The 57,188-nt window shown below is 40.0% G+C and overlaps 1 protein-coding gene across 1 annotated transcript; it reads left to right on the top strand.

Moving 5' to 3' along the window:
* The first annotated feature begins 5,213 nt into the window (after positions 1–5,213).
* Positions 5,214–48,428, top strand: LOC141651384 (uncharacterized). The gene is made up of 2 exons (XM_074459099.1): positions 5,214–6,825; positions 47,407–48,428. Exons 1-2 carry the CDS (start codon positions 5,214–5,216, stop codon positions 48,426–48,428), a joined length of 2,634 nt encoding a protein of 877 aa, XP_074315200.1.
* The last annotated feature ends 8,760 nt before the right edge of the window (positions 48,429–57,188 follow it).

Here is a 57,188-nt window from a genome sequence, read left to right as displayed (position 1 = left end):
ATAATTATTGTATTTCTTTTATTGTTTGTATGTTCTCACATGTAAATGAATATTAAATCCTATTTCGACCCAATTGTATGCTAATTTATTGTTCACCGACTTAGTTAAATTTTCACATGCTAGGATTAATCTAATGGATGTTGCATTGCATGCATATAGCCGACGATATATCGAGTACGAATAACTTCCCTAATCATTAGCTTATCGGGATGGAAACGATCCGAGACGGTGGATCAAGGAATTTGCTTCCCGAAGACGCAAAATTTTTCTAACATGCAAAACTACATGCCATGATGCAATAGAGGCCGCTATCGAGGCGGGCGGGATTAGGTGTTCGATCAAAAGAGCTTCCTAATACGTACCCTCACCCCTTACTCCAGATCTCTGTGAACACCCGTGTTCATTGGCATCCACGAGAGTCATTCTAGACATAGAATGCTAAGGGTAACGATTGCTTAGTGTTCATGTCACTACTTTGTGTCTTGACATGACACGAGGTATTCGAACGGTTCCAATTTCCCATAAAAATTGGTGGCGACTCCATACAAAATGCAAACGCTTGTTTTCGCTTCTCACCAAGCGCCCCGTGGCGGCCCACTACCATCCCACAGTCAGATGGACAGGGAGTCCTTGCCTAGCTAGATGTTTGACACTTCATTTGAGAACACTTTGCCATCGACACAAATCTTTCCCAGGGGTTTGACACCGTGGACGGTACAATAGTAGTAATAATGATGCGATGGATGAGAGCGAAAGAATCGTAACAATGACAATGGGGTAGTGACGGTGGTGGTAGTAGGGACCACCGTCTCAGAGGTAGATGGGGCAGTAGTAGAGCTATGAGAAGGCATAAAAATACTATCCATCCTAATAATCAAAATAAGTTCTATAATCAGAAAACAATCCAGCAACAAGACGATTTTCCCCCAAATTTCGAAAATTTCGAAACCCTAATTGCAAAATTAAAGCCTAAAAATGCAATTAAACGATAAAGAATAGGGAAGAGGACTTACTTGACGGATTACCCAAGAAGAAATGGCAATTAAAATCAACAAATTAAGCACAAACAATCAAAAATTATCCGATTTTTCGAACCCTAAAACCCTCAGAAAACCGCAATTAACACGAAATTTCAAGGGGGAAACAAGGGGCTATGGTCGAAATTATTGCAAGGAACAATTCATGGGTAATTAATTTGGTAAAATGGGAAGAAAAATGGAGATTTGGGGTGATTAGGGTTATCGCAAAACAAAGGGAGAAGAAAAAGAAGTTGAATAATGAAAATAGAAGAGGGAAAAGAATACTCCCTTGCGTGTTATCAGCAATAATCACTCGATCGAGTGACTTGCAACCACTCGATTGAGACCTTTCTTCAAAATTCTGATCGATCGAAGGCCTTAGCGTTGTTCGATCGAAAGCTTCCTCCTTCTCTTTGGATTTTACTCGATCGAATACAGTAGAGTTTTCGATCGAGGACTTTTGCTCCTCATTTCTTCTCGATCGAGTACAGGACAACTCGATCGAGTAAAAACTCAAAAATGACATTTCGATCGAGTACTCTTGTGATATATGATTTATTTGCACCAAATTTCCCTTCTTCTTTCATGTATTCCGACTCCTTTCGAGTCGGTTTTGTGCGCCTTACCTTGCATTTTGTGCCTGATACCCGCGTCCATGATTTTGTGCCCCTCTTACAGGACTTGAGGCGGTTATAGAGAAATCGAGGCAAGTGAGGCAGTTCGATGATTAAGCATGAGGAAAAGAAGGCTGAGATGTTGAAGCAGTGTTCTCTGCAAAGTCCACCGGGATGAAAAACTTCCCAGAATGCAGGGACATCTGGCAGGCCAAGAGAGCTTGGCCAGTTCACCGGCGAAACACGACCTGTGAGGAATTAAGGAGAAATGTCTTTGAAGAAGAGTTCCTGCATCAAATTTAGGCTTGGTTGACACAATGCCCACCGGCAGAAAACCCCGTCCCATGCCTTAGACAAATTAAGGAGATATTTGAAGAAAAAAAGGAACAAGTTCTCGCTGTTGATGCTAGTCGGTTGGCACACCCGTGGTGTCTTTTGCTGGCTATCTTTTTGTCCGCCGATTCTTTTGCATTTGAAGGAATGACGCTTTTTGGACACACACGCATCATCAAGGTGAAGAATTGAAGTTGAAACTCGAAGAGGTGTTCTCTGCCGCAGCCGGGCCGGTCATGCCACCTTAGGGTCCACAGGCAGGGAACACACCCAAGCCAATTCCAACACATTTTGAAGAAGATCTCGCTGCCGGCAGCCGGTTGACCGGCACAGAGACCAAAACCCGCGAGATGGGCTTTATTTCCTCCTTATGTTTAATCCAATAGGATAGTATAAATACCCCTTCTCTAATCAATTGTAAACACATACCCTAGATCTGAAATTATTTCCTTAACCTTATGCAAACCCTTAATCAAAACTTTAATCTTCCTTAATCAATCATTAATCACTTCTTATATTAGCTTAGAATTAGTATTGTTCAATAGTTTACATTTAGTATTGGGTTGTTAATTGGATATTGTTGAAGATTATTCTTCTATTTAATCAAAGGTTGCAACTTTGTCTTCATTATTGGTATAATCTCTTCTCTATTGTTGCTCATCTTTCATTTGTTTACATATTGAATTGTTTAGTTAATAGAATTTGCAAACATGTTTCCCTTTGCTTGTTTCATGCTAAATTCTTCACCTTTTGTTTATGTCATCATGAGCATGTGTGAGTAGTGCCTTACTAGGATGTAGGGGAATCCCTTGTAGTATTAAGGATAGACTTTTGGCATGGATTAATGGTAATTCTTGGGTTGTTTACATTTACTACTTGTTATGCACACAAGGTGTTTGTAGAATTGCCCAAATGAGTAAGTTGAGTAATTCTTCTAACAATCTATCCACTATTTAAGTGAGTAACTTGAGTAGTAATTAGGATTTGATAACAAGTTTTGAGTTAGATTAATTGAATGAATAAGTTGGCTAATCTTGGCTCAAGTGTGGGATTTACATCGAGAGATTAGAATCTACATGTTGTAACAACCTAGATAACTATTAGTCCATGCCTATTTCCCTTCTCCATGCTACTTGGGTGAACCCGACCATCCTAGTCTTTCCTATCATCGTTTTAGATCATCTTAGTCATTGCTCCATTCCTACTTGCTTTAGTTTATGCTTTAATCATTAGTTTAGAACTTAAACCACCTCCCTTTTAGACCGAACTAAACTAGCTTCTAAACAAGTAATCCTAGTGCCACAATTTCCGTCCTTTGGGTTCGACCCTTTTGCATATTACAACGAGAAATCATTAACTTGCGAGAGGATTATAAGTAAAACTCGTATCAAGTTTTTGGCGCCGTTGCCGGGGACGACAATATTGGATAGGATTAGTTGTTTTCATCTAGGCTTAGTTCTTTTGTTTGTTGCTTGCTTGTTCGTTTCCTCCCTTTGTCCTAGTGCAACTCTTGCATTAGGACTATTTGATCTTTTGTTAAGTACATGAATAGATGCTATATCGGACCTCTTCTCCCACTTGATCACGAGATCGAGAGGACACTCCGGGCAAGAAGAAGATTAGCTCTTTCGGCATTTCGAGGATCTCCACCAACTCTTAACCTGCCAATTCCCCGAAATTCCACAATTGATAACTTAGACCAACCACCCTCTTCCTCCACTCTTTCACTACTTCACATTCCACATAACTCTCCACCTCAAAACTCTCCCGTTGATTCACCACAAAATTAACCAACCCATTCACAACATTCTAACCATACAAACGAAACCGAATCTCCACGAAACAACCTCATAAACGAAGACATAGCGGACCAACCAATGGGCTATTACAATAGACCGGACCCCAATCGTGCATGTTCGGCTATCAACTATGGAGCTCTTACTCCCAATACATTTGAACTCCGGCATCATGTAATCAACTACATGCAACAAGACACTTTCCATGGGATGAAGAATGAAGATGTGCACCAACGTCTTACATCTTTCAAGGAGAAAGCGGGTTCCATTAAGCATAACGGTGTGATGGAGGAGCAAATTCTCTTGATGCTCTTCCCCATCACTTTAAAGGATAACGCTAAGAAATGGTTGAATTCCCATGAACCGGGCACGTTCACTACATGGGAAGCTCTATCCAAGGCCTTCATCAATAAGTTCTACCCACCTTCTAAAACCGCAAGAATTCGCCATGAGATTCAAACATTTAAACAAAGACCAATGGAGACTCTAAGTGAAGCTTGGGAACGTTTTAGAGACCTCCTAGCATCTTGCCCACACCATGGTATCCCGAAATGGATGACCACCAAAACCTTTTTCCAAACTCTTGAGCAAAAGTTCCGGGACATGATCGTGGCGGCATCGGGTGAAAATTTTGATGGAATGAATAACGCTCAAATCACGAAAATGATTCAAAACATTTCCAAGATGGATAGTAGTTATGCTAGAGATGTGGACTACAAGAGTGATGGACCTTCCAAGATAGAGATGGAGTATAAGGCGAAATTGGATGCTTCGACAAAGGAATTTGAAGAGTTCAAATTGGCAAAGAAGCATGGAGACTCGAAACATGTCAATGCAGGTGGACCTAGCCATTCCAAGGTTTATTACGTCCAAGAACATAGGTCTCCACCTATGCACTATCCTCCTCAAATGTTTTGCGATTATTGTGGCGGTGTGGGGCACACCATTGAGTATTGTTCATCTATTCCTCAAGAGGATCAACAAGAGTGCTTTTCTCTTCAAGGGCAAGGTGCACCAAGGGTCTCCTACCAACGTCATGAGTCCTTCTACCGCGCCTTCCCTAATCAAGACCCCAAACTTTCATATACGGGGCAACCATTGGACCCCAAATATCAACAACCTCAATACATGCCCCCACCAAAGCCCGACAATTCTAGGCAATACAATCAAAACCAAGACCAAGGCTCCAACTACCGAGGCCAAAGACAACATGATAATCCCAACTATGTCCCACCTCATCAAAGAGATAACTACCGCACCCAAAACCAAAACCCTCCATACCAACAAGGCTACCAATCAAACCAACAACATCAACAACCATCAACCAACAACAAGGATACCAACAACAAGGGTATCAACGACAACAAAATTTTAACCAACCTTCACAAAATCAACAACAATACATAGAACCATCCAACCCCACCTCTTCTCTTGAGAAATTGTTGAGGGACATGGATGCCAAGGTTGACAATCAATTCAAATCTTTGAAGACCGAACTTTCAAATGTCCAAGCACATCAAAGGACATTTGACTCATATATGGCCAACCAAAACCCTTCTTCTTCACAAAGGGCTCCTCACTCATTGCCCCCTCAAGGCTCTCATCCTAGGGATGGACCACCACCACACCAAAAAGCTCATGTGGTAACCTTGAGGAGTGGGAAAGACTTGGAGGACCCTTACAAGGACTATGAATCAAAGAGAAAGAGAGATGCCATGAGAGATGGGGAGGAGAGTCCACCTCCCTCACCATCAAGTAGAGTGGACAACACTAAGAAGGGGAAGGTGAGTAACTATGTTGAGGATGATGATCACTTTGTTTTGGAGGAGATAGTGGTTGAAAGAGACCAAGAAAGAGTGGTCGAAAGAGACCAAGGAAAAGGAAAAGAAGCAAATGAAGTAGCTAACACCAAGCAAGCCTCAACTCCCGAAAAGACCATTAACCCTCCAATATCATTTCCTAATAGAAGTAGAGCCATGAATGAGGAGAGGAAATTCTCCAAATTCTTGGATATGTTGAAGAAGCTTGAAGTTTCATTACCTTTTACCGAGATAGTGACACAAATGCCGCTCTACAAAAAATTCTTGAAGGATGTGTTGGCCAAGAAGAGAAGTATTGGCGGAGATGGTCTAGTCTCTCTTAGAGGAGAATGTAGTGCAATCTTACTCAACCCCATGCCGGAGAAATTACAAGATCCAGGTAGTTTTTCCATCTCGTGCACGGTGGGTAATGTGAGCATTAAAAGGGCACTTTGTGATCTTGATGCTAGTGTTAGCATTTTACCTCTACCCATTGCAAGGAAAGTTGAGTTACATGATATGATTCCCACTTCCATGACATTGCAACTTGCCGATAGATCGGTACAAAGACCGATGGGTATGATTGAGGATGTGCCGGTTAAGGTTGGCAAATTCTACATCCCGGCGGATTTCGTGGTACTTGACATCCCAGAGGATCAACAAACACCAATCATACTAGGAAGACCTTTCCTAGCAACCGAAGATGTTAATATTAGTGTTAAGGAGGGGAAACTCACCTTCAAGGTGGGAGGGAATGTTGTTGAATTCTCTTTGACCGGAGCCATGTCACAACCTATGTTTGAAAGTGTTTACTCCATAGACATGTTGGAAGAAGTTATTGAAGAAGCTAAAGACAAGTGCTCGGGGGAGCATTTGGAGGAAGATTATGAAGTTCTACCACCTATCTTGGATGAAGTTGAGGGTCCGAACCCTCCTAAGGTAGATCTCAAACCTTTGCCCCCTTCCCTTGAGTATGCCTATCTCGATGAGGCACACTCCTTCCCCGTGATTATCAATGCGGACCTATTGGCTTCACAAAAAGAAAAACTCTTGAAAGTTCTTAAGGAAAACAAGAAAGCCATTGGGTATAGCCTTGATGACCTCACGGGAATCGATCCCCGAGTGTGCATGCACCGCATTACACTTGAGGATGGATTTACTCCTTCCGCCCAACCTATGAGAAGGTTAAATGAGAAATTGAAGGAGGTGGTAAGGAAGGAAGTTGATAAGTTGCTTGAGTCCGGAATTATCTACTCTGATGCGTGTCTAATATATGATGTTTTGCACCTCATTTCACACGCATTTCAGAGCTCAATTGAGTAGTTTATGCTACTATCTCCCTTGTTTCGTGTATTTCTTCCTTTTCTTGTGATTTTGTAGGAATATTAAGATTTCAGTGGAAAATAAGCCGAATCCGTCCCTAAGTACTTAGCATTGCATTTGACATGGAGTATTGACTCGAGGAATGAGCTTGGTGCGCGTTTCAAAGCCTAAAGATAGCAAAAGCAAGGGTGCGTACGAGTTTAACAAGCATTAAAGAAGCATTTCATGATATTGCAGCCTCGTTCAGATGGCTATATCTCGAGTTCTAGAGCAGATAATCAAGTGATTCCAATTGGAGGTGAAAGCTTATCCTCTTAACTTTCCAACGCCGCGTAGAACGCCTGATTTGACCAAGTAACGAAGAAATGGCAGCTGTTTTAAGATCGGTGCGTCTGCAGAATCGTCGAAATGCAATTGCTTCAAAGACCTTTGGTCGATCGATCGGCCATAGTGGTCGATCGACCACTCCACGGGTCTGACGCAAAATAAAAGATCGAGAATTCCAAAGCCCATTGTGATTAGGTTTAGGAATAAAGGTTACGCAGGATTATTTCTATATAATGTATCCTTAGTTTTCAGAATAGGCATTCAGTTTTTGATCATCAAGTTCTACAGATACATTAGTCTAGATTATTTCCGTTAATAAAATCCCTAGTTTTTCATTCGGTTTTTGATCTTCTCCTTTCAATTCCTTTACACAGTATTCTCTATTCCTTTATCCAGTTTACTGCTTTCCTTCGTAGTATAAGAATTGCTAGGCTAGATCTCCCGAAGCCGATTATCGTTTTATGCCAATTGTTCATTTTATTAATTCAAGTATGAATTCGTTAGCTTTAATTGTTGATTTTGTTGCTTTCATTATTTCTAGTATGAGTAGCTAAGTACCCTTTGCTAAGATGTAGGGGATCTATGGCGTAGATGGCATTAGAATAGGTGACCTCGCATTAGGGCTTGGTCGATCGACTGGCTTATCTAGTCGGTCGACTGAGCCGGTTGGTCGATCGACTGGGATAGCTGGTCGATCGACTGACTTCGCGTCTGGTTTTGCTTTGTTTGTTTCGTTAAGTGCTTTATCTTTCAATGAGACCGAGAGGAGACTTGATAGATGCTTAAACTTGACCATCCCGTAGATCGAGAGATAGGAATAGGCAATAATTAACGAATTAAAACGACTAAGTTGCTAAGATCGAGAGATAACGTGATTTAGTTTGCATTAGGAATCATTAATCAAGAACGAGAGTTAGTATTAACGAGACTTGGGGATTAGTAGCATAGGCCGAGAGGTAGTTACTATTTGACATGGACCGAGAGGACTTGTTTTCCCCATCCTTCGCGACCGTATTTCGAAGTTACCTAGGATTATGTGCCATCGCAGCTATAGTGAACCGACCGTCTTAGCATTTATTTTATCATTGTTTACCGTCCTTTGCAACTTTTATTTGTTTATTTAATTTATGTCATTAGATTTAGATTCAATTCTTATCAAAACCCCCACAATTGTTACCGTTAGACTAAAATTAGAAACAACTATTATCTCCATACCTCCCTGCGGATCGACCCTTACTACCGCTTGCTAGTAGTAGTTTGGAATTTATAAATATTATTTTTGGTACTCACTTCGATAGGTATCAAATTTTGGCGCCGTTGCCGGGGAGGCAGCGCTAGTTTTAGTTGTTTTTCATTTTAGTCTGTTTTTCGCCTCAAGGGAAGACTCGAGTACCTTGAGGCAGTTCTTATCTTCTTCTTTAGTGTTGTTCATTTGCAGTACTTCAGGAAAGCCCACTCATGTTCCATTCTCAGGAGCAGCAGGTGCTGTTTTGTGGGAGATGCGGTGGAGTGGGACACACATCTGTGGCATGCGGGCACCCTAAGGAGAAGATGTTTGCTTTTCATCAACTTCAGCTCGACAATTCGTATAATTACGCTCCTGCTTCACCGCATCAACCATATGTGCCTCCTTATGAAGCCCCACCACCATCCACTCCGTCACAAAGAAGAGTTGAAAAACGAAGTTGCGAGTTGACGAGTCTAGTGCGCTTTCTTATGGTGGAGGTACGAAAAAGCAATGCGGCGAATCGGGCCTTAATCGCAAAGTGATATCTCAAATTGCTACATTAGACAAGAATGCAGCTGAGATACCGAGTCAATTTCACTCTCTGAATCAGCGTATTGAGACCGTACATGCAATGACGCTGAGGAGCGGGTCCTCTCGATGGTCCCGAGAAAGTTCTTTGAAAAGGGGAAGAAGAAAAAGGGGGAGAAAAAGACGATCAGCAGTAATCACAGTCGATCGACTGACATACCCAGTCGATCGACCAGTCCGCGCAAAGACACAGCTTCTGTTCCTGTAGAGGTCAGTCGATCGACTGACATTCATGGTCGATCGACTGACATCGTTGCTGAAAGTGATCCAATTCGTCCTCCAATGCCAGATAACTTGAGGGATTTCTTGTTTCGGGATGAGACGACTCCGAAATTATTGAGGCAAGACCCGAGTGCTGATAGGTCAGTCCCGGTTCCGAAGTATGACCCGATGTCGATTAATGGTTCATATCTGAGACGGTCTGAAGAAGGGTCAAGTCACAACAACGACAAAGTAGTGGATCTTCAGCCTAAGTCCACTGATGCCGGTATGAGAGACCTAGAGGAGAGGGTAAAGCTACTTCTGACAGCCCCTTATCCAGAAAGACTAGTGCCGACCAAAGATGAGGTAACATTCGATAAATTTAAAGATGTCGTGTGTAGTCTTAACGTGCAAATTCCTTTCTTAGAGCTAGTTAATCAAATACCTGCATATACGAAGTTCATGAAACAGTTGCTAGCTAAGAAGAGGTCTTTGAATGTTGTGGAGTCGGTGCATTTAATCAAGAGTCTAGTTCGTACTTAACTCACACTGCTACTCATAAACCGACCCGGGTAGTTTTTCTCCCCCATGTAGCATTGGTACCTTCTCAATTGAGAAGGCATTATATGATTTAGGGGCTAGTGTCGGTGTTATGCCTTTGAGTCCGGCTAAGAAGTTGGGATTGACTTAGATTTGCCATTACGACATGATCGTGCAAATGGTCGACCGTTCTAGCATTTCGGCCAAAGGGGTCTTAGAGAATGTGCCTGTTCAAATTGAAAAGTTCTTTTTCCTGTTGACTTTGTTGTTTTGGATATTCCTGAAGATGTCAACACCCCAATTATTTTGGGAAGACCGTTTTTGCACACTGCTGGTGCAATAATTGATGTAGGGGAAAGAACTTTGAGATTTAAGGTAGGGAAGCACTCTATTATGTTTGCCCAGTCCCCTAGAAAGAAAGACCCCATGTGGCCCATGACCTATAATATGATTTCTGAAAAGAAATATTATTTTGTGCTTTCTGACATTCCCACTTCCTTACCTGTACCTATTCCTGTCATGGCACCTCCGCCCCAGATTGGGAGCAAATTGGAGGAAGATTCTTCTTTTGAATATTGCGGGAACTGGTTTGGGGAAGGAGAAGCCGCTCATTGCTCCATCTGTGAAGGAGCCAATTGTTCAGAGAGGCGGTCTAGGATGTCTTAGCTATGGCCCTGACGAGGAGCCAGATGAGGAACCCAAGAAGAAGGAGCCAGTCAAAATTTCGGAGTCGGATCTTGAATGTGAGGAGCTAGAAGATGATGGCCATGCTTGGGAAGATGCTAGAGATGACCCATTTAGTATTCCAGTCGGAGTAGAGTGGAGTCCAGCTTCTGAGATGAGCACTGCGGAAGCTACTTCATGTAGGCAGAAGCCTTGGTCGGAGATTTTCCGCAGTTTCCGTTGATCTATTTTATTGCTTTTAGACTATTTATCGTTTTTCGTGTGCGCGAGACTTCGCTTTTATTTATGTTTGCTTAGGATTTAAGACCGTTAGACTGTTACTTTGGGTTTTGCGCAATTTTTGGGCGCGTTATTATGTGCTTTTGCAGGTTTATAGACCATATTAGCTCAATTTATTGAGCTAATTCGAAGAAATCAGAACTTACAAAGAAGGATTTTCGATCGATCGACCGCCTACTTGGTCGATCGATCGTCGCTGCTACTCTACGATTCTGAGAGCTTCGTTCGTCAGTCAACTTGGTCGATCGATTTTCTGCTATGGTCGATCGACCGCCTTTACGCCTTTGACTGTTATCGATCATTCCCCTGCTGTGTTTGATCGATTTGCGGAGTTAAGGGAGTATTCCCTTCACTTTATTCTCCGCTTAATTTCTGATTTCTTCTGTTTTTCTTATTCTTGCACATAATTTTGCGCTTCAACATTGTTTTCTCGAAATTACGCGCGGTACTTGTTTGTCTTTTCAGGTACTTTTTGGTAGCATGCTGCTCATTTGAAACCTCCTAGCTCACGCTGGTTTGGGAGGTTTCCTTTGCGCTTAAAGTCTTGTGAGTTTCCGAGTTAAATTTCATGTCTTTTATTTATTTTACCGCAAAATCCCATTTCCTTTGCTATTTTCATTACATGATTTTGCACAATGGGGACATTGTGCGATTTGGTTTGGGGAAGGGTTTTGCGTCGCATTTCATTTGCTTGCATTCACGTTTACATTTTGTCTTGCATTGTTGTTCATTTCACATTTATACATACAAAATCAAAATCAAAAAATTCAAAAATTTCAAAAATTTCAAAAATTTGCACGTTTATTTTAGCATGTAGGTTGAGTCGGAAAGGTAGTATTTCTATGATGACATTGCATTTTCATCTGTTTACGCCTAAGCCTTTCTAATTGACATGTTATTAGTAGAATCATATATGCATAGTCTACGAGTTTTCGTTAATTTCTTGCTGAACTTGAGACTTGACTTAGAATTTTGGCAAGCTACATCATTTTCTAAGGTTTAGAGCTTATAACTGGTGACATTCATGACCAGTTTATCTAGGATTGTGAGTAGTTACTCCTTATGAGACATGTTACATTAATATGCATAAATATGAACTTAATCTGCTTAATACCTGTATGCATTCGGTTTGTGGTTTGTTGACACATGTGGTAGAGGTTTCCCTTTATTCATTTTACCCATGAGCCTCTCATAGCCAAATTTAGCCTTTTGTCCCTTAACTACATCCTATATTTAGCCTGCCTTTGTCAAGCTAGTAGTCATAGTTTTTGGGAATTTGTTTATTGCGGTTTGGTTATATGCTCTCCTTGAGATGATGTTGGAAAACGAATGAAGGAGGAAAAAGAATTGAAAAATGAAAGAAAGAAAAAAGAAAAGAAAAAAAAAGAAGAAGAAAATGATTCGAAAAAGAAAAAAAAAAGTGTGTTGTACTGAAGAGGGTGGTCGATCGACTGCTTCCTTTGGTCGATCGACTGCAGCCCGAGAAAAAGAAAGAAAAAATCACATGTTTCAATTATTATAATTTGGTGATTTTCACTCCCATGTTATCATCTATATTCTTTGGGGAGTTGACTTTTACGGAGATTGTGAGATTTGTGCTTGATAATTAGCACCGGATTTTATTGTTGATTTTGAGCAAGAAGTTGGATGTTGTTATATGGTATTGTTTAGGTACTAGCTTGATCACCTATACCTCCACATTCCCATAAATGTTTTGCCTCTTCTTACCCATTACCTCACATATCCATATCTACCTCGGCATGTGTCATGGTCTTTTGTTTGTTTGGAATGCGTATGTACGGTTGTAGAGATTACTTTCATATTAGATTGCAGGCATGTTTTCATAGGTCGTAGTTAGGTGAGAGTCTTCACAAAATTACTTCTTTCTATCTTTACATATATTCACCTGTGCTTATTTGAGTGATTTGAGCGACCCGTGAGAGTCCAATTTGATAAGTCTCTACAGTTGATGGTTCAGCGAATTTTTAACGACTTCATAACTCGTTTGCATGATTCATATGCTACTTGATTGTTAGTTGTGCATTAAATTGGCTTAGGCTTGACAGTTTGCATTTCGCTCTAAGATTGAACTCGTTCCATTAGGTTTTAGGATCGAGTCTAGTTCTTGCTTGGGGACAAGCAAGGGTTTGGTTTGGGGAAGTTTGATGCGTGTCTAATATATGATGTTTTGCACCTCATTTCACACGCATTTCAGAGCTCAATTGAGTAGTTTATGCTACTATCTCCCTTGTTTCGTGTATTTCTTCCTTTTCTTGTGATTTTGTAGGAATATGAAGATTTCAGTGGAAAATAAGCCGAATCCGTCCCTAAGTAATTAGCATTGCATTTGACATGGAGTATTGACTCGAAAAATGAGCTTGGTGCGCGTTTCAAAGCCTAAAGATAGCAAAAGCAAGGGTGCGTACGAGTTTAACAAGCAAAGAAGCATTTCACGATATTGCAGCCTCGTTCAGATGGCTATATCTCGAGTTCTAGAGCAGATAATCAAGTGATTCCAAGTGGAGGTGAAAGCTTATTCTCTTATCTTTCCAACGCCGCGTAGAACGCCTGATTTTACCAAGTAACGAAGAAATGGCAGCTGTTTTAAGATCGGTGCGCGCTGCAGGAATCGTCAGAATGCAATTCTGTTCAGCACCTTTGGTCGATCGACTGGCCATAGTGGTCGATCGACCACTCCACGGGTCTGACGCAAAATAAAAGATCAAGAATTCCAAAGCCCATTGTGATTAGGTTTAGGAATAAAGGTTACGCGGGATTATTTCTATATAATGTATCCTTAGTTTTCAGAATAGGCATTCAGTTTTTGATCATCAAGTTCTACAGATACATTAGTCTAGATTATTTCCGTTAATAAAATCCCTAGTTTCGCATTCGGTTTTTGATCTTCTCCTTTCAATTCTTTTACACGGTATTCTTTATTCCTTTATTCAGTTTACTGCTTTCCTTCGTAGTATAAGAATTGCTAGGCTAGATCTCCCGAAGCCGATTATCGTTTTATGCCAATTGTTCATTTTATTAATTCAAGTATGAATTCGTTAGCTTTAATTGTTGATTTTGTTGCTTTCATTATTTCTAGTATGAGTAGCTAAGTATCCTTTGCTAAGATGTAGGGGATCTATGGCGTAGATGGCATTAGAATAGGTGACCTCGCATTAGGACTTGGTCGATCGACTGGCTTATCTAGTCGGTCGACTGAGCCGGTTGGTCGATCGACTGGGATAGCTGGTCGATCGACTGACTTCGCGTCTGGTTTTGCTTTGTTTGTTTCGTTAAGTGCTTTATCTTTCAATGAGACCGAGAGGAGACTTGATAGATGCTTAAACTTGACCATCCCGTAGATCGAGAGATAGGAATGGGCAATAATTAACGAATTAAAACGACTAAGTTGCTAAGATCGAGAGATAACGTGATTTAGTTTGCATTAGGAATCATTAATCAAGAACGAGAGTTAGTATTAACGAGACTTGGGGATTAGTAGCATAGGCCGAGAGGTAGTTACTATTTGACATGGACCGAGAGGACTTGTTTTCCCCATCCTTCGCGACCGTATTTCGAAGTTACCTAGGATTATGTGCCATCGCAGCTATAGTGAACCGACCGTCTTAGCATTTCTTTTATCATTGTTTACCGTCCTTTGCAACTTTTATTTGTTTATTTAATTTATGTCATTAGATTTAGATTCAATTCTTATCAAAACCCCCACAATTGTTACCGTTAGACTAAAATTAGAAACAACTATTATCTCCATACCTCCCTGCGGATCGACCCTTACTACCGCTTGCTAGTAGTAGTTTGGAATTTATAAATATTATTTTTGGTACTCACTTCGACAGGTATCATACTCCATCTCCGGGAGCGATTGGGTTAGCCCGGTTTAAATCGTCCCCAATGATCGTGGTTGAGAATCAGGATGGTGAACTCATCTCCACCCGACCGGTCACGGGATGGAGAATGTGTATTGATTATTGGAAGCTTAATTCCGCCTCAATCAAAGATCATTTCCCCTTACCATTCATTGACCAAATGCTCTAGAGACTTGCAAACCATGAGTATTTTTGTTTTCTTGGCGGTTATTCTGGGTTTTTCTAAATACCCATCCACCCGGATGATCAAGCAAAGACTACTTTTACTTGTCCTTACGGTGTCTTCGCATATCGGAGAATGCTGTTTGGACTTTGCAATGCTCCCGGGACATTTCAACGGGTGTGGACATGGGCCACAGGCCGGTCTGTGGATTTGGGCCACCTACCGATCTGCGGTCACGGACCACCCGCACGCCAAGCCAATCTGTGGACATGCAGCGGTCTTTTGAAAGCCACGTTCGGCGGCGTAAAAATGCTTTCGACCGGATAGTTTTAGATCGGTCGGTTTCGTCTCGGTAAAGGTCTCGAAACGATGCAGAGATGTTCGGAGTCACCACCAAGCATTTGTGGGATGCCTGGAACCCGTTCGAAATCCACTTTATACCTAGGTCAATCAAGGCAAAAAGCGGTGTTTGACATAGGTACTAAAGATAAGGACTCGTCCCCCTTTTAGCATTCTATGCCTAAAATGACTCTCGTACGCCCTGGATAAGGCCATCCACTATCCAAAGGTTCTGAGTAAGGGGTGAGGGTACGTATTAGGAAGCCCTTTAATCGGACACCCAATCCCGCCCGCGTTAGCGGCCTCTACTGATCGATCGTGGTTGTTTAAGTGCAAGAGTTAATAAAACGGTTTAAATGCATGAATGCGCATCCAAAAGTTTAACCTAACACGTGAGAGCTTTCTAAGTCGGTTGTTTATGCATGTACCAAGAAATTGGTGTCAAAGTTGGATTTAGATTGATTTGCATGTGAGAACAGAAATTAAACATCCATTTACCAAATTCGGATTATGATGCTTAACACGATCCATTTATTTGAACAAGTGTGTTTCAAATGATAAAGTGTAAAAACGTGAGCTTGTCAATCTGATCCGTCATGTATTCGGATTAACCGTAATCGGGATCGTCATACACAAATGCTAAAACATGACAGAACAGTGCCAGGCAGCCCTGTTAAGGCGCGAGCCTATTGGCGAGATAAAGGGCTCTGCCCAGGTTTTAAAACATCAAAACAGACGGCCTCTTGGGGCGCGAGCCAGACGACGACTCAAAGGGCGTCTCCTGGTTGTTAAAAAGGTTGTTTAAAACCGTTTTTTTGTGATTAATGATTTGCAAGTATTGTTTGCATGACTCGGAATAATTACTATTATGTTAGTAATATTCGTTGTCGGACTTGCATGTTTGAAAAGCATGGTTTACAAATGAAAATGTAAAATGTTTGATTTGAACTAAATATGTTAAGTTCATTTCTTTGTAATTAGTCAAGTTAATCATCGTACCCGGATTAAACCGACATGGTATAAGGAACCAAGGATGATTATGAATTATGACTAATATGTTTGCAAATGTAAATAAATGAGAAAAATGCTAAATAAAAGAAAAGGGTGTTAAAATACCCATTAAAATGTAATTAACCATAATATCATCGGGTCACGGAATAAACCGTCATGGTATAAGGAACCAAGGATGATTTTTGTAATGGTCAAAATATTTGTCATAAAAATGAATTAAAATGGTAAAACCGTAAAAGTAAAGAAGTAAAAAATTAAAGAAAGTATTGAAGGAAAGACGGACTCAAACACATTTGAGTCTGACCTGGACACCCACAAGAGGCGCGAGCCTCCCTGCATAGCAAGGGGCTTCTGTCTCAGGCCAAAACTCGGTTTTGGCTCGTCTAACCTATATTTGAATCGTGTTATGCATTGTTCATGCTCGTAAACTCATAAAAGTAGTAAAGACATGAAATAAATGAGTTGTTTACACCCTCAAACTTACGTATTTTGATGTTTGCGTGGTAGACGACTTTAGAGACGGTTTTCTCGTTGTGACTACTCGCGATCAAAGAAGTTTAAAAAGAGTGCCTTAAAAAAGGATTTTGTTTTGAAAATGTGTTGAAAATATGTTAATTAAAACATGTTGATTGATGAATTGAGTTGGTCAAATGGGTCGGTCGAATGCACGGCGACGGTACCAAACAAAATGTGTAAGGCTTGTGTTTACGATCGGTAGGTCGTAAACACGTGTCGATTTTGTGACTTAGGAAGCCGGGTCTAGAAGTTTAAGGGAGAAGGATGGGGCGGACTCTCGCGTGAAGATTGTAGTGTGTGATGGTTGGTATTTATAGAGAAATGTGGGATGGTAGGTCGGTTGTGTTTGCTTAGAGGCTAAGCAGACACCTGCTTTAGGCGCGAGCCACCTAGTGATACAAGTGGGTGTATTGTCCCTTTCAATTTGGATGTGGCTAATTCTCCATTCATTGTTGATATGTGGTATTCATATAAGATTTCGTGTAACAATATGGGCATCTAATAAGATGATTTTGGTGTTACTTAAGGTAGGTGTTTTGTGTGGTTGACTCGGGTTTGACCCGTGTGAGTCGGGATTTGAATTTGGAGTCGGTTTTTTGGCCCGATGTCGGTTTTGACTCTAATTAGGGTCATTTTAATGGAAATGACATGATGAAAACATTCATGGCATTATTTTTGACATTCGGGATTTGGGTTGACTCGGGTTGACTCAGGTTGACTCGAGTTGCGGGTTTCTGAGTCGGTTTTGGGTCCGAAGACGGTTTTAACTCTAAATAGTGTTATTTTAATGCAAATGAAGTTAGAAAACCATTTATGAAATCATTTTTCATATTCTAGTAGTGCATTAAACCGTCTCACGTATAGCCAATCCACGCACGCATATCAAAAACACGTTATAGTCCGATCATCATCGAGTGGTTTTTGGAAGGTGCAGATACTGGGTATCTACAGAGCCCCCACTTTGACTGAGGCTTGGACAGGGCGAAAGTCAAAGTATGATCTCCAGGTCAATCAAAGATTACAACCTGAAGACCATTGCGACGTCAAGGCGACTCAAAAGGGTTTGAGCCAAGGACCTGCCGTCGGAAAGGGCGACGCGAAGGCGACTCGAGGGTTCGAGCCAAGGACCTGTCGTCGGGAACAGTTTAGAGTCTGTCGACTTTCGATTCGGGTCCTTTAAAGTCCATTAGACTACGTATAAAGGCTCACTAGCCATAAGAAGGAGTGATACCTGAGGCTTCTTCGGGTATGTCCTTGCGTGTTTGTGGACAAAGGCTCGCCAGCTTGATAAGGAGTCGCACACGAGGCATCTTCGGGATACGTCCTTAGGTTGTATCTTGCTTGCGGACAAAGGCTCGCCAGCCGTGCTGCGGATATGAGGAGGGCTCGCCAGCCGCGGTGCGTGGTAAGGCTCGCCGGCCATGGTGCGTATATGAGGAGGGCTCGCCAGCCGCGGTGCGTAGTAAGGCTCGCCAGCCATCTATGGTCGAATGATCAACTGTGGAAAATAGCATGTGTGACATCCATTTAAAAAATCGGCACTCGCTGGGGAGTTAGAAACTTCTCAGGACTCGCCGGGGATATGAGTTGCTGCTCGCTGGGAGGTAGCGTAAGCCATGTAATCGGCGGGGTTAAAGCTCTTGCACTTGATGGGTCGCCATTTGTTGGGAAGAACCTAGTACTCAGTTGGAGTGAGTTTGTCTTCTCAAGATTACCTGCATGGTTAGTGACCACACAAATCCGCAGTCTCATAGACAAACACCATATAAGCACGTAAGTACATAAGCATGTGAGCAATTGGCACATAAGCAACTAGCACGCAAGCATATAGGCACATAGGCACATAAGCATGTGAGCAGTTAGCATATAAGTAACCAGCATGTAATATCTCACGCTAGGGGAGATGGAAGTTTCGAAAGTTGTGAAGCTTAATATTGAATCTTGTTGCTCGTAGATCCGTGATTGGATAGATTGGAGATACGTGACCGTTGTGACATTGACTCACACAGACACATACTGACAGACTGAAAAATGTGCAGTCGTGAACGTGATATAAACTCAGTATCGACACGACACGGGGGTGACTCTGAAAGACTTTGCTTATGTGTGTGCAGCTCCCTAGCCAAGAAATGGGTGACAACGCGCATCAGATCCTTGGAGTAGAAGGTCAGCTCGGTTGGGGAACACGAATTGATTATCTTCTCCAGAAATTCTCGCCACCATTTGCTCGTTTGAGATCCTTTCTCGAGGTATGATGATTCGGAGAGCGAAACCAAGACCTTGTCATGGTCTGAACCGAGCACTAGGCTATGGGCATTTTATTTTGGACTGTAGTTGAGACTCAAAAGATGTTTGAGGACAAAGGACGGGTAGCATCATGAAAGAGAAGCCCCCAGAGTGAGAAGGTGGGATTTTGACGAAACAGGGAATGGGCGACGTCTTAAGGAAGAAGCCCCCAGTAAAGAGGTTGAGGATTGATGTTGACGGTTGAGATTGAAATGGGTGTGCGGTTGTGTCCTTGTTGGGGGACTGCCTACGTATTCGCGTGTTTGCGAAATCAAACCAGATCGTAGTTCGAGTGTGTGTGCAATGGGTTGCAAATTGAAGGTGTGAAAATTGAATATGTGTGGGGGTGTGGTTGCGCCCTTGTAATAGGACTGTTGGAGCTTGTGTCCTCCACAAATTAGTGTGATAACATTTGTAAATCTCTTACAGGTTCACAAGGGTATACTTCGTATATTTAATCAGTTGATTAACGTTTACCTAATAACGGTTGGCTTGCTAGAAAGTTTGACATTATTATCATACGATGATGCGGTGATCAACTGGTCCCTAAAGGTCACACCTATAGGACGTGTTTAAGAAATGTGGTTATAGAAATGTAATTACATTGATGCCCAAAACGACTAAAAAGTTAGTCAATGTGTTGATGAGATAATTATTTAATGAAAATTAAATAATATTAGTTGAGACAATTAATCACAATTCGTAAAATAAATATAAATTAAATATAATAAGTTATATTTAATTAAATATATATAAGGTTAGTTTGGACGAATTAATCTGTTAATTCGTAGTTAAATATAATCAGTTGTATTTAATATCAACAAGTTGAATGTGTCATAGTGGTAATAGTGAGGGTACACAAGCCAAGAGGTCATGGGTTCGATCCTCACTAGATGACAATTTAACACACTTTATATATTTTTGGAAAGACCAAAAATAAGGAGAAAAATACTCCTTATTTCGGTTCACTTGGCCGAAATTAGGGAAAGTTTTTCTTTTCCTAATTGACTCCAAGTTTTGGTCTGTATAAAAAGAAAGGTAGAGAATTATTTCTACCCTAATGCTTTTTCTTGACCTTGCCTCTCTTTCATCACAACAAGAACACAAAAACAATTAAATTTTACAGAAAATTTTAGATTGATTTCTAGCATAATCAAAGGGCATATCTCAGATCGTCTTGGGTGCAACTAATAGGCGAATATCAATTTTGATATTGTTCTTAGGCCATATTTGCTAGGACCAAAGGTTATTTCTGAATCCTTTACTTTTGTTTATGTATTTTATTTTATGACCATTGATCATCTGTATTAAATCGTTATAATCCTTCTAGTTTAAGGGAAGTATACAGATTTATTTCCCACAAGTGGTATCAGAGCTATAGGCTACGTTTTTAATTTTGATGATTTTCATAAAATTGAATTTAAACAATAAAATTTGAAGGATCGAAAAAATTTTCCAGCCGTGAAATTTTTTTTTTGCCGTCTGTTTTTTTTTGCCGAGATGAAAATTTTGGCAGCCGTGTTTTTGTTGTTCTTTTGATGCGATATTTCCATTTTGATTTTTCATATTGTTGTTTTAATCAGTAAGAATGATTATATGAAGAATTGGTAGATGCTTTGTTTTAATTCGGATTAAATTAGGCTGTAAATGGTTTGCTATATAGTTTTGGCATATACAGTTAATCATGTTTCATTAATCCATATGCGAATCTCGTTCTAATAGCATCTATAAACGATTTTTGTTCATCTTAATGTTTTTGTTTAGGGCATGTTTGCCGCAAAAAGAAAAAAAAAATAGGCATTAGGGTTCCTGTTTTTTTAAACCGTGAATTTTTTTTTTTCGTTTCTGTACTGTTCACGTACAGCAATAAAAAAAAAAAATTTTTTTTGGAAAGTTTTCCTAATTGCCGAAATAAAAATAAAATTTGGAAAGTTTTCCCTTTTGTTTTCCTAATTGCATAATAATAATAAAAAAAAAAGGGGCTGTTTTTCAGCCGTTTTCAGCTGGATTTTAATAAAAAAAAAAAATTTGTTTATTTTTCAGCCGAGTACAATTAAAAATTGGTTTTTGTTTTTTGGCCAATTAGTTATTGTGAATCGGTTCACAATTTAAAGATACCGAGTTATTTTAAAGCAGTTTAAAATTTTGACGGATAGAATTCATATTACAAGTTTAATATGGATTGAGAATGAAATTAATGTGATTAAATTGCGGAATTATCACTTAATTTAATTTAAATAGGTGTTTTGGATAAATTAATCAACATAATTAATGAATTGTGTAATGTATGTTTAATTTATTTAAGTTGATACTTTTAATTTTGTTGAATGAATCGAATGAATGAATTTTATTTACGTATTTATTTTTGCAATCGGTTGTAATTTGTAATACTTAGTGTGGCCTTAGTCAAATTATGTTTTCGTAATGAAGGAAACATGATTTTTTATGTAATTATGAGATCTCGAATCTCCTTTATTTTAGTTTTGGGTTTTGAAATTAGAATGTAATTAATAGGTCAATTATGTAATTTTATTTATTGTAATTTCAAAGAAGACTAAAGATGAAGATTCAAGCTCACTCCCGCTACATGGATCAAGATGGAACATCAAGACAAGCTTCTCGGGTCCAAGGATGGATTCCAAACTTGTATTTATTGTTCATTTTGATAGGATAGGCCACACTAGGACTTTTACTGTTTTTTTTTTTACGTTTTTCATTTTTATTGCTTTTCATTCACATGTTAGTAATTGCATCATATTCCGCCTATAACCAAACTGATACCCGTCGCTGTGAGTACCAAAGATAAAATTTATAATCTCCTATTAAGACTAACCTAGGCTAGTGGTAACAGGGTCGAACCACAAGGAGGCAGTTGTAAACTTTAGTTGATTTATGTTCAGTCTGAGGTAACTATTATGGGGGTTGATTTGAATTGGTCTAAGACTAAGAGCAAACAAAGATAATAAACTAAAAATACGATTTAAACAGATAAAAGAAGGGTACTAGGATGGTCGGTTCTTTATAGCTTCTCAAGCGGCAAAAAACTAAGTCGGTCTGAATCAAACACGTAAGGCAGGAAATAAAGAGGTCCTCTCGGTCCACTCTTAACAAATAGCATCTCTCGATCTCGCTATAGGTCCCTAATGTCACTAATACTAACTTTCGTCCTGAAAAGTGACTAATGGTCCAAACTATACCTATCTTTCGATCCCAGCACAGTTTAGTCGATTTAATTGATGGTCAAATAACTTTCCTATCTTTCGATCTAATGGGTCAGTCACGAAATAGGTATCTAACTGGTCGCATGCATTCGATTTGTTAAATACAAGATTAAAACAATTAAAACGAATATAAAACCCTACGAGGTCAGTCGATCGACTGAAAAGGTCAGTCGATCGACTAACACGCGAGACAGTCCTTTTTAATCTAATGCCGCCTCTGCCATAAATCGCCTACATCCTAGCACTAAAGAATTAGCTACTCATGATGAAAGTAATAACAACAATAAAACTAATAACAATTCCATCAATTCATGCTTAAAGTAAATAACAACAATGATAATACGATAATTGGCTTTGGGGACACTAACTATCAAATCTATACTAATAACGAAAGTAAAACAATAAACTAAGATTAGGGCAGAATGAATACCGAGATTTAAGAGGAAAGATTAAGAACAAGGGCAGAATTCCAATGCTAAAGATCGATATCCCAAACCCTAGATACTCGAAATAAACTCAAACTGAAAGTACTGTATTGTGAATAAAACTTGGATAAAAACTTGATATCTAAACTGATGGTTTTATGCTACGTTATATAGCAATCAACGCAACATCTTATTTTCTAAACCTAAACTTCACGGGCTTCAAGATTCACGGTCTTTCAATTCACGTCTGGAATAGAAATCGTCGATCGATCGATAATGTTGGTCGATCGATCGCTCCTCAAAGAAACAAAGGGCTTCGAACTCGAGCATTGGTCGATCGATCAAGGTGACGGTCGATCGACTGGATGAGCTGCTACATGACTTCTTTATTCTCGTGGATTCGTCTTTTGGGCCTTGAATTGCGCACCAAGCTCGTTCCTTAAGTGATTCCTTTACGTCATTTGCAATGCAGATTACTCGGGGACGGATTTGGCTTGATTTCCCGTTGAATTCTTCACATTTCTACAATAAAGTACAAAATACGGAAGTAGACGGAAATAGGGAGAAATGTAGCATAAACTACAAGAATGAGCTCTGAAATGCGTGTAAAATGGGATGTAAAACATCATATAAAAGACACGCATCAAACTTCCCCAAACCAAACCCTTGCTTGTCCCCAAGCAAGAACTAGACTCGATCTAATGACCTAATGGAACGAGTTCAATCTCAGAGCGAAATGCAAACTGTTAAGCCTAAACCGAATTAATGCACAACCAACAATCAATTAGTAATGTGAATCATGCAAACGAATTATAAAGTCGTCAAAAACTGCTGCACCTTTGACTATAGAGACTTATCAAATTGGACTCTCGCGGGTCGCTCAAATCACTCAATTAGCACCGGTGATATAAATGTAAGATAGAAAGAAGTAATTTTGTAGTGACTCTCACCTAACTACGACCTATGAAAACATGCCAGCAATAAAATATGAAAATGACCTCTACGACCGTACATACGCATTCCAACCGAACAGATGACCAATGACACATGCCGAGGTATATATGGGTTATGTGAGGTATGGGTAAGAAGAGGCAAAACATTTTATGGTAAAGTGGAGGTACAGGTGATCAAGCTAGTACCAAAACGGAACCAAAGGACAACATCCAACTTCTTTCTCATAAACAAATGAAACGGTGCTATAGCAAGCACAAAACTCACAATCTCCAAATTATCAAATCAATAAAACTCCCCATAGGATGTAAATGAAACATGGGAGCAAAAATCGCCAAAAGATAAGGATTAAATTATGCGAATTAATCTCTCTTCTCGAATCTCAGTCGATCGACCATGTGTGGCAGTCGATCGACCCTTTTGAACAGTACATAACTCTCTTTTTTTTTTTTTTCTTTTTCGAATCATTTTTTTCAATTTTTTTTTCCTTTTGTTTCTTTCTTTCCTTTTTTCATTTCATTTCTCAACCATCGTCTCAACAGAGCAAATGCCACCAAAATTGAGTAACAATCCCGAAAACACAGACTACTAGCTTGACAAGGGACAGGCTAAATGTAGGATGTAGTAATGGGACAAAAAGGGGTATTTTTGGCAGTGTGAAGCTTATGGGTAAAATGAGAAAAGGAAACCTCTTCCACATGTGTCAACAAACCACAGACCGAATGCATACAGGTATTAAGTAGATCAAATTCATATTCATGCAAATTAAGGGAACACGTCTCATAAGGAGTACTACTCACATTCCTAGATGAACTGGTCTTGAATGTCACCAGTTATAGGCTCTAAATCTCAGAAATATGATGTAGGTTGCCAATAATCAAAGTCAAGTCTCAAGTTCAGCAAGAATGTAACGAAAACTCGTAGATATGCATTTACGATTCTACTAATAACATGTTAATCTAGCAAGGCTCAGGCAAAACAGGTGCAAATGCAAAATCATCATAGAAATACTACCGTTCCGACTCGACCTATATGCTAAAATAGACGTGCATTTTGTGGAAATTTTTCAAATTTTTCAATTTTTTTTTTTTGAATTTTGTATATATAAGAGAAATGAAATAAAACAATGCAAAACAAAATTAAACGTGAATGCAAGCAAATGATATGCGACGCAAAACCCTTCCCCAAACCAAATCGCACAATGTCCCCATTGTGCAAAATCATGTAAAGAAAGAAAAGAGAAATGGGAATTTGCGAGAAATGAAATAAAAATATGACTTAAAGTAGACGCAAGGAACTCACAAGACTTTAAGCGCAGCAAAGGAAACCTTCCCAAACCAGCGATGAACTAGGAGGTTTCAGTAGCCAGCAGTGCTACCATTAAGTACCTGAAAGGCAGACAAAAACCACGCATAAAACCGAGAAAGACAATCATGAAGCGGTAAAATTGTGCACAAATGGGAAAATCAGAAGAAATAAATAAAACGACGGAAGATAAAGTGGAGTAGAAAACTCCCTTAGGTCCGCATATCGACCAAACACAGCAGGGGAGAGGTCGTGAACGAATATAGCAGCAGCAGTGGTCGATCGACCACTGAGATCAGTCGATCGACCAGGTGGGTGTGAACAGTAGCTCCTGTAAACCTGCAATTCAGTCGATCGACCAATGGTGCCAATCGATCGACTAAAAACACTGCTGCAGCGTCTTATTTCTTCGTAATTGCTCAATGATTTGAGCTAACAAGCTCTAAATACCTGCAAATGCACAATAGTACGCGCCCAAAATTGCGCAAAACCCAGAACGAAGTCTAAAATACTTAAAAATCCTAAGCAAATAAAATAAAAGCGAAGTTTTCGCGCACACAAAAAGCAATAAAATTGTCTTAACAAAGCAAATAAAGAGAAGTTCGTGACGAGATTGATCAACTAATAGTTGATCAAGAAGGACCACGGTATGGCCCACTTCGTCGGCTTCTGGCTACTAGAGGTAGCCTCAATGGTGCTCAGTTTATCAGCTGCACCCTTCTTAGCTTCAACAGTCGGAGAGCTCAGCTGATCAGCTTCGTCACCTCCCCAATCAAGGACTTCCATGGGATCGTCAGACTCCAAATCAGACCATCTCACCTTGGCTGGCTCACCTTCCACTACCTCATCAGTCCCATCGCTTAAGCATCCAAGACCTCCTCGTTGAATGATCGGCTGCTTTACAGTTGGCACAACTTGTAGCACTTCCTTCCCCAAACCAGCTCCTGCATTATCGAAAACAACAGATTCTTCCTCCTTCTTGCTCCCAATCCGGGGCGGAGGGGTTAACACAGCAGTAGAAATAGGCATATCGGGAAGTACAAAGTACAATTTCTTTTCAGAAACCGTATTACAAATTACGGTCCACATGGGATCCTTTTTCTTAGCCGGCTGGGCAAAGACAATAGAGTGCTTTCCCACTTTGAAAGTCAAGGTTCCTAGACCGACATCTATAACCGCACCGGCAGTGTGCAGAAATGGCCTACCCAAAATAATGGGAATATGGTCATCCTCAGGCATGTCAAGGACAACAAAGTCAACAGGGAAGAAAAACTTCCCTATCTGGACGGGTATGTCCTCTAGGACTCCTATAGGCTCGACCGCAGACGGTCGACCATCCGAAATCATCTCGGTTATTGCAAACCTGGTCAACTTAAGCTTCCTAGCTAGACTCAGGGGCATGACACTTATGCTAGCTCCTAAGTCACATAATGCCTTTTCGATAGAAAAGGTACCTATCTTTACAAGGAACTCAAAAACGCCCGGGTCTTCTAACTTATGGGGCGCAGTGTGAGACAAGTAGGAGCAAGATTCTTTAGTTAACGCAACAGTGTGAACATGTTCAAGCAATTTTTTCTTTGACAACAACTGTTTCATAAATTTAGTGTATGCTGGCACTTGGTTAACTAACTCAAGGAAGGGTACCTGAACATTTAAGCTACGAATAACTTTCTCAAATTTACTAAAAGATACTGTTCCTTCGTCGACGAGTCTCTCCGGATATGGGGCATAAGGAGCACCTTAGCCCTCTCCTCTAAATCGCGTGTGCTTGGTATCCGCGGACTTAGGTTGAAAGTCCACAACCTTTTCCTTGTTGAAGCTTGACCCTTCCTCGGACCGTCTCAAATGAGAACCATTGACCGTCATTGGATCGAACTTGAGCCGGGATCGACCCATCAAGACACTCGGTCTCCCCCCAAAATTTTCGGGACCGTGGTACCCCGAAACAAGTGGTCTCTTAGATTATTTGGCATCAGAGGACGAAATTCTTCAGCATCAGCAGCGATCTCAGTCGATCGACCACTCTCCTCAGTCGATCGACTGAGATGTACAGTTCCAGAAGCTCCTGTACCCCGTGAGTCAGTCGATCGACTAGGTACTTCAGTCGATCGACTGAAATACCTGGCAGACGTCTTTTTCTTTGATTTGTTCGTTGAAGCTTTCTCTTGACTCGTTTCCGGCTCATCTTTTCCAACAGCATCCTCAACCATGGCAGGACCATCAAGGGTGGACCCGCTCCTCAAGGTGATGGCATTTAGGGTCTCCTTTTGTTCCGGTTGAGTGGGCAAGTGTCCGGGAGCTCGAGTGTTATTTTTACTAGCCAATTGAGCAATTTGCCTCTCTAGTAGCTTCATCCCGGCCTCTCTTGCTTGGTACTCCTTTAGCAACAGGTTCTTGAGCTCGGAGAATTCAGAATTCTGTGATTGTTGCTGCTGCGGCACATAAGGAGGCTTTTGATACTGCTGTTGCTTTTGATGAGGAGGGACATAGGGTTGCTGCTGCGGTGGATGTTGGGTTGGATTTTGGACATTTTGGCTCCTCCAACTCAAGTTTGGGTGGCTTGGCTCGTAGTAGGTGTTTGTCTGCCTATAGTGTTGAAAGGCAGCACAAGATTCAAAGGGGCTAGGGCAGTTTTTCGAGACATGGCCGTCACCTCCACACCTTTCACAGACGAAAGGACCGTCCGACACTGCATTGACTTGGTACATCCCACCCTTAGAAGCTCCTCCTAGCTCATACTTGTCAAACCTCGCAGTAAGAGCCTCAAGTGCGGCTACAGAAGAGGATTCAGCAGCTCTCCTCTGGTTCCCTCTAGAATTCCCATACTCGGCCTTGTGGGTAGCTAGATCGTCAATGATCTTCCACCCATTAGTTGCTCCCAAATTTTCAGCAAATCTCCCGTTGGCTGCAGCATCCAAAATGGCCCTCTGATCGTCGTACAACCCATTGTAGAAATGATTGCACAAACTCCACTTTTCAAACCCATGGTGCGGTATGGTTCGCACTAACTTCTTGAATCGGACCCATGCCTCGTGGAAATTCTCATCTGGCCCTTGTTTAAAGCCCGTGATTTGAGCTCTAATAGCGATCGTCCTTGAAGCAGAAAAGTACTTCTTGTAGAACGCCAATGCCAATGTATTCCAATCGGTGATCTCCCGAGCGGTCCGGTCCAAATATCTATACCACTCCCTTGCAAAGATCACGAAGGGAGAATATGAACATGGTCTCCTTGATTTGATCCTGGGTCACGCCACCGGTGGTGGGGAATGGAGCAAAGAGAGTCAATAAAGGTCTCCATATGCCTTGCTTTGCATCTTCATTTGCAGCTCCCCAAACTGATTTCTCTCTACCATAGTAATATAGGCGAGGCTTTGGTTCGAACTTCCTGGCATCTCCCTAATTCGAACCCCTTATATAAGTTATCGGTGTCGGCTCGAAATAACTAGCTATACTTGCTTCCTCGGCCATGACCGGAATTTCCGGAAAAGTAACTGTCTCGGTGAAGAAGTGGAAACGGTGAAGATCGTGGGTCTTCTTCGAACAGATCGTTCTCGTAATAGCTTGACAGAGTACTCGGCTCTTCCTCTCGTCGGTAATACTCTTTGTGTTCGCCTCAACTCGCGCAAGGATCTCTCAAGTTCGGGGTTCAACGGTACTAATTCTCCACCCCGTGACTGCGCGTAAAGAAGAAACTACAAAAAAGAATATAAGAAAAGTTTAAGGAACGGATGTCCCTTAAACTAAGAAAGACTAAAAACAAAAACAACTAAAATTAGGACTATTGCCTCCCCGACAACGGCGCCAAAATTTGATACCCGTCGCTGTGAGTACCAAAGATAAAATTTATAATCTCCTATTAAGACTAACCTAGGCTAGTGGTAACAGGGTCGAACCACAAGGAGGCAGTTGTAAACTTTAGTTGATTTATGTTCAGTCTGAGGTAACTATTATGGGGGTTGATTTGAATTGGTCTAAGACTAAGAGCAAACAAAGATAATAAACTAAAAATACGATTTAAACAGATAAAAGAAGGGTACTAGGATGGTCGGTTCTTTATAGCTTCAAGCGGCAAACAAACTAAGTCGGTCCAATCAAACACGGGTAAGGCGGAAATAAAGAGGTCCTCTCGGTCCACTCTTAACAAATAGCATCTCTCGATCTCGCTATAGGTCCCTAATGTCACTAATACTAACTTTCGTCCTGAAAAGTGACTAATGGTCCAAACTATACCTATCTTTCGATCCCAGCACAGTTTAGTCGATTTAATTGATGGTCAAATAACTTTCCCTATCTTTCGATCTAATGGGTCAGTCACGAAATAGGTATCTAACTGGTCGCATGCATTCGATTTGTTAAATACAAGATTAAAACAATTAAAACGAATATAAAACCCTACGAGGTCAGTCGATCGACTGAAAAGGTCAGTCGATCGACTAACACGCGAGACAGTCCTTTTTAATCTAATGCCGCCTCTGCCATAAATCGCCTACATCCTAGCACTAAAGAATTAGCTACTCATGATGAAAGTAATAACAACAATAAAACTAATAACAATTACTGAATTCATGCTTAAAGTAAATAACAACAATGATAATACGATAATTGGCTTTGGGGACACTAACTATCAAATCTATACTAATAACGAAAGTAAAACAATAAACTAAGATTAGGGCAGAATGAATACCGAGATTTAAGAGGAAAGATTAAGAATAAGGGCAGAATTCCAATGCTAAAGATCGATATCCCAAACCCTAGATACTCGAAATAAACTCAAACTGAAAGTACTGTATTGTGAATAAAACTTGGATAAAAACTTGATATCTAAACTGATGGTTTTATGCTACGTTATATAGCAATCAACGCAACATCTTATTTCCTAAACCTAAACTTCACGGGCTTCAAGATTCACGGTCTTTCAATTCACGTCTGGAATAGAAATCTGGTCGATCGACTGATAATGCTTTGGTCGATCGACTGCTCCTCAGCAAACAGTGGCTTCTGGAACCCGAGCATTGGTCGATCGACTGAAGGTGACGGTCGATCGACTGGATGAGCTGCTACATGACTTCTTTATTCTCGTGGATTCGTCTTTTGGGCCTTGAATTGCGCACTAAGCTCGTTCCTTAAGTGATTCCTTTACGTCATTTGCAATGCAGATTACTCGGGGACGGATTTGGCTTGATTTCCCGTTGAATTCTTCACATTTCTGCAATAAAGTACAAAATACGGAAGTAGACGGAAATAGGGAGAAATATAGCATAAACTACAAGAATGAGCTCTGAAATGCGTGTAAAATGGGATGTAAAACATCATATAAAAGACACGCATCACAAACCACCTACTACTAAAATGAATGAAAATTGACTCATATAGTTGTATGTTAGTTTTCATGGACATGCAGATGTCACAGTCCATAAGCCATCACTTTAGTTTAAATCATTCTCGCATGCTAGATTATAGTTCACTTAAAATGAATTAAAAAGTTGATGGGATCTTCCTCTAAAACGGAAATTGAGATTAGTCTTTATAAGGGCAAACATCTATGAGTCCCTTCTTCGTCGGTAGGCCTAATATGACCCCTTCTACGTTGGGTAAGTAGTTGTGTTGACTTAGTTTACCTCAACATCATAGTCCGAAGAGTTTCTCGTGATTATGATGGACTAAAGATAGAATTTACAGAAATTTGACGACCAGGAATTCTAACGGTAGAATTAGCTAAAAGGTTAACTTATCAATATACAGAGAATTGAGTCTTGGGGTCATTTATATAATTCTTGAGGGAGGTCAATTGTATAAATGTTTTGAGTCTTCGCGTTATGACATTAGTTCATTAGACTTAAAATCAAAACGATGCACATGCTTATTATTTTTATTCTTCTTTCGAAGTGTAGAACACGTTTATTATCAATAATACTGTTACAACAAATGGCTGGAAATAACGCAATCCCAATGCCTAGTGCCACACTAGATCGTTCGTCCTGGCTAAAAATGTTCATGGACCAAATGAATCACCCACTCGATCAAGAATGATGGGTCCAATTTTGTGGACTGGGAGGCGGCACTACGGAATGTCACATCATCTGACGGTAAGCTCAGGTATTTAACTGAGCCATTACCGGTCAAACCAGGCCCCAATGAAGGAGCCAACGAGTCACTCGCTTATAGTGATTTCGTTATGGAAGCGGGTGCGATAAAGAACGTACTCATCTTTGCAATGGAAACCAATTTGCAGAGACGCTTCATTGCCCAAGGTGCAAACAAGATTTTCACCACGCTCACTAACGAGTTCTCAAAGGCACCGAGAATCGTTACATATGAGCATACCTGTCGCTTCTTTGATGCGAAACTCCAGAAGGGCCAACCGGTTAGCCCACACATTCTTCACATGATTGAGAATGTCGAGAAGTCGAGGCACTGAATTGTAAAATCAGTGAGAGCATTGTCATTGACCGAATACTTCATTCTCTTCACGATGGTTTTGCCCTTTTCAGGGCGAACTACTACATGAATGACTTGAAAAAGAGTCCTCATGAGCTACACTCCCTTCTCGTACAGACCGAGAAGGATATGAAATTGAGTGGGAGCGTGAAGCAGAATGTTCTCACTATTTACAACAAAGGTAAAGGTAAGGGCAAGGCTCATGGCGACCTAGCTGTAGGTAAGCCAAAGTTTAAGAAGCCAGGAAACGGTAAGAGTGCGCCTGGTGAGACTAGTGGCTTAGAGGGCAAGACAAAGAGCAAGGGCGGTGACATAGAGTGCCACCATTGTCACAAGACTGGACATTGGAGGAGGAAATGTCCCGTCTACCGTGAGGACATCAAGGCAGGACGCGTCGTTCCTGTTGGTATGCCATCTTATATTCATATGATTGAGATTAACCATGCAAGTTTCGGAACTTGGGTACTAGATACTGGTGTGGTTCTCATCTGTGTAATCATTTGCAGGGCCTAAAGAACATCATACCTCTCGAAAAGGGTGATGTGGACCTGCGAGTCGGGAATGGAGCACGAGTTGCTACTGCCTCGAAGGGAACATATGTAATCCAACTCCCTAGTGGTTTTGAGTTATTTTTAAATAACTGTTACTATGTACCCAGTTTATCTAAGAATATTATTTCTGTTTCCGTACTTGCTAAAGACGGTTTTACATTTTCAATAAAGGATAATAGTTGTATTTTCTCTTTTAATGAAATGATTTATGGCAAAGCAGTTTCCATGAATGGAATTTATATCTTAGATCAAACCACGGAAGTATTACACATGAATAATAAGAAATTAAAGGTTGGTGACAAAGATCAAACCTATCTATGGCATTGTCGAATGGGACACATAAATGAGAAACGCATAAAGAAACTCGTCGATAATGGGACTATTCCCTCATTCGGATTTTTCTGCATATGGCACGTGTGAATCATGTCTCATTGGCAAGATGACTCGAATTTCCTTCAAAGGTGTTGGAATGCGCGCTAGTGACCTATTAGGACTCATACATACGGACGTATGTGGACCTATGTTAATTACCGCTAGAGATGGCTATAGATATTTTATCACTTTCACGGACGATTTGCTGTAGATACGGATATGTCTACTTAATGAAGCATAAAAGTGAGTCCTTTGAGAAATTCAAGGAATACCAGAATAGGGTACAGAACCAACTGGGTAGAAAGATTAAAGCACTTCGTTCAGATCGGGGTGGCGAATATCTTTCAAATGAGTTTGATCAACACCTGAAAGACTGTGGAATCGTTTTGCAGTTAACTCCACCTGGACACCTCAATTGAAGGTGTGTCCGAACGGAGAAATCGAACCTTACTTGATATGGTTCGATCCATGATGAGTCACACCGTAGTGCCTGATTCATTGTGGGGTTATGCTCTTTTGTCAGCTGCTCTTATACTTAACCGAAGTCCGCCTAAAGCTGTCGACAAGACTCCATATGAAATGTGGAAGGGAACGGTACCCAACTTGTCCTTTATTCGGGTTTGGGGCTGCGAGGCTTATGTCAAGTGGAGACACGAGGATAAGCTCGGCCCGCGATCGGTCAAGACATACTTTATAGGTTATCCAAAAGGAACATTTGGTCATTACTTCTATTCGCCTACCGAACATCGAGTTTTGTTGCGGCTAGTGCGACGTTCTTAGAGAAAGAATTTCTCGAGAACAAGACGAGTAATAGAACCTTCGAGCTGTCGGAGATTCCAGAACCAACAACCGAGGAACATATGGAGGAAGTTGTACCTCCAACTGATGATACGGTTAATATTCCTGAGGAACCTAGGAGGTCGGGTAGAGACTCTCATCCTCCGGACAGATACATTGGTATGGTCGAGGAGAATGACGTTTTACTTCTAGAAAGTAATGAACCCGCAACCTATAAAGGTGCTATGGCCTGTTCCGACTCAAAGCTATGGCTCGAAGCCATGTAATCCGAGATGGACTCCATGTATGAGAATAACGTATGGGATCTAGTTGATTTACCTAATAAGGTAAAACCTCTACAAAGTCAAAATGGCTTTACAAAATAAAGCGTTACGTAGAGACGCGCAACCGATATCTATAAGGCACGACTTGTGGCAAAAGGTTTCACTCAAGTGCAAGGATTGCATTATGATGAGATTTTTGCACCTGTAGTCATGCTACGTTCCATTCGGATAATCTTAGCGATTGTCGCATTTCATGATTATGAGATTTGGCAAATGGATGTAAAAATCGCCTTCTTAAACGGTTATTTGGAGGAAGAGTTGTACATGGTGCAACCCGAAGGTTTCATAGATCCTAAACATCCTAAGAAAGTATGCAAGCTTAAGCGTTCCATTTATGGACTTAAGCAAGCTTCTCGGAGTTGGAATCATCGTTTCGACCAAGTGATAAAAGAGTATGGTTTCACTCGATCAGTCGAAGAACCATGCTTATATATCAAGTCGAGTGGGAGCAAGATTGTATTCTTGATATTGTATGTCGATGACATACTCTTGATTGGGAATGACATTCCTCTCCTATCTTCGGTTAAAGGATGGTTGAAGAACCATTTCCAGATGAAAGATCTAGGCGAGGCACAGCGTATTTTGGGAATCCGTATCTACCGAGATAGATCACGACGGACGTTATCACTTAGTCAGGAGTCTTATTTGAATAAGGTTCTTGAGAGGTTTAGCATGACCAACTCCAAGAAGGGGAACCTTCCTATGACGACTGGGATGCAGTTGAGCAAGTCTCAGTCACCCACGACGCCTGAAGGGGTTGAACACATGAGTCGTATTCCTTATGCATCTGCAATAGGATCGATCATGTATGCCATGATGTGCACACATCCAGACGTGGCACATGCATTGAGTATGACGAGTCGGTACCAAAAGAATCCAGGTACCTACGGAGGACTAAGGATTGGGTATTGACTTATGGAGGAGATACTAAGCTATGCGCAACCGGTTACGCAGATGGTAGCTTCCAAACGGATCTCAGTCCGGTTCGTCTTCACTCTTAGTGTGTTGTAGCAGATTCTACTACTGAGCCATTGAAATATGATAAGCATTGAGGGCACGTTATTTTCATGAGAATTAAACGTGTACCTGAGTTATAGTAGTTGATTATGAATTCGATACGTTATCTTTTTCATATACTATTTATAACTACATCGGTTTTATAATATTTTGTTTTTCATGTGGATTGTACTGACAACATTGAACGCCACAAAGTGAACTGAATTACATTATATTTGTTTTGGTCCGTAATCGCCAATGTGAGCTGATAACTCCGGCTATTATATTGTGCAGTCGATTGATGGTGGGTTCAACGAACCATAAGTCAAACGGTTGACTGATCGATCACAGATACGAGATTATGACGATACCTCGTAGGACAACTTTTTGTGACAACGTAATGGAGTCCTAAATGTTTAATAACATCCGGTGCCAGGTCATGGATAGGACATCCATTGTGTTCCTAGAGTCGATTCTTTTGACTATCGACTGTCTCTTGAGATTAAGGCAGTTTTTGGGTGACTTTGGTTTCTTTCTCACGGTCTACCGTGAATCGGAGCTAAGTAGATTTTTTCTGGTCATTTCATACTGTGCTTACATCTGCAGGATTCGAGTTGAGGAAAATATCCAACAATTATCAGGTATAGTTATTTCTCAGGGCCACTCGAGGAGTTGTAACTGAAATGCATGGCCATGCTCGAATGTTGATTCGTTTATCAGTTAAGTTACTCTCTAGTCGGAAAAACCACTCTTGATACTGATCGCATGTAAAATACGACCTTTGTGAATTCGGATTTGCAAATTGTTTTACATTGAGTGGGAGAAATTTTATAGGATATGAGAATCGGTTATCGCACATACACTTGTGAGGACAAGTGGGAGTTTGTTGGAGCTTTTGTCCTCCACAAATTAGTGTGATAACATTTGTAAATCTCTTACAGGTTCACAAGGGTATACTTCGTATATTTAATCAGTTGATTAACGTTTACCTAATAACGGTTGGCTTGCTAGAAAGTTTGACGTTATTATCATACAGATGGCGGTGATCAACTGGTCCCTAAAGGTCACACCTATAGGACGTGTTTGAGAAATGTGGTTATAGAAATGTAATTACATTGATGCCCAAAATGACTAAAAAGTTAGTCAATGTGTTGATGAGATAATTATTTAATGAAAATTAAATAATATTAGTTGAGACGAATTAACTGTCGGGATTTGAATTTGGAGTCGGTTTTTTGGCCCGATGTCGGTTTTGACTCTAATTAGGGTCATTTTAATGGAAATGACATGATGAAAACATTCATGGCATTATTTTTGACATTCGGGATTTGGGTTGACTCGGGTTGACTCAGGTTGACTCGAGTTGCGGGTTTCTGAGTCGGTTTTGGGTCCGAAGACGGTTTTAACTCTAAATAGTGTTATTTTAATGCAAATGAAGTTATAAAACCATTTATGAAATCATTTTTCATATTCGAGTAGTGAATTAAACCGTCTCACGTATAGCCAATCCACGCACGCATATCAAAAACACGTTATAGTCCGATCATCATCGAGTGGTTTTTGGAAGGTGCAGATACTGGGTATCTACAGAGCCCCCACTTTGACTGAGGCTTGGACAGGGCGAAAGTTAAAGTATGATCTCCAGGTCAATCGAAGATTACAACCTGAAGACCATTGCGACGTCAAGGCGACTCAAAAGGGTTTGAGCCAAGGACCTGCCGTCGGGAAGGGCAACGCCAAGGCGACTCGAGGGTTCGAGCCAAGGACCTGTCGTCGGGAACAGTTTAGAGTCTGTCGACTTTCGATTCGGGTCCTTTAAAGTCCATTAGACTACGTATAAAGGCTCACCAGCCATAAGAAGTAGTGATACCTGAGGCTTCTTCGGGTATGTCCTTGCGTGTTTGCGGACAAAGGCTCGCCAGCTTGATAAGGAGTCGCACACGAGGCATCTTCGGGATACGTCCTTAGGTTGTATCTTGCTTGCGGACAAAGGCTCGCCAGCCGTGCTGCGGATATGAGGAGGGCTCGCCAGCCGCGGTGCGTGGTAAGGCTCACCGGCCATGGTGCGTATATGAGGAGGGCTCGCCAGCCGCGGTGTGTAGTAAGGCTCGCCAGCCATCTATGGTCGAATGATCAACTGTGGAAAATAGCATGTGTGACATCCATTTAAAAAATCGGCACTCGCTGGGGAGTTAGAAACTTCTCAGGACTCGCCGGGGATATGAGTTGCTGCTCGCTGGGAGGTAGCGTAAGCCATGTAATCGGCGGGGTTAAAGCTCTTGCACTTGATGGGTCGCCATTTGTTGGGAAGAACCCAGTACTCAGTTGGAGTGAGTTTGTCTTCTCAAGATTACCTGCATGGTTAGTGACCACACAAATCCGCAGTCTCATAGACAAACACCATATAAGCACGTAAGTACATAAGCATGTGAGCAATTGGCACATAAGCAACTAGCACGCAAGCATATAAGCACATAGGCACATAAGCATGTGAGCAGTTAGCATATAAGTAACCAGCATGTAATATCTCACGCTAGGGGAGATGGAAGTTTCGAAAGTTGTGAAGCTTAATATTGAATCTTGTTGCTCGTAGATCCGTGATTGGATAGATTGGAGATACGTGACCGTTGTGACATTGACTCACACGGACACATACTGACAGACTGATAAATGTGCAGTCGTGAACGTGATATAAACTCAGTATCGACACGACACGGGGGTGACTCTGAAAGACTTTGCTTATGTGTGTGAAGCTCCTTAGCCAAGAAATGGGTGACAACGCGCATCAGATCCTTGGAGTAGAAGGTCAGCTCGGTTGGGGAACACGAATTGATTATCTTCTCCAGAAATCCTCGCCACCATTTGCTCGTTTGAGATCCTTTCTCGAGGTATGATGATTCGGAGAGCGAAACCAAGACCTTGTCATGGTCTGAACCGAGCACTAGGCTATGGGCATTTTATTTTGGACTGTAGTTGAGACTCAAAAGATGTTTGAGGACAAAGGACGGGTAGCATCTTGAAAGAGAAGCCCCAAGAGTGAGAAGGTGGGATTTTGACGAAACAGGGAATGGGCGACGTCTTAAGGAAGAAGCCCCCAGTAAAGAGGTTGAGGATTGATGTTGACGGTTGAGATTGAAATGGGTGTGCGGTTGTGTCCTTGTTGGGGGACTGCCTACGTATTCGCGTGTTTGCGAAATCAAACCAGATCGTAGTTCTGAGCTGTGTGTGCAATGGGTTGCAAATTGAAGGTGTGAAAATTGAATGTGTGTGGGGGTGTGGTTGCGCCCTTGTAATAGGACTGTTGGAGCTTGTGTCCTCCACAAATTAGTGTGATAACATTTGTAAATCTCTTACAGGTTCACAAGGGTATACTTCGTATATTTAATCAGTTGATTAACGTTTACCTAATAACGGTTGGCTTGCTAGAAAGTTTGACATTATTATCATACAGATGGCGGTGATCAACTGGTCCCTAAAGGTCACACCTATAGGACGTGTTTAAGAAATGTGGTTATAGAAATGTAATTACATTGATGCCCAAAACGACTAAAAAGTTAGTCAATGTGTTGATGAGATAATTATTTAATGAAAATTAAATAATATTAGTTGAGACGAATTAACTGTCAATTCGTAAAATAAATATAAATTAAATATAATAAGTTATATTTAATTAAATATATATAAGGTTAGTTTGGACGAATTAATCTGTTAATTCGTAGTTAAATATAATCAGTTGTATTTAATATCAACAAGTTGAATGTGTCATAGTGGTAATAGTGAGGGTACACAAGCCAAGAGGTCATGGGTTCGATCCTCACTAGATGACAATTTAACACACTTTATATATTTTTGGAAAGACCAAAAATAAGGAGAAAAATACTCCTTATTTCGGTTCACTTGGCCGAAATTAGGGAAAGTTTTTCTTTTCCTAATTGACTCCAAGTTTTGGTCTGTATAAAAAGAAAGGTAGAGAATTATTTCTACCCTAATGCTTTTTCTTGACCTTGCCTCTCTCTCATCACAACAAGAACACAAAAACAATTAAATTTTACAGAAAATTTTAGATTGATTTCTGCATAATGAAAGGGCATATCTCAGATCGTCTTGGGTGCAACTAATAGGCGAATATCAATTTTGATATTGTTCTTAGGCCATATTTGCTAGGACCAAAGGTTATTTCTGAATCCTTTACTTTTGTTTATGTATTTTATTTTATGACCATTGATCATCTGTATTAAATCGTTATAATCCTTCTAGTTTAAGGGAAGTATACAGATTTATTTCCCACAAGGAATGCCTACGTATTTGTATGTTTGCGAAATCAAACCAGATCGTAGTTCTGAATGTGTGTGCCTAAGCGAGATGTTAGGACCTTAATGCGATTTTGAGGTGTATGGTTGCGCCCATGATGGACTGCCTACGTATTCTCGTGAAGTGAAATCAAACCAGATCGTAGTTCTGAATGTGTGCCTAAGCGAGTTATTAGGACCTTAATGTGTCAGGGTCACGACGGTAAACTCTGTTTGGTGACTCGAGAAATTAATTTGAGATAATTCCTCCTTGATCATGAATCAAAGAGGTGTAATTTGTAAAAAATGTTCCTTATCATGTGAGCACACTAAAAAGTGGACCCTAAGGGTATATTAGGTACGTCTCGTTCTCGGTAGCAAAGCATTCGAGGACTCCGTATCTGGGTCAGGGCGAAAATGGCTTCGGCATTATGGAATGTGGAGCTCGGTAATAATAGGTTTGTTTGACAGATAAAAATCTGGAGTTTGTATTTTGTGGTGTTTAGGCCGATGGGTTACGGCTTGTAATGTGGTGCCGAATGGGGTCTCAAGCTTGATGTGGCCTGAGCACGAAATGGTTGGTAAACAAATGTGGGATCAGGATCCCATGTCTGGTCCTTAAAGGTTTAGGTGTGATATTACGAGCTTGAGGGGAATCCTCAAAAGCCTAGATATGTCTCCCTGTAGCAGTCTCTAGAAGGACTTAGGGGTGAAGCAGTGTTGGTTATGACCTTGAGGGGAATCCCCAAGATCCTAGATAGGTTTCCCTGTAACAGTCTCTGGAAGGACTTAAGGGTGAAGAAAGGTTGGGTTTGTTGTTAGTTGACGAGTCTTGAGCTATCATTTCAGCTCTTTGACATCATATTTTGGTATTTTTGTGTTTTGCACTTGTTGATCCCGGAGTTTGGAGGGAAGAAACGTTGGTCATGGGCTTTGGACTTGTTGGTCCTGGACTTGGTATTTTGGACTGACTTGTTTGGTGTTTTGGACTTGTCGATCCGGGATTTTGTGTGTTGGACTTGTTGGTCCTGGGCTTTGGACTTGTTGGTCCTGGACTTGGTATTTTGGACTCACTTGTCCAGGATTTTGTGTGTTGGATTCTTTCTTTGGATTTTGGCCTTTTTGGGGAAAGGGTTTCAATCTTGTTTTGTTTTGGTTTTGCCTTGGGTCTTGGCCTTGACGTTGGGTGAGTAGCCTTTGGCTTTGGTTTTGCTTTGAGCGAATTGATTTCGGCTTTGGTTTTTGCTTTGGCCTTGAACCTTGGCTTTGGGTGAATGGGTATGGGCTTGGACCTTTGACTTTGGCCTTTCGCTTTGACTTTGGGTGGATGGCCATTGGCTTGGGCTTTTGGGCTTGGGTTTTCGCTTTGGCTTTGGCCTTGAGTGAATGGATATTGGCTTGGGCCTTTAATTTTGGCCTTTCGCTTTGGCTTTTGGTGAATGGATATTGGCTTGGGCTTTTGACTTTGGCCTTTCTCTTTGGCTTTGGATGAATGGCTATTGGCTTGGGCCTTTGATTTTGGCCTTTCGCCTTGGTTTTGGTTTTTAATTTATTGGTTCTTTACTGTCCTTCATTCGAGGCTGGTAAAGGTGCAGACGAAGATGTACCCGTTGGTGAGAGGTTTATATTTGGTGATGGGATATTTTTTTGTGGGGAATGGGCTTACCTTCCGTCATTGATTATGAACAAGGAGATGTTCTGGTTTGTTATCCATGTTCATCGTAGAATCCCTTCAATAAAAGCTCGTTCTAAATATAGTGCTAATGAAAGGTCTCTATTGCCAGACATGGAATAGGTAAAGAAAATGGACGCGGAGTTTCGAGTCCTCTGCTTAATTACTCGGTACGGAACGTCACTCTTGTGTACCCACATTGAATTGGAACATGTTGTTTGTTTTAAATAAATTCTCAAATCAAATCTCGTTGTCAACGGGAAATGGCAAAGTGGAGAATATATGATAGATGGAAATCGTGCTTTTATTTAGATAAATAAGATGTTAGCACAGACTCGATGAATACATGTGAATCATGGGGACAGCCCCCAGTTGTCACTTAGGAATAAAAGGACAGACACTAGGATAGATATGAGAAAGCCTAAGACTCGGACTCAGACTCAGACTCAATCGTAGATACGGACTCCTAATCATCATCTTCCTCCTTAAAGGTCTCCTCCGTAACATCCAGCAGCTTGAATGTCTGGTCTTGAGCATTGACCCACTTGAGTACTTCACTCTCGTTGTTTGGGACGCCGGAAGGATAAGATCTTAGAAGGTTGTCCTGTTTTGAGGGGTAAGGCGTCCATGGAGGCCATTCTTTTCCAGTAAATGATTCAGGGTTGATAAAGACAACCTGCCACCATCGAGCATGTTTTGGATGATATGTTTGAGCTTCCAGCACATCTCTATGCTGTGCCCATTACCCCTATGGAATAGGCAATATTGGGAACCGTCCCAAAACCGGCCTCTTTTTTTGGGTGTATGATCTGGAGTGGGGCCAATCGGTTGGATTAGTCCTTCAGAGACAAGCACTCTAAAAGCAATGGCATAAGGCATGCCCAAGTCTGAAAATTGTCTTTGTGGGTGTGTGGCTCTTTCTGGCGAAGGCTCCACAAATTTTACTTCGGTAATGCGGAAGACTTGCTTTTCGGGAGGGGTCGCAGATGTTGAACCTCTTTTAATGATTTCATCGATTCGAGAAATCTTTGCTGATAGGTCTTCGACGCTTTTGATGTTACAACCCTTCAAACGGGATGCATAATTTGGCTGAAGGCAGTCAATGACATGTTTAACTAAAGCCTCATCTCCTTGCTGATAGGATGGCGTTGAGTCTACCTTTCTCCTTTTTACCAAATGATTGGTAGAATACTCACCTTCTCGATCACCCAAATCGATGAACTTCCTATTAGGCCGCCCAGGTTCTTTATCTGGAGTGGTTAAGAGTAAGGTGAAAACCTGCCATCCTCAATTCCATCTTGTATGGCGTGCTTGAGCTCGTAGCACATTTCAGTTTTATGCCCCTTGCCTCTCTGATATCGACAATATGCGTAGCCATTCCAAAATTGGGTCATATTTTCTGGTTTTGGATCCGGAGTGGGACCAATAGGTTGCAGTAATCCTTCTGAAGAAAGTATCCTCGGAGCGGTGCCATATGTTATTCCTAGATATGTGAATATCCTTTGATGTTTTCCCATGGTTCCAACGTTGGTGTTTTTGGGGTTGTTTTTGTGAGTTTTGTTTTTGTTTTTGTCAATCCTGGGCGGAAGCAGGATTTGGTCGTTGTCAATGGCCAGTTTTGAGGAAATTGCTTGGTATTTTGAAGGGGAGTTTCGTGAGGCAATTTTATGTTCTTTGTTTGTGGGTTCATGGATGTGGGAACCATCGGATGACTCCTCATTTTCAGCATTTGTTTGTTTGGGAATTGGGTGTTGGTCTTCTCCTTGGTCGTTAGGTTCATTTTCGGCATTACCAATCTTTTTCCCCAAATTAGCTACCTGAGTGTTCAAATCATCGATAGCGACTCGCAGCTTTGAGAATATGTTGTTGATGGAGACGAAGATCATGGGTATATCGCTTTGTAGTCCATCTTCACTCATTGCACGAATTTTTTCATCGTCGGGAAGGATGAGATGAGAGCAATCCAAGAAAAGTTCCCGACTGTGTCCAATAGGGTTTTCTTGAGGATTATTTTTGTTGTTGGCAAGTAGTCGGTTTTCAAGGAGCTTAACCCTTTGCTCAATATCAGAAGAGGGAAAATTCCCGGTTATCATTTTGTCCTCAACTTGGGAGAGACGAGTGCTCAAGTTTTCCACGGTAGCTATGAGTCGAAGGACCATGTTGTTGGTTTCAGCAGAAGTCATGGCAGATGAAGGTTGATCAGCTTGTTGATTTTCTGGTTGATGATCGACGACACCCAAGGTATTTCTATTTGACATAACGATAGGCGTTATAACTTGTCTTGGCAAGATATTGCACAAACAAAGGCAAGTGCGACACATATGTATAAAAGGCAGTTTTGTTGTGAAGACGCGACGGTGTGACTAGGTTATGAGTTCATTAAAGATCGTGAATGACCTCTTGCGTTTGGACTCTTGGTGCATGACTTTGAGTTTAGACTCGAGTGTTGACTTTAGCATAACGATGCCTAGACAGACGACTTCTGACGAGATTTGGAGGTTTGTTGCTGGCGTGACGCCGTTGGACAAGACATGTACACAAACTTGACCTTTGACCCGTAATGTAGGGGAAAGACGGGTTTAATACCCGAGGGGTTTTGACTCTGCTAACGCCATTGAAGATGTCTCGACAATTAGGCGACACGACCTAGACCAGAAGGTAGGTACTAACTTCGGCAGAGACTTGACGTTATCTAGACGACTTGACTTGAAATCGACTGGACTCTAATTGACTCGACGCTGAATCGGAATGGTGGACTGAAATTTCGAAAATAGAAATTCTCAAAATGATTCATTTGTCTTTTTATGGACGGCTTCTGAAGAGTAGGGATCTTCAAAAGTCGATCAGCTGAAGAGTTGTCTTAAGTTTGTTTTCAAAAGACGGTTTGAGTTAAGATTGTGACGGCTCTGAAAACAATGTGTTGTTTCCGAAGACGGCTTTTGAAATTCCGAAACGCGGATTTGAAAATCGAGAATTGAAGAACTTGGAATCGTCATCACAATGGCCATGAAAACGGTTAAAATTGTTTTCAAAGGATTTAAAATTGGGTTGAAAAATTGAAAACGGTTAAGTTTGTTTTCAAAGATTTGAGTTTTGATTTGAAGTCTGAAAACGGTTAAATTTGTTTTCAAAGATTTGATTTTGAATTGAAATTTGAAAACGGTTAAATTGGTTTTCAAAGATTTGAAATTTGAAAACAGTTAAATTTGTTTTCAAAGATTTGATTTTGAACTTGAAATTTGAAAACGGTTAAATTTGTTTTCAAATGGTTTGAAATTGGATTTGAAATCTGAAAACGGTTAAATTTGTTTTCAAAGATTTGATTTTGAATTTGAAATTTGAAAACGGTTAAAGTTGTTTTCAAAGGTTTGATGTTGAATTTGAAATTTGAAAACGGTTAAATTTGTTTTCAAAGATTTGATTTTGAATTGAAATTTGAAAACGGTTAAATTGGTTTTCAAAGATTTGAAATTTGAAAACAGTTAAATTCGTTTTCAAAGATTTGATTTTCAACTTGAAATTTGAAAACGGTTAAATTCGTTTTCAAAGATTTGATTTTGAATTGGAATTTGAAAACGGTTAAATTTGTTTTCAATGATTTGAAATTGGATTTGGAATTTGAAAACGGTTAAATTTGTTTTCAAAGATTTAAAATTGGATTTGAAATCTGAAAACGGTTAAATTTGTTTCCAAATGGTTTGAAATTGGAAATTATGAGGATTGAATTCGTCATTACGACGGCTTATAAAAACCGGGTTTTGAAATGACCATTATAACAACATAAAAAGGTGCTTTTGAAACGGTTATAAAAACCGGGATTGAAAGTCATCATTACATTGGCCTAGAAAGGCGTGTTTAAATGGTTGTAGAAAATCGGATTTGAAAATCATCATTACGATGGCCAAGAAAGGCGTGTTGTTTGGTTGTAGAAAACTGGATTTGAAAATCGTCATTACGACGGCCTAGAAAGGCGTGTTGTTTGAAATGCAACGGTCGGCGAAAGACCGAGGTTTGAAATGGCCATTATAATGGCGCAAAAGGGTGTTTTTTGAAAGTTCGAAAATGACGCGGAAGGACTTGTGATCAAGTAGCACATAAGCACTCACAATTCATTATATTATGCATAATGTCGACACGGGTTTTGGCTTAAAAGGGTGGGTTACACACTAAGCGATCAGACCCCGATTTGCGAGAGGGATACCAATCCAAACAAAATGTGTAAGGAGGGTGCCCTAGCCTCGTGCTCGAAGGTGATGAAAGCTCTTTGACGAAACAGAAATGTGTAACGTCAACGGTATGCTTGACTCAATCGGGATTCGAAACGCGGGGATGAGAAAACTCACGCCGACGAGACGAACCAATTGGTCGAAAAAGGTTAGGTTGTGGGCCTGGACAAGGTACCCGACTTATGACCGTAATATCAATTAATGCACTTTTAACCACGACCTCGTTCGAGTTTCACCTCTAAGGATCACAAAGACACAAGTGTCCTAGTTTTCCCCAGCGGAGTCGCCAAATCTGTGGACATGGGCCACAGGCCGGTCTGTGGATTTGGGCCACCTACCGATCTGCGGTCATGGGCCACCTGCACGCCAAGCCAATCTGTGGACATGCAGCGGTCTTTTGAAAGCCACGCTCGGCGGCGTAAAAATGCTTTCGACCGGATCGTTTTAGATCGGTCGGTTTCGTCTCGGTAAAGGTCTCGAAACGATGCAGAGATGTTCGGAGTCGCCACCAAGCATTTGTGGGATGCCTGGAACCCGTTCGAAATCTACTTTATACCTAGGTCAATCAAGGCAAAAAGCGTTGTTTGACATAGGTACTAAAAATAAGGACTCGTCCCCCTTTTAGCATTCTATGCCTAAAATGACTCTCGTACGCCCTGGATAAGGCCATCCACTATCCAAAGGTTCTGAGTAAGGGGTGAGGGTACGTATTGGGAAGCCCTTTAATCGGACACCCAATCCCACCCGCGTTAGCGGCCTCTACTGATCGATCGTGGTTGTTTAAGTGCAAGAGTTGATAAAACGGTTTAAATGCATGAATGCGCATCCAAAAGTTTAACATAACACGTGAGAGATTTCTAAGTCGGTTGTTTATGCATGTACCAAGAAATTGGTGTCAAAGTTGGATTTAGATTGATTTGCATGTGAGAACGGAAATTAAACATCCATTTACCAAATTCGGATTATGATGCTTAACACGATCCATTTATTTGAATAAGTGTGTTTCAAATGATAAAGTGTAAAAACGTGAGCTTGTCAATTTGATCCGCCATGTATTCGGATTAACCGTAATCGGGATCGTCCTAGACAAATGCTAAAATGGGACAGAACAGTGCCAGGCAGCCATGTTAAGGCGCGAGCCTATTGGCGAGATAAAGGGCTCTGCCCAGGTTTTAAAACATCAAAACAGACGGCCTCTTGGGGCGCGAGCCAGACGACGACCCAAAGGGCGTCTCCTGGTTGTTAAAAAGGTTGTTTAAAACCGTTTTTTTGTGATTAATGATTTGCAAGTATTGTTTGCATGACTCAGAATAATTACTATTATGTTAGTAATATTCGTTGTCGGACTTGCATGTTTGAAAAGCATGGTTTACAAATGAAAATGTAAAATGTTTGATTTGAACTAAATATGTTAAGTTCATTTCTTTGCAATTAGTCAAGTTAATCATCGTACCCGGATTAAACCGACATGATATAAGGAACCAAGGATGATTATGAATTATGACTAATATGTTTGCAAATGTAAATAAATGAGAAAAATGCTAAATAAAAGAAAAGGGTGTTAAAATACCCATTAAAATGTAATTAACCATAATATCATCGGGTCACGGAATAAACCGTCATGGTATAAGGAACCAAGGATGATTTTTGTAATGGTCAAAATATTTGTCATAAAAATGAATTAAAATGGTAAAACCGTAAAAGTAAAGAAGTAAAAAATAAAAGAAAGTGTTGAAGGAAAGATGGACTCAAACACATTTGAGTCTGACCTGGACACCCACAAGAGGCGCGAGCCTCCCTGCATAGCAAGGGGCTTCTGTCTCAGGCCAAAACTCGGTTTTGGCTCGTCTAACCTATATTTGAATCGTGTTATACATTGTTCATGCTCGTAAACTCATAAAAACAGTAAAGACATGAAATAAATGAGTTGTTTACACCCTCAAACTTACGTATGTTGATGTTTGTGTGGTAGACGACTTTAGAGACGGTTTTTTCGTTGTGACTACTCGCGATCAAAGAAGTTTAAAAAGAGTGCCTTAAAAAAGGATTTTGTTTTGAAAATGTGTTGAAAATATGTTAATTAAAACATGTTGATTGATGAATTGAGTTGGTCAAATGGGTCGGTCGAATGCACGGTGACGGTACCAAACAAAATTTGTAAGGCTTGTGTTTACGATCGGTAGGTCATAAACACGTGTCGATTTTGTGACTTAGGAAGCCGGGTCTAGAAGTTTAAGGGAGAAGGAGGGGCGGACTCTCGCATGAATATTGTAGTGTGTGATGGTTGGTATTTATAGAGAAATGTGGGATGGTAGGTCGGTTGTGTTTGCTTAGAGGCTAAGCAGACACCTGCTTTAGGCGCGAGCCACCTAGTGATACAAGTGGGTGTATTGTCCCTTTCAATTTGGACGTGGCTAATTCTCCATCCATTGTTGATATGTGGTATCCATATAAGATGTCGTGTAACAATATGGGCATCTAATAAGATGATTTTGGTGTTACTTGAGGTAGGTGTTTTGTGTGCTTGACTCGGGTTTGACCCGTGTGAGTCGGGATTTGAATTTGGAGTCAGTTTTTTTGGCCCGGTGTCGGTTTTGACTCTAATTAGGGTCATTTTAATGGAAATGACATGATGAAAACATTCATGGCATTATTTTTGACATATGGGATTTGGGTTGACTCGGGTTGACTCAGGTTGACTCGAGTTGCGGGTTTCTGAGTCAGTTTTGGGTGCGAAGACGGTTTTAACTCTAAATAGTGTTATTTTAATGCAAATGAAGTTAGAAAACCATTTATGAAATCATTTTTCATATCCAAGTTGTGCATTAAACCGTCTCATGTATAGCCAATCCACGCACGCATATCAAAAACACGTTATAGTCCGATCATCATCGGGTGGTTTTTGGAAGGTGCAGATACTGGGTATTTACAACGGGCTATGATGTCTATGTTTTCCGAGTATATTGAGAAATATATGGAGGTGTTCATGGATGATTTTAGTGTCCATGGCACCTCATTTGATGATTGCCTAAAGAATCTCTCCCTTGTTCTCCAAACTTGCATCCGATATAATTTGAAATTGAATTGGGAGAAGTGCCATTTTATAGTGCAAAAGGGAGTGGTTCTAGGACATGTAATTTCCAAGGAGGGGATCCAAGTGGACAAAGAAAAAGTTGAGGTGATTGAGAAACTTCCCTCACCCACAAATGTCAAGGGTGTGAGGCGTTTCTTAGGCCATGCGGGGTTTTATCGACGTTTTATCAAAGATTTCGCAAAAATCGCTAAACCCCTCACCTCACTTTTGGCCAAGGATACTCCCTTCATATTTGATCAATCTTGTGTTGAAAGTTTTTGTAGGCTCAAGAAAGCCTTGATATCGGCTCCAATTGTTCAACCACCCAATTGGGACCTCTCCTTCGAATTGATGTGTGATGCAAGTGGCTTTGCATTGGGGGCGGTCTTGGGCCAAATACATGACAAGAAGTTCCATGTGATAACATATATAAGCAAGACCCTAGACAATGCTCAATGCAATTACACCACCACGGAAAAGGAGATGTTGGCGGTGGTGTATGCTTTTGAGCTGTTCCGACCTTACCTCTTGTGTTCCAAAGTCATTATCTATACGGATCACATCGCTATCAAGAAACTTATGATCAAGAAGGATGCCAAGTCGAGATTGATCCGTTGGGTATTGTTATTGCAAGAGTTTGATGTCACAATCAAGGATAAATCGGGGTCCGAGAATCTTGTAGCGGATAACCTATCACGGTTTACTAGAGAATCCCGAGGGGATGTTGATGATGGAATCCCCATTGATGAGTGGTTTCCCGATGAATCTATATTAGCTATCACGCACTCCGACCCTTGGTATGCGGATATTTCTAACTATTTGAGTTCTAACTTTATCCCGGAAGAACTTGACAACTAAGCTAGGAAGAAGCTAAGGTATGAGTCTAGGAGATATGTATGGGAAGATACTTTCCTATATAGAAGGTGCAATGATGGAATTTATCGAAGATGTGTCACCCAAGAAGAGGGTCAAGCAATCCTTCAAGCTTGCCATGCTACTACATATGGAGGGTGATACGGTCGTTATGTACCAAAAATAAAATACCTAAATATAACTAACAGAAGCTAGCGATAAGTAGGGTCGATCTCCAGAGGGAGGCTAAGTTGCTATCTATCTGTTTAATTCGGTCTGTCGGATTGTCACAATTGGGGGTTTGAAGTGTTTTGACTAAACTAATGAGGCTAAGGTAAGAGAGAAAGGAATGAGAGGAAATAATGGGGTAAATCAGATAAAAGAGAGAAATATGCTAGGATTCGGTCTACCGTGGCAGCTACACTATCGGGTCAACTGAGTCGATTAAATTATTGATAAGAAGAGCGAGGTCGTCACCTTTCGGTCCTTAACCCTACGATTATACCCTTTCGGTCTCTAATCGCCCTAGGGTCTCCCTAACTTAGCTTTCGCCCTAATTAGGTATCACCTATTGTAATTAAGCAAGCCTTCCCTTCCAATCTTTCGATCCAGGTCGGAGGTAACTAGATAAATCGGCCTCCTGCATGCATTCATTCAACCTAATCACAATTATATTGCTTAATACAATTCTTATCGCTAAACTAATCTAATCATGTCAATCCTAACATATTGCTACCACGGCTTCCCTAGTCCTAACATATTAAGGGAATTAGCTAAACATAATTAAATAAAGAACATAAGTAATAAAGAGAGGAAGAGAAATAAACATTAAATTAAAGAGGAAAAGGGAGAGAAATGTTACTGAAATAAATCCGGAATAGAGGAACAAAGTAACTGGAACAATGTATTAAGTGTCGAGAAAGGGGAGAAGAGAAGAGAGGAGAGAGAGAGAGAGAGATTACAATGACGTTCTACCTTCCTATTTATAAGAAAAATAGGAATTATTTAACCTAATGACGGAAATAAACTAAAAAGACCAAGCCCATAAGAGAATCCACTCGATCGAGTGATTTAAAACCACTCGATCGAGTAAACTAGAGCTTAAACCACTCGATCGAGTAGAAAATCTACTCGATCGAGTAAATCAGAAAAGGCAACTACTCGATCGAGTAGAAAAAGGACTCGATCGAGTAAAATTGTACTCGATCGAGTACTTTCCAGCAACAATTTCCTGCTTTGCGCACTGAACTTCAAACGGCTACCATTTCTTCGTTACTTGGGCAAACAGGGCGATTCCGGTGGCGTTGGAAAGCTAAGAGGACAAGATTTAATCACCAATTAGAATAAACTGAATATCAGTTGTAGAACTCGAGATATGGCTCTTCAAAGTAGGCACTAGCAATTTGAAGTTCTTCCTTTGCTCACCTAGCTATCTTTCTTCTTTGCGCATCTCAAAATAGCTACATTCCCGCTCCAAATTCACTCTTCCTCCAAATGCATGCTAAACGGACGGTAAAAGGCTTGATTTCACTACTTTCTGGTTCATTCCTGCAAATAAGACAAAACAAACCAAAGTAGCATATTCGGGGCATTTCGTAGCAATAAACTACGATATTAGCATATAAATACGTGCATAAATAGGCTAAAAAGATTATATAAAATGCACGTATCAAATCTCCCCAAAACAAACCTTTACTCGTCCTCGAGTAAACTAAATGCAAACTAATGGAACGGAAAAGATAACTCAGAGCTAGCTACAAATGCCCACTTAAACCAATTTAATGCAAGCAAACTAACACTTATAGCAAAACAGTCAAATGCAAACGAGTTGTAAGATGTTTATAATAAATCTGAACCGTCGACCTTGCAAGACCTTTAATAATGGTTTCTCACGGGTCACTCTTCTCTCATGAAGCAAAGGGTGAACATATATATGTAAGAGAGAAAGAAAAATAGTCGCTCACCTAGACTACGACCCACATAAACATGCATGCAACTGATATGATAGACAATTCTAGCTACCGTACACACATTCCAACCAAACAAGGTCCTATCACAGCCGAGGGCTTACAAAAGTATGGTAAAGTGAGGCAATGGGTAAGAAAAGGCAAAACATTTATGGGAATGTGGAGGTATAGGTGATCAAGCTAGTACCTAAACAGAACCATATGAGACATATCCATTTCCAACTCAATTATGAAATAAGCACAATGCCCTTCATTTGGCATAAAACTCACCAAACCGAACTGAAAATACTCCTTAAAAGATGTAGATAAAACATAGAAGCAAAACCGTCTCATCATACAACATCCTTTTTTCCTTTCTTTTTTCTATTTTTTCGGTTTCTTTTCTTCACATTTTTTTTCTTTTTTTTCGAATTCCTTTTTTTTTCGTTTTTCCCGTTTTTTTTCATCAACCTCCTTTCCTTCTTAGATTACCAACTCCGAATCAATATAAGACAAACCAAACTTGGCACGATGAAACATGTACCGCAGAAACATACACTAAACTAGCTTGACAAGGCAGGCTAAATTTAGAATGTAGTTAAGGGTCAACAGGCAAATTTGGCTAATGTGGAGTTAAATGGGTAAAAATGAAAGAAAGGGGAAATGTAAGCACCTCCCTGCATGTGACACCAACCACTAACCCGAATGTATGTAGGCAAAAAGCGATTGAATTTCATATATGTGCAAATTGATGAACATGTTATGCAAGGAGTAACTACTCACAATCCTACATGAAACTGGTCACAAATGACACCAGTTTATAAGGCTCTAATTCCTTAGAATTTATAAGTAGGTCGCCAAAATTTCAGGTCAAGTCTATTCGTTCAGCTAAATTTAACATTAACTCGTAGACATGCAAAAGACAAAGCTAAAAAGATAATAGTTCAATGCAAGGCTTAAGCAAAAAGACAGTTGCAGTGCAATTTCATCATGGAAATCCACCGTTCCGACTCAACCTATATGCTAAAATAAACGTGAAATTTTTGAATTTTCAATTTTTTTTTAATTTTTATGGAATTTTAAATTTTAAGAATAAAAGACAATGCATACATAAATTAAATGTGATAACAGAAATGCAAATAAAAACAATATGCAGACACAGATATGGATGCATAACCTCCCCAAACCAAACTGTACAATGCCCCCATTGTACCAAAACATGGAAAGGAAATGCAAACTAAAGGAGAAAGAGAGTAAATACGGAAAGCTTACAAGATACGCGAAGGAGGGACCTCCCCAAACCGACCATGAACATGGGAGGTTGCTAAAGACCCGGAAAACCGTCACAGGAAGCTAATCCAAGTCAAAACTACTCGACGGCAGTGAAACACTGGTCGATCGAGTAAATGGGCTTCCAAATTTGCTCGATCGAAAGGAATTGTGGTCGATCGAGTAGTTCTCTTTTTGCAGTTGCTCGATCGAGTAAATAAACTGCTCAATCGACTGACTCCAGCGGCAAAAGCTCTCGATCGAGTACAAAAAGTACTCGATCGAGTGATCCTTAGTATATTCCTGCAAAACGCAATAAAAACAGCCCGCAAACTAACAAAACAAGCATTACTGATAAAGTCTATGGCATGAAAACCATTTATTACAACTGAAATGAAATAAAATGAAAAATAAATCTCCGGGTTGCCTCCCGGGTAGCGCTAGCTTCAGTCAGGTCCCAGCTCGACCTTCTTTTCTTCGAGCCTCTCTAATCGGTTATGATCAAAACAGCTCAAAGCGCGCAGCATTAAATCATACATTTGCGCATGTGCTACAAAAAAGCATAAGTAGCACCATAGTGGAATAAAAATATAGGAAATAAAAATGTTCAACTGTTTAAGTCTAACAAATTTCCTATGAGAGCTCCTAAATTTATCCACAAAATATAGGAGCGCGGGAGCAATAGACGATAAAATAAGGTCCCGTTTCAGATTAACAATATTGAAATGATAAGGACGGCGGAAAATCGTTAAATTATTCGACCTACTGGGAAGGGGCAAAGCATTAGAATGTGCAGCGTTAGTTAAACGAGGCAATTTACTATTTAAACAAACAATAAATAAATTATCGTTTACTACCTCGGGTTGGTCGCTCTCATTGACGGAATCATTTACAAAGGAAGATATTACCTCTTCCGCGCTAGGAGCAATCACCGACTCAGCTGCCTCTTCGTCACCCTCCTCAGTGGATATCGTCCCGTAAATCGCAGCCTCTTGTGCATCCGACTCGGCTTTGAATAGGGGAGATTCACCGTATCCATTATCATCGTCAAAATCGTCATCCAAAACAAATCCACATGATGAATCAATGCTCTCGCTGGCCAGTTCAGTCGATCGAGTAGAATTGTTGCTTGATCGACCATTTCCTTCCTGATTTTCACTTGATCGAGTAGAAATATCACTCGATCGAGAACTTTCTTCTGGAATTTCACTCGATCGACTAATATAAGTCACTCGATCGAGTGATTCTTCCTGTACAGTGCTGAAATCTTCGTGTAAGCTATTGAAATATGATAGAAATTCGTCATCCGAGTCATAAAGATCATCCTCAGCATTGGGCAACACGGGTTCTTCATGGGAAAAACCGCTCTCAGTAAAGTATACCTCTTCTGGTTGCCAACTATCAGACTCAGCTGCTAACTAAGCTACTATAGACTCGAGCTCATCAATGTGCGTGAAAAACCGTCTATCATGCTCTTGCCTTTTGGAGGCAAGTATCTCTAACAAAGATTTCAGCTCTGCAATCTCTTCTTCTTGTATAGGAGGATCTTGTTGCGGTGGCCATTGATAGGGTGGATGTGGCATAGGAGAAGTGCAATAATTACCACAACCCCAAGATTTCTTCCTTTCCCAACTAGCATGTTTTTCAGATTGGGCTTAAACTTAGCGATTAGTCGGGAGACAGATGTCATCTCGGCAAAAGGGATCGAAGGTACTCAAGCCTTCCCTTCGATAATCTCCTTCGGTAGCCTGTCTAATAAACCTGTAGGCCTATCCAAACAGCACTAAAGAAAAAGATAAGAACAACCTCAAGGTACTTAGTCTTCCCTTGAGGCGAAAGACAAACAAAATAAAACAGATAAAAAGCGTCGCCTCCCCGGCAACGGCGCCAAAATTTGATACGGTCGTTATGTACCAAAAATAAAATACCTAAATATAACTAACAGAAGCTAGCGATAAGTAGGACCGATCTCCACAGGGAGGCTAAGTTGCTATCTATCTGTTTAATTCGGTCTGTCGGATTGTCACAATTGGGGGTTTGAAGTGTTTTGACTAAACTAATGAGGCTAAGGTAAGAGAGAAAGGAATGAGAGGAAATAATGGGGTAAATCAGATAAAAGAGAGAAATATGCTAGGATTCGGTCTACCGTGGCAGCTACACTATCGGGTCAACTGAGTCGATTAAATTATTGATAAGAAGAGCGAGGTCGTCACCTTTCGGTCCTTAAACCTACGATTATACCCTTTCGGTCTCTAATCGCCCTAGGGTCTCCCTTGTTGGGAAATGTGTCCTCAACAATAGTGCGATCACATGATTTAAATATCATTATTAAATCTCATTTTTAGAATACATGTGGGATGTAATATTTTACAGTCAACTGGTCCACACATATCGGTAATGATTGGCTGACTAGAGTTTGACATTACGTCGTGGACGACGGTGGTGATCGATTGATCCCCTTAGGTCATACCTATAGGGAAATACTCTTAATTGATTATTTAATTAATCGTATACCGATACGAGTTAATTAAATTGCTTAAAATTGACGGATGATTTTGTGAGTATAATTTACGTATCTTATTGTAAATTTGATTAAATGAGACACGGTCTAAGTAATCGAATTGTTTTATTACTTAGATGAAATCATTGTTTACAGAAACAATTGAAACGGGATGAATAAATTATTATAAATACAGAATGTTGTAATTTATAATTTGGAAACATTTTTTGGTACGAGTAATTACGAATTACTAGTCGATTTTGTAAATGACATATTTTATGAGTATGTTGATTTTTAATAAGTTAAAAATACATTACATTGTGACATGTCATGTAACATGTTACATGTGACAAATTGACAAATGAAAAAATAAAATGGACCATCCATTTTATTTTGAACATACCGAAATATGGAGGGAGTTAGTGGAAATTGTGTTAATTGTTTAAGTATAAACACAATGATGAAAGCTAACAAGTAGCCATGCAAACCTAAGCTTTTGAGAAGAGCAAAAATAAAAGGTATTGGGCAACCTACCCAAGCCATATTTTTCGGCCAAAAAGAAAAGAAAGAGGAGAGGTTCTTTTCATTCATTCATTCATTCTTTTTCATCTTATTTTTCTAGTGTAAGAAAATCTATCAAAACTCTCTACAATTTATGATAATTCTAGAGAAATAAACTCACAAAAATTACTCCCTCTTGACCGAGATATTCAAGAGAAAAACACAATTTATTTTGTGTCAATTTTATAGTAAAACTAATATTATTACTAGATCTAAATAATGTTGGTTGTTATGAGTGTTCCTTGGGTATATGCTTTTGGGAGGGATTCTATATTTGAATCCTTGTTCTTCCATTTGGAGATCTCAAGAACTAGTAAGGTAGGTGACCTTACTAGTGCCCAAATATCCGAAACATGCAATGTAAGGAACCGATTTCTTCTCTTAACTATTGATGTTTGCATGCATAAGGTTCACCATTTAATTTTATGACAAATTAAAATAAAACATATATGAATATGTTGAGTATATAGATCTACTTTTCCTTCAATTGGTATCAAGAGCCTTGGTTGTTTGCATGCAAATCGGTTAAAAGTTTTTCCGAGTTATAAAGATTAACATATAAAACTTGTATAATTTGTGTTATTATGATATATCACAAAATTAATTTTTGCATGTTAAAGTTTCTGGTCCTAAAATGTTATTAGGATATTTTGGTTAATTTATGGATTTTTATTGTTCATATTATACAATAATGGCATTAAAATGTGATTTTTATGATAAAAATGTCATTTTTGGACGAAAATTAGCTAAACTTCGAATTTTCCAGTGGTTTTTGGATATGTTGTCACATATATTATTTTAAGATGATCTGGAAATTTTCAAAATCTTTGGACCTCTTATGCTCGAAAAATGGATTTTTCATTGTTAAATTCGGATTTAAGTGTAAAATAGGTTAATATGAGATAAATTTCGATTCTGGTCATAGAAATTTAGTATGTTGTCACATGCAATTTTACAAGATGTGTGTAAAATAATAGACTATATTGAAGTCTTTGTGCATGATTTATGATTTTTGAAGAAAAATAGCATAAATAGTGACATTATTAGTGAAAAATTAATAAAACATACTCCATGACTAAGGAAAAACGTCAAATATTGCATTTTATTATCATTTTCAGATCTAAAATTGAAAAGTTAATGAATATAATTTTTCTCATGTTTTTATGATTATTTTGTTAAAAACCCGATAAACCGCAACATTGTTTTTCCGGAAAAATTTCGAAATTTTTAACCTAAGTTTTGAACATTATGAGTGTCATGGTACTTTTCCAGAATGTTCATGAGTTTAAATTTCAAATTTCAAATTTATTTGAAATTTTGTGATTTATTTGTAGTTTATAGCTTTTTTTTTTTGTAATTTTTGGTCCATTAATGAACAATTTTAGAAATATGAGTTAATTATGGTCAAATAATTAGTGAAGACTAAATTTTGAGTCCTAAGAGGTTAGGGTAATTAACTTATGCATAAATATGAATTTATGTAATTTTTGTGATTATAAAATGTTGAAATCACGCAAATCCGTAAAAACCGAGTAATATACGATATTGGCTAATTAAAGGCGATTTAGCATAAATTGGGCATGTTCATACATATTATATTGCTGCATTTTCTTTATGATTGTCATAATTTAATTTATGTAATTTTTGAATTATGTAATTTTTACTTAGTATGGCCTTAGTTTTAATTGGTATTTCCCGAAATGTATGGGAATATCGATTCGGTTGTAATTTATTGTGATCTCGTATCACCGTTTTGTAATTTAATAGATTTATTTTATTTTAGTTATAAATGTATAATAGGAAATTATGTAATTTGCTATGTAATTTAATTTATCTCGGAGTTCCCCAAGACGGATTTTTTCAAGATGGCGATACATAAAGACGGTGTTACCTCGAGATGCGTGCCACAACCGAAGTTCAAGGGACCAATAGAGTTGGTTTCCGAATATGTAATAGTTAAATAGTTTTTCTATTCTAGGAAGGCCATACTAGGATTTATTTTATGTTTGCATTTTATTTATATGTCACATGCATCGCTAAATCGCCATAAATAAAACATGCATCTTCTTTCATCGAGTTTATCGACCGTGTCAATTACAATTATCGTAGTTCACCGCTTTAGTTCACTTAAGACGTGATAGATAATAAATTGACATGACCTCTCGCTAAAACAATTAATTGAGACATAGCCTTACCAAATAGTAGAAACCATGAAAACCTATTTCGCGAGGGAGTGCACTCGGCCCTACCGGGGTACAAACCTTGTTACGTAGGGGAAGTGGGTGATGAATGTTAATCCACCGAGTTCATGTTAATAAGGGTTTCATCGGCCATACCGTGCCTAAATTGATGTGGATTTGGATCATGGACACATTTATTCGAAATTTGGATTGAACTCAACAAAAGTTTTTTCGATAAGGGTTTCATCGGCCATACCGTGCCCTTGTCGGATGTGTTTTGAGCTATAGATAATTATTAGAGTAATTTTAT

Source organism: Silene latifolia, chromosome 4 (genome assembly GCF_048544455.1).
Source record: "Silene latifolia isolate original U9 population chromosome 4, ASM4854445v1, whole genome shotgun sequence".
NCBI classification, from domain to species: Eukaryota; Viridiplantae; Streptophyta; class Magnoliopsida; order Caryophyllales; family Caryophyllaceae; genus Silene; species Silene latifolia.
This window is presented reverse-complemented; position numbering and strand designations above follow the sequence as displayed.

Bases quoted from the DNA above. Each gene is read 5' to 3' on its own strand.
- LOC141651384 (XM_074459099.1), top strand. From the start codon at position 5,214: ATGGATGCCAAGGTTGACAATCAATTCAAATCTTTGAAGACCGAACTT. The intron at 6,826-47,406 runs GTCTAATATATG...GGTTTTTGGAAG, and splicing joins AATTATCTACTCTGATGCGT to GTGCAGATACTGGGTATTTA.